Consider the following 72,089-nt stretch of genomic DNA (forward strand, 5'->3'; position numbering starts at 1 on the left):
GCCTTTATACAAATTTGTTCCAAGATTTAATATTTTTTTTTATAATAAATTTTTATTGGTTTTACAACATATATTAACACACAAAAACTAACAGTTCACAACATAACACATTAACAAACAAACATATAAACACGTATAATTTCATCACCTTTTTTTCTTAAACCTTATTTCAACGACTTCCCCATACCTCCCTTTTCTGCATCCCTGTTTTAAACTTTTTCAGCAACCCCTAATTTCAATTACTTATGATTCAATTTCTTTGATCCTTTTTCTCTTACCCAATCATTTATCGCTGCAATTCTGTTTTGCGTTACCCATGACATTTTAGCACTCATTAATCTTACAACAGTTCTTAAGATAAACTTTAAATTTCTTCCAATCTTCTTCCACCGTCTCTTTCCCTTGGTCACGGATTCTGCCAGTCATCTCGGCCAGTCCCATATAGTCAATCACCTTCGTCTGCCACTCTTCCAGCGTGGGTAGTTCTTGTGTCTTCCAATACTTTGCTAAAAGAACTCTTGCTGCTGTTGTAGCATACATAAAGAACGTCCTATCTTTCCTTGACACCAGTTGGCCTACCATGCCCAGGAGGAAGGCCTCTGGTTTCTTATGAAAAGTACACTTAAGTACCTTCTTAATTTCATTATAGATCATTTCCCAGAAGGCCTTGATCCTTGGGCACGTCCACCAAAGATGGTAGAAAGTACCTTCAGTTTCCTTACATTTCCAGCATTTATTATTGGGCGTATGATAGATTTTTGCAAGCTTGACTGGGGTCATGTACCACCTATAAATCATTTTCATAATGTTCTCTCTTAAGGCATTACATGCCGTAAATTTTATACCGGTAGTCCATAACTGTTCCCAGTCAGCAAACATAATGTCATGACCAATGTCTTGTGCCCATTTAATCATAGCTGATTTAACCGTCTCATCCTGTGTATTCCATTTCAACAGCAAGTTATACATTCTTGACAGATTCTTAGTATTGGGTTCCAAAAGCTCTGTTTCTAATTTTGACCTCTCCACCTGGAAGCCAATTTTCCTGTCCTTCAAGATTTAATATTTTATTGCAATAAAAATCACTTAATTCACAAGCTACATACAACAAGGACACAGCAGCAGTTCTAAAAAGAGTTGTAATTAAAAATCATTCATATTCCACCATCAGTGAAATTTAGTTCAAAAATAATTTTATTTCTTACTAACAAGTCATGCTATCTTTGATGTTTCAGGCACACATTAAGTATTGGCATTATAGGAGTTCCACACATCTGACACTCAGAAGGTAAGTCAAAGTTGGAATTTTTGTTGCTGTTCACTGAGATTTATTGTCTTCAATCTTATTTGCATGACCTACGAATGTCTCCATAAAATGGAAATACCCCATATAGTCTCCGAGAAGCATACCAACTTTTGTAGGTATTAAACTGGGGAAAAAGAAAGAAAGAACACAGGCATGATGAGTGTCAAACTTTGAGATTCTCTTCTGCTTTGGCACCATTGTTTTATTTCCTTTCCCACCTTTCCACTAGCACATAATGCTCAAGGTGTCCAACAATATGTTCATTAAAGCAAACTAAAAACACACAGACATGCCACAGAACTGGAAAATCAAAAGGCAGGTGATTAAAAAGGCAAGCATCAATACATAACCTGGACAGGTTAATAACAACAACACAAAACCATCTGGAACCAGATGAGCCAAAATAAGTTGAGGGAGCAGAGGGCCTTCCTGTGGAAGAGCTCCACAACTAAGACATGCCCTCAGCCTTTCATGTGTGTACCAGCCTGTGCAGGGCCTGAAGAACTTTCCCAACAGAGCACAGGCAGGGTGGCATGGCAGTCTCTTAAGTATCCTGCACCCCTGCCATGTAGGGCTTAATAACCAGCACATCCAAATGCTCCTTGGAAACTGAACAGTAATCAGTGCAGGTGTTCAGGAAGGGCAACAATATGCTCTGAAAACCCTGGCTGCTGCATCTCAACACTTTCTGGAGATGCTTCAAAGGCATCGCTGCCATGTTAATCCAATCCTGATGTAACCCAAGACACATGTTACTGGGGCTAAGTAAGATCGTCCCAGACTAAGGTGCAGAGAAATCACCAACCAGAGTGAGCCAAAGGCTTTCTTGGCTACAGCTGTCCTGGGCGTCCAGAAGGAGGAAAAAGAAAGCTCTACCTGTCACACATTTCTCTTCCACAACCACACCCTCCACAAACCATAAGAACTACCTAGCTCATGGGTAGGCAAACTAAGGCCCGGGGGCCAGATCCAGCCCAAATGCCTTCTAAATCCGGCCCGTGGATGAGTGGAATGTGTCATTTTATTTAAAATGCATCTCTGGGTTATTTGTGGGGCATAGGAATTCATTCATTTTTTTTCTTCAAAATATAGTCTGGCCCCCCACAAGGTCTGAGGAACAGTGGTCCAGCCCTCTGCTGAAAAAGTTTGCTAACCCCTGACCTAACTTCTCCCTCTGCTGTTCATTTTATACAGCCCTTATTTATCATGTCTCCCTTTTTTTGCACCTCAGGACCAAAACACACGTGGCATAGAAGATTAGAGCTCCTGAAATAGTATATTTTACTCAAATGCCATTCATTTAGCTCATCACCTCCACACAACTCCCTTGATCCAGCTCCTGCCCATACATCTAAAGGTCCTGTTACACCTTGTGGGAAAAGTAATAATACAGACATCTATTTCTCTCTTCCAGGGATATAAGGCAGCTATTATGAGAAGCTTAACTGTCAAAAATTAAGGACAGAAGCATATTTATTCTGTCTGCAGAGTGAGTTAATTATAATAGGGCAAAGTAATTATATCAGGATATTTATTCAACAGATAAAATTTCCTCTGCTTATGTATTTGTTTATTAATGAAATCCTGTTTTTTATGTCATAGCTCTGTTTCTAGGAGTATTATCATTTTTATGTTGGTATTTTTGTATACCACTCAGGCATTTTAAAATACTGAGTAGTTCAGAAATGCTTCTAAACAAATATATAAAAAGAAATAAAGGCAGCTTCTCCTGCTCATTTCTAAAAGTTGTGTGATTTTGAAGAGACAGGAATCCTGCAGGAAAGCAGGCGTTCAGACATATGTAAAAATAATGCAACAACAACAACAACAACAACAACAACAACAACAACAACAACAATAATAATACCTTTCTATTCCTTACATTTATCTCATGTCAGTACCTACATATTTTCTTCCCCTCCCACAAAAGGCACTTGAATCCTTTCCAGATAATAAATTCAGTGCAACATTTCACAATCCAGAGGTATTCACTTGCAGCAGGAAGCTGCCACACCATGTGGTCTATCTAGCATGCTTCTCCCCAACCTGCTTTTCTAGAACTTAAGGTCTTCCCCAACTCAAGTTGCTTGCATTCTCACAGAGGGGAAAAAGGATTCAGACACCTATGCATCACCCCACCCCCTTCAAGGTCACAGAGCATTGTTAGGAAAGACTGAGGATTTAGAGATTGATGTGGCACTGTGGGTTAAACCACAGAGCCTAGGACTTGCCAATCAGAAGGTTGGTGGTTCAAATCCCCACGACGGGGGTGAGCTCCCGTTGCTCGGTCCCTGCCCACCTAGCAGTTCGAAAGCATGTCAAAGTGCAAGTAGATAAATAGGTACCGCTCTGGCGGGAAGGTAAACGGTGTTTCCGTGCGCTGCTCTAGTTCGCCAGAAGCAGCTTAGTCATGCTGGCCACATGACCTGGAAGCTGTATGCCGGCTCCCTCGGCCAATAAAGCAAGATGAACACAGCAACCCCAGAGTCAGTCATGACTGGACCTAATGGTCAGGGGTCGCTTTACCTTTACCTCGCAAAGCATGGGGAATGTGGGTTGCGTTAACTGTCCCTGCAGCTTTGCCCAAGCAAACTGACGTCTTCCACAACTACTGAGTAAAGTGTTTGGAGTCCTAACCATTTTTATATAGCTTGGTCCTGAAGTCACTCCTCCTGCCTTCTTTGGGGCCTGTGGACAAGGCCAGGGAAGGTAGTTTGTCACACCAAGATTTTAAGAGTATAAATTACCAGACGAGTTTTTGCCTTAACACCTGCCTTTCTTTCAGATTTCTCCTGACACTTGTTCAAAACTCCTGTTTTGAAACCAAATTCTTGTGAAAGTAAGTCGTTTCCACCCATATCTGTCCCAAGTCACCTTGCTGTCCCAAGCAGCTGCATCATACTGTTACAAAACCGGGGGAGGGTGGGTTTCCCCCTAAACACTGAAATTAATAAGCGTTAGGATTTTGGGTTATTTGTAATACAAGGGGGGAATATAAACTCTGAAAGGAATTCCTGGGTAGCCTGGCCAAACTAGGGCCATTAAGAAAGCAATTGTGGGTCGTTAACAGGACAATAGAACTTATTGCCCCAGGTGTGACCAGAGATTGGAGATTTGGAACAATAGAGAAATGAATATACCAAAAACTCTCTGAAAGAATTGGGAGATCCTGGCACTCATTTGCCTCTAAACACAATGCTTAGATTTCCCCATATCACTGAGAAGACCCTTTTCAATCTGTTAATATTTTAAATATTTTTATGCCCTAACAGTTCTCTTGCCTGCTGCCAGGCTTCAGAGCAAGAAAGAAATGTACGAAAAATGGATGCAAAAGGAAAATGACATTCTTACCCTTTCAGTGCAATCAAAAGGGTTATGCTACGCGGGATGTAGACATACACCTGATTTCGCAGAATACCAGAGACAATTCTTTCAGCTGCATAGTCTGGATCCATAACAGGCAGGAACCGTGGCCACCTGAAGAGATAAAGCAGGTAAGAGAACTTCTCAATGGTCAGGAGTTCCCCACAGTTATCACCTGTGCCAATGAGTTTCAGATATGAAGACTGCTGCCTAGTACAGCACCATTCTGAACAGGGGGAAAATCATTTATTCTTTCTTCAATATGATTTCCCCTTATTACTTTCAAAGGGCATTTTTTTCAGGGCAAATATTTGAGAAGACCTGTCATCTGAAGACCTCTATCATTTGGAGTGAGGGTTGAGACTGTATACAGGTGGAGAAAAACCATATCCTCATAGAAGAGAGTGGGAGACTCGACGTATATAGCCCCTTCTTAATCACTCCCCAGTAGTCAAGTTGATCTGTCCTATCCGATGGTATTGTTTTGAAACATCGGGTCAGCCCACAAAAACACAACTTGGCCAGGAGGCCAGTCCATCTGGGATCTGGGTTTGTACATGATGTTGGGCTACAGAGGCAGGACAGGGATCTTGTGGGTGCTCCCATCCACCCCACTGCCCAACCATCTTCAGGACTGAGCTGGTGGAGACAGTATGGTGTTAAAGAATCCCAGGACACGAGTCTTGGGTCTCTTCAATATCCATGCTGAGTACCCTTTGCTTGGGTCCACTCAGGACTTCATGGCTGCCATGACCATCAGGTCAACACTTTGAACAGCTGACACACATTGCAGGTCATACCCTAGATCTGGTATTTGCTACAGAGGATACTGGGAAAGAACTAGTGATTGTGTGAGAGATGGGGGGGGGGGAGATCGAGATCATCACGCTGCCGTCATGAACAGATCATTCTGTGGTGAAGTCTGGATTGCGTGTGATTGATCCTCACTGTAGAGGAGGGGGGAACAGTTAGATTGGCCCACCTCCAGAGACAGGAGGATCTTCTAGGCTGCAAATTTTTAGATATAGAATCATAGGAGTGTAACGTTGGAAGGGACCACAAGCGTCATCTAATTCAACCCCCTGCAATGCAGGATTTTTTTTGCCCACCGTGGGGCTCAAACTCATGATACTGAGATTAAGAGTCTCATGCTCTATCAACAGAGCTATCCCTCTCGTTTAAATGTTTAAAAGTTGTTTAATAGTTTAAATGGTTTTAAATACAGTCATACCTTGGTTTTTGAACAGCTTAGTTCTTGAACGTTTTGGCTCCCTAACGCTGCAAACCTATTCTGGTTTGCGAACTATTTTTGGAAGCCGAAGGTCCGATGGGGCTACCGTGGCTTCCGATTGGCTGCAGGAGCTTCCTGCAGCCAATCAGAAGCCGCACTTTGGTTTCTGAATGTTTTGGAAGTTGAACGGACTTCCGGAACGGATTCCATTCAACTTCCAAGGTACGACTGTAGTATACTTTTATACTGCATATTGTTTATATTATTTTATTGTTTCGCTGTGTGCTGCCCTGGAAGGTAGGGTTGGATAGAAACTTAATAAATAAAATACCATCCTCAACAATTATCTGTCAAATGCAGAGTGACACAATAGGCACAAATTCAAGAAGTGCCACTTCTCTCAGCGCATAAATGCTACTATGGCGAACCTGCTGTTTAATTTATGTATATCATGCAGATTTGAGCATACAGGAACCCAGGAAGCAGCCTTATAATAGGGCAGATTATTTTTTTGGGCCCCTTGTTGTCTACTCTAAATGACAGTGGCTCTCCAAGGCCTTAGGTTATGTTTCAATCAATCTTCACCATTTCAGCATTTCTCTTATACAATTATTTTAACATTATATGGACACAAATATATAAACAGTTAACTCACTTGGTTTGACAGCCATCAAACATTCCCGTGTTTATGAAAAATGGACAGACAATTGTGGATTTAACACCAGTCTTTCCCAATGCCAACATCTCTATAGCTAAAGACTCAGCGAAGCCAACTACTGCAAATTTACTTGCACAGTAATCTGTGAAACGAGAGGAAAGATCTAGAAACATTGCAGCAGGACAATATCTGAGTAAAGCAATGTATTAAAGACAGGACTTTTTGTGACATGGCCTACACGCAAAATAGTTGGCAATCCTGGTTTAATGGTTTCAACAGTCTCATGCAATTATAGGTGGTATTTTTTTAAATAGAGAGTAATGTCGAATGAACTCAGAACAACTCTATGAGGATGATTACATCAACAGAGATTGACTAGCCCAGTGACACATGATCAGCTTCATGGCTAAGTTAAGGATATGAATTCAGGGCTCCCTGGTTTAAGTCTGACTTTCTACAGAACTTTCTATAGAACTAGGACTAACACAGAGATTACTGGGAATGAATTTGAAAATTATGAACACATTGAAAGCCACCTGTGCCATTGATTGGCTCTTCGCTTGCAGTGGCGTAGCGTGGGTTGTCAGCACCCGGGGCAAGGCAAGTAATTTGCGCCCCCTAACCCGTGGATTTTAGAACTCGAGTCTCTTCCACTAGATTAGCGCCCCCCCGATGTTGCGCCCGGTGCGGCCGGCCCCCCCTGCACCCCCCACGCTACGCCACTGTTCGCTTGCATGTACAGTGGACGCTCGGGTTGCGAACGTGATCCGTGCGGGATGCACGTTCGCAACCCACAGCATTCGCAACCCGCAGTTGCGTGTCTGCGCACATGTGGGTTGCGATTTGGCGCTTCTGCGCATGCGCAAAGTGCGATTCGGGGCTTCTGCACATGCGCGACCGCCGAAACCCGGAAGTAACCTGTTCCGCTACTTCCAGGTTTCGGCGGTCTGTAACCTGAAAAAATGCAACCTGAAGCATCTGTAACCTGAGGTATGACTGTACACCATTTTCTCTATGCAAGATCCTTTCCCGCACAAACATCTATGGCCCAATGCACAAGTGACAACACAGGTGCTGGCAATGATTATTTGTAATGTTCTAACATTTCTCCACAATCATAATTCAAAAGCTTCTAGCTTTCTTCAGACTGCAAGCACATTCCTCAGTTATTTACTGCAGCCTTGTCAGTGCATGCATTTAGGGGATAGGGGAACCTGTGGTCCAACAGATGTTGCTGGACTGCAGCTCCCCATCATTCTTGACCATTAGCTATGCTGGGTGGAGCAGATGGGAGTTAACATCAGTGGAGCACCATGGTTGCCATCCTCTGAGTTACACTCTTCCTTGTCCTTTTTTGGTAAAGTATTTCCTTTGTTGATTCCCACCTCCCAGTTAACTACTATTCCCTAACGCTAACATACGACAATTAATCTGAAGACTCAGTGTTCAGAGGCCTATCTGCACCCATAACCTGGCATGCTATCCTTAGCAGGAATGTTTAATGAAACTGCTTCTGCTACCAACTTCTCTGCACCTACAATCTAATCTATCATTACTGGTGTCATCTACAAGAGCAGCTCATTCTTGGCTCTCCCCAGTTGCTTCCATATAGCTGTGTGAGACTTCTATTTCTACATCAGAGAAGCCCCTGTTTATCCACCTGTTGGACCACATGTCTAAAATAGATGAAAGGATCTGTGGTCTGTGTCTTTTGTTTATCAGTGCATCTGATATGTACTAACCTGCCAGTCCTGTAACGCCAACTAAGCCAGCTGCACTTGAAATAGTTACCACATGTCCATGATTAGAAGCTGCCATGGCTGGAACAAATGCTTTGGCAGTCTAGAGAACAAACAAACAAAGATAACCAATCATACGATAACAAATAAATATACAAGGATGCATGTGCTAGCGTGGTGAACAAACTCCCTCTAGCAATTTCACCCCAGCCAGGACCTTCCTGGGCGATCTTGGGCACAGGACTTCTGCTGTTGCTACTTTAGCATCAGTTAGTACTACGTGTTCTTTACTTGAGGCATCTACAATCAGCTTTTCACTCAAGAGTCCCAGGGTGATAAAATTAACAACAAATTACAAACGAAACAGGTAGCAAAAGCAATAAATTATCCATGCAGTGAGTTTTTATCAGCCATCTTATTGAAAATTATCGAGAGGCATGTTGCATGCCGGAGGAGAGGCTATTCCTGTAGGCCGTACAGGGTCAATGTTTATAGAAATAGCATTTATGTGGGAAAAGGCAAGATGTTCTACTCTTTCATCATCATCATCATCATCATCATCATCATCATCATCAACATCGTAGTGGTTTACATTTCATAGTACCATACCTCGGGTTACAGACACTTCAGGTTGCGTGTTTTTGGGTTGCGCACCACACCGAACCCGGAAGTACCGGAATGGGTTACTTCTGGGTTTTGGCGCTCACGCATGTGCAGAAACACTAAATCGCGACCCACACGTGTGCAGATGAGGCGCTGTGGGTTGCGAATGCTGCGGGTTGTGAAGGTGCCTCCCGCACAGATCACATTCGCAACCCGAGCGTTCACTGTAATAAATTACAAAAACCAAGCACAAGTAAGTACAGTGGTATCTTGGGTTAAGAACTTAATTTGTTCCAGAGGTCCATTCTTAACCTGAAACGGTTCTTAACCTGAGGCGCGCTTTCACTAATGGGGCCTCCTGCTGCCGCTGCACCACTGGTGCGTGATTTCCGTTCTTATCCTGGGGCAAAGTTCTTAACCTGGAGCAACCACTTCCTGGTTAGCGGAGTTTGTAACCCAAAGCGTCTGTAACCCAAAGCGTCTGTAACCCGAGGTACCGTACAGTAAACTTATGCTACTTTCCTACATCCACAGCTTCGCAAGGGTAGGGAATAATAAAAAAAAGGAGAACGTGGGAAACTCGCCATTCCCCACTATCCATTTATTTATTTCCCCCACCCAGTGGATTTTCCTTGCTTACTGGGCTTTCAGAAGGTAGCACAAGGGCTCTGGCAGTGTGACACCTCATCCCCAAAGCCTGGTAAGTGAGGCACCACTGTACGGAGAATGAGGTGTGAGGGCTCCAGGATGCTGCCAAAGTCCTCACATCTCCTACAACAATATCAGGCCTCCATCTTGTGGGGTGGTGGCGGTGGTTCCAGAGATTGCTGATTATGTGGTTTTGGCTTTGCACCCCTGGAACATAACCCTTACTTCACCTTGGCAGGCCCACTATCTTATTTCAACACTGTAACTCATCTTCTAATGCTCAATAGTTTCCTTATCGCCAACCCTGCTGACATTTGAACAACATGCCATACATTTTGTAATCCAACCTTTAAAATGTGGAGTTTTAGTAGTTCATTAGTTTCTGGCAGTGACAGTCTTTGCTGCTGTTCAGTTTCATTACCTTTATTAGATTAAATATTTCTCTTTTTTCTAATCTAAGAAGCTAAATACTGCAAGTTTATTTGTTATTTCATGCTCAGAAATACCACATAGTTTAGTCTGTGGATTTCACACGTGCAAGAAATTTTTCTTCTTCAAAAGTTTTACATCTAAACTACAGACTTACCATTTAATCAAAACAAAAAAAACTTGCTAGTAGTACTAGATGCCTAATTTATTTATTTTTACAAACAGACTGTTCTGCTGAAAAACTTACCACAGTTTAGTCCCATTTCCAATTATAGCAAGTGAATACATAAATACAGATTTTATACAGAACTTTTTAAATTTCTACTATTACTTGCAAACACAAAACACTTTTCAGACAACATCATGTTGAAGTGCACCACCCCTCTACATGCATCTTACATCCATTTTCCATTGCTCACCAATCCTACTGGGCCTTTTAAGCACTTGTTTGCACCACTGAAATCAGAACTTCTTCCAGTTTCTAGTAAAAAATCAATAGCATCATACCCCCAGAACAAATTCCAACTTCTGTTTTTTTCTGTAGTTAAGAAGACAGAAGCAAAGTGTGAAAATGGGGTGACATTCCCAGCATGGTGTACATGGTTTGAAAACTGATGTTAAAAGTTACAGTAAAAATACAACACCAAAACAACATTCTCTAAATTGTTGTGCTAGAGGGAGCCAGTGCAAGGATTTCTGCTAGCAACCTAGGCCTTCTCCTCCCCCTGTGTGTACCCCACATCCCTTCCCATATCTGCTCCAGAGGGTTGGGAGAACCCTCAGAACAGCACACACAGAGAGGGCATTATACTGTTGAGCAAGCAGAAATGGAACAATCTCTTTAGTGCAATGCTGAATATAGCCCTCTGTCCTGAAAAACAAATGCCCCACGGTGCAGGGAATGTAAGTTCCACCATACTTTTGAATGTGTGTCTGTCTTCACCCTGACATTAAAATGTCACCCTGTCTGATCAGGCTTGAGGTCTACAGGTGCTCCCAGGTCTCAATGATATGCAACAGCCCCATTGGTTATACCTTTATTCAGTATTTTAAAATAAATGTTTAAAAGGGTGGGGTGAGGGTGGGGAATGCTGTATTCAAATTAGAACACTTCCAAACGTCCAACTAATTATACAAACTAGGACTGCAATACTGTGCACACACTTGCATGGGACAAAGTTCCGTTGAACTTAGTGTGGCCTATCAGTGTGAACAATCAGGCTCAGTGTGAACAATCTGTTCAGTTTCTGTTAATTGATTCTCATGAAAACTTACAGATTCTGGCTTCACACAATTAACTCAAGGCAGTGTCAATTTACTCTTGGCAGAAAGCCAAGGTCTGCTTGACCTAGAAACTACTTACTCTGATTGGTTAACGACCAGCACTCAACTCTGTTATCTAGGAGTGCTAGCACAGTTTGGGTTAGGTGTGTTAGGAGTAGGAATGCTGTGTATGGTTAAGAGAGAGAGAGAGAAAGAAAGGATTTATTTTGCTTTGTTTCGTATGCAGAAACTCTGCTGGTTTTATTTTTCCTTTTAATAAATCCTGTAAATAGTTATTCTGAGTCTAGCTGACTAGTCATTTCCACCTCAACTAGCTTCTTCGCTGTGCAGGAAAACTCTGCTACGTTTGGGCTAAAGCCATTAGAGCTATGCCTGACACTTCAAAGTTCCATGACAATCAGGCTGCAGCACACCCTGAGCATGTTCATGCTCTCCTGCCAATAATGTTACATGTCTGATGGCAAGCTAGATGACCTTACAGTCAGTTTCAAAATGCTTGTTCATTCTGCAAGAGGTTTTACGCAGTGCTAGAAATCCTATCAAGGAGAAAGAGAGATTTAATACAACCTGGCTCTGATTCAAGTCTTAAATTTACTCACTCTGTTTTAGCTTGCATCTCACAAGCAACAGTTTGAAATCCAAGGATTAAAAATGCTTGGTTAAGTCTGACCTGTGACTCACAGATGAAAAAAACAAAATCAAATGTTGCCTGCACAAGCCTGAACACCCGGCTCTCCTTTTGGTTTTAGTTATATAAAGGGGACACGCGCGCACACACATGCACGCGTGCGCACACACACACACACACAGCGCATGCTTAACGCTGTCACTTTTGAGGGAAAAGGCATACTACGAAAGAGCAAAAAGCAAATCACTGTTTCCTTTTCCCAGAAGAGTTGGAGAAGGCGGGGTGTCCCCTGAAACACCCTACCTCCTCATCAGCCCCATCTCCACTGAGCTCTGCCACTTCCAGGGAGGGAGCCATGCAAGGAAGAAGGGGACCATGGTGCTGCCCAGAGAAAAATAACAAGCAGCTGCCTTCACCTGCTCTCTAATCCTTCCTCTTTCAGTGTCAAGGCATAGGGAGTCAGCGCTGGAAAGATCAGGCACACCCTCCTCTTACTTGCTCACCTGAGCATAGCAGACAGGGCCCCACTCCACCGCCCAGTAAGGGGGCATGTGGGAAGATGGGGGAGGATACTCCTTGCTTCTCTCTCAGCTGCAAAGAATAGGGAAGTGAATGATCGCCACTGCCTCTGGTCACTCTCTTGCTTTCTTTCTCTGAAAGGCTCCACCCGTCCCCTTTCCCCTTCTTGGGCCAGTATAGTGATAAGCCCACTGGGACCACCCAGAGGGTGAGAGCAAGTAAAAGGCAGCCTTGGCTGCTCTTCTAAGGAATTTCTACTTGTCCACTTTTCCTTCAAAGTTCTTTCAAATTACACAGGGCAGCATTAAGCATGCTTTTATAGAACGTGCACTTTGATCCTGAGTCCCTGCTTGGTAAAGATTTGCACACTCCCAAGTGTGCTTGGCTACCTGCATCTCCAGACCTTTAGACTCTGTGCCAATAATTAAAAGCCTATGCAAGCAAGCCTTATCAGTTCATCCACTTGTCTGAGGAAGAAGTGGATGCTTGCCAGGGCAAAGAGGGACTGTTGCTATGGCATCCTTCTCAAGTGCTTCTGTGGATAACTGCAGTTTATACTGACACCTGATCATGTTTTATTTCCCTTCCACCTAGTTCTTCATTGTCGTGAACAACTGTTTCATGTGTAAGCCTGACCACCTTACTGCTCATCCCCTAATCTAGATTATTAAGCAATAAGCTAAATAGTACTGGTCTGCTCTATATCTTGAGGTGCCCTCACTGCTTAGCTCCTTCCACTGAGAAAAAGAAACTGTCCATTTATTCCTATTCTCAGCTACCTGTTCTTTAAACTCAGTTTTCAATCCAAAATGATTATATCTATGGTGCTGAGTGACCAGGAGAGCATGACAAGTGCTAGACAAGAACAATAGAATATTTAACTGACATAACTGGGCTTTCTATTAAAACTGTGACTAAATTTACTCTGGAGACTTGGTCAAGGGACTTAGTCATTTTGGGTTTTTTTGAAGTCTAAATCAACTATACTTTTTTTAAAAAAAAACGTGAGGCAGCACTTCCCTTTGCCAAGGCCATGTTTACCCTCATGTAAGATGTGTTTAAACATTACTAACTTTAATCATATTGACTACCAGTTACTTGGGACAGAAGTTAGGCTGTCAGATGTGCACTTTCCCAAATCCCCTGGATCCCATCGATGCGGCTACTCTCCAATCCTTTGTAAGGAGATGGGATTTAATCAGGGTGCTTTTCCTCCCTCTGAACTCACAGATTTCATTTACAGAGAAAATGACTTCTAGTCCAGGTGATTTGTTAAACTAGATGGCCTACTGCTCATGTCAAGCTTGCAGGCATCTGGTTGGCCACTGAGAAAAGGATGCTGGACTAGAGGGGCCCTTGGCCTGATCCAGCAGGCCTGTATTACGTAGGAGAGCGCTCAGTTTACATACCTGTATGGAGCATCTGTTAACACAGCTGCAAGCCTGCATTTTACTAATCAAAGCCCAATCCAAGTGCAAATATACTTTCATAGTTAAATCACAAATTTTAAATCACAAATGCTATTACCCAGAAGTGTGCCATTGTGTTCACTTCCATAGACTTCTGTATCATTGCGTCTGGAGAGTCCAAGAATTTCTTTCCTGTCACAATGCCAGCATTGTTAATCAGGATGCTAACATCACCGACTTCTTTTTTCACCTAGGACAACAACATCTTATCAGAGGATGTTTCAAACTATGACAAATTTTAATAGTTAAAAAGAGAGAACCAATGTCTGTAAATGACTCTGCATATAAAGCGATTTGCATGATTCTTCATATTGTCAAGATGTTGTTCTCTTGGTTTAACAGTTTTTAACAGCCTCAGTGTTCTCGGGCTGGTTTTTCTAAACCATTTTTGCATGCCAGTTAACATATTTTTTTAAAAAAGAAGAAGCCAGAAACAAATGCTTCTTACAATTAAAAACTCCTACCCCTTCAGAATTAGAAGCACTATAGCTCCTTTATGTTAAGGTATAAAACTGTCTTACTATTTTTCAAGTAAATATTTTGCAAAATAAAGCTAGATTTTGGGTCACTGTAAGAACTGGTATTGGGCAGTGGTTTGAACTAGAGCTGGATGTTGAAACCCCACCCCCTTCCTCTTTCCCCTAGCAGGGCATCCTCTGACTTCACAGATCCCAAGAAAGAGAAAGCAGGGGATTGAGAGAGGAAAGAAGGGTCCACTGAAAACACATTCGCAGCTACCATTTCTCCACTTTAAATTGTACCCTCAAACCACTTTGGTAGACTTTCAGAGTGACAATGGATTCTACATCTATAAGGATTCTTTCACAGTTAACATAAGCAAAGCAAAGCAAACCATTTTCATGACTGCAGTTTCAAGAGACATCACTTAGGGAGGGCATGGGCTTTGCATGCAGAAGTTCCCACACATTTATTTATTGCACAATGTCTAGACTGCCTTCCTGGGCACAATCCCTTTGTCTAGGCCATGTACAAGGTTCAACTCTAAACAGTCAACACAATTTTTATCTCCCCTTTAAATACTGGCAAATGGAACAGGACCCCATATAGTTTGTGCCTATTGATATAGAACTGCACTGTAAAATTGCCTATCCTTGACGCTTCCACTGAGAGGTTCAGGTAGCTCATGAAGCAACATACTTCTACTGGAGATTAAAAAGCTGCTCTCAGATTAAACACCAGGATACGAGACATTCTGGCCCTGTGCATACATATCCAAACCAGAGAAATTGATGTGGGCAACTTCTCACTTTTGATTATTCATCAGGGTGTGTGAAATAAAAAACAATCCCATTAGCACTCTTGAAAAAGCAACAAGCCAATCTCTTCCACACATTCCTTGAAGAGCTCCCTCCCTCCCTCCCTCCCTCCCTCTCTCTCTTCACCTGTAAATGCCTGTTTATGTGTTTCTATGTAATCCCCAGATGGGGCAAGGACCTCCCAATGGAATGATGCTAATCAGTGTGGTTAATAGTTCTAAATATGAAGCAGTCATGGAATTGGAAAAAACAGTAATTCACCCTATGGATGTAGAATATCCACAACAAATGTAACAGAAGCCTTGAGTTGCCTGTGGCGAGAGCAGCAACTCCTATACCACACGGGTGATTATTACACCCAAGAGATCAAAGCATTGGTTGCATTATGATGTATTAAAAAAACCAACAACAGCCAAACATAATTCTGAATGAAGGTACGTTTGTTCTGGTTTGCCTCATTACTGTTTACCTTCAGGGTCACTATTAAGCTGCTCCAACTCTTTCAAAGGACTGAAGAAGTGAATAGTTGGAGCAGCTACGAAGAATAAACCAAAGAGCTGGTAGTATCAGGTTGATATGGTGGCTTCATACAAATGCAGCTAAGCACAGTGAAGCTGTGATTATGGTTGTATCTTGCAACACATAAACATGCTGCAAGAGCATATGTGAAACTGAGAGATAGATAAAATGTTATGCAAAATAAAACTCCACTTGCAAAACAAAGTTACCTGATCTGCTACTTGATAGACCTCCTGCCTTTTGCTACAGTCACAAGTGTAGTTGTGCACTCTCGCAGCTCCATTTTTCCTTGCCAGTCTGGCTGTCTCTTTGTTGCCTTCTACACTGATATCCCAGAGTACCAATGTAGCTCCAAGACGAGCAAACTTCAGAGCCATCAGCCTTCCGATTCCGCTTCCAGCTCCCGTGATAAGCACTATTTCACCAGTCACATTCTTCTTCCGCACAGGGATGAATAATAAGATGAAACTCTCCAGTGTAAAATATACTGACAGTCCAATGACTCTGAGTGTTTCCAGGAAGAAGTTCATCTTGGACAATATATATATTTCAAACTAGCTGTTCAATGATTAAAAAGATGAGTTAGATTCAATTGAATAAATGTCAAGTTTTTGTGTGTGCTGTCTAGGAAAGCTGGAAAAGAAGTAAATTGAAACATTCATGATCATCAGGAATACAAATGTAGGAAAAGAGTGCATAAAGAAAACAGGGACCTAAGGAAAAGAGAGGAAACTGAGGAAATCAGCACACTGTGCAATGGGGTGGGCTAACACAGAACCACAGGAGCAGAAGTTGTTGTTGGCAGGAACAGCAGAAGGCAGGACATAAGTGAGAGTGTGATGGACAGCAATACTGCTTGAAGTGGTAGCAACGTCAGCAACCAATACTTTTCCCAGCACAGAAAAGTAGAGAAAAGCTGAAGCTGCTGTTTTCCTGACTGTCATGCAGTTTTTAAAAGCTTGGGAAAAGAGAGGTGGTAGCCCTAGGTTCCAGGAACACAGAGGACTGTGATCTGCTGTTCTTAAGAACTGCATTGCAAACTGCACAAACACAAGATCTAATAAACTAAGTGGCAGAAAGCCTGTGCCTTCAGTTTTTGACAGTAATTTTTTAGCCCTTATGACTGAAGGGGGCCACATAAGGATTTGAGCAACACAGATCAAAGAACCCAAAAAGGATTCAAGCATGGGCATAGCCAAGGGGGCGCAGCTGCCCCCCTAGATCAAGTAAAACAATAGAAATACTTAACTTACCAATCACTTCTGTTCTGCACCCCCCCAAAACAAAAGCCCTGCCCTTCCCAACAAAAATCCTGGCTACGCCCATGGATCCAAGTGAAACTTCCCACCACAAAGCATCTCCAAAAGGTCAACAGAATTATGTCCATTAATATATCTTTTGATCACTGACCATGAACAGATTAGCAACTCAGCAGCTCTAGTTTTTGATCCAGTCTTCTTTCATTACAGTGGACTCTCGGGTTACGTACCTCTCTGGAGACGTAATCTTCAGGTTGCGAAAGCGGCAAACCTGGAAGTATTTTTCCAGGTTTTGCTGCTTTCTCATGGGCAGAAGTGCTCTGCATGCTGCACGCGTGTGCAGAAGCGGTGCCTCTGCTTACAGATTTTTCGGGGTGTGCATGGACCCCCGGAACGAATGAAATCCATATCCAGAGGGTCTACTGTATATTCTTTCACTTAATTATATTTGGATTAGCTTGCGAGATATGGCCAGCCAGAGGCTCAAGCATCTTGGCCTCAATTCAATGTGTGCTCATGTAGCCCTGAATACATCTACTAACCACAAATTAAAATGTCCTGGGTTTCAGCAGTAAGTGCTTCCAAGCTGCCTAAATGTTTACTGATATACTGCCTGCTGTCTCAATTATTACAAGAACCTTCTCACTTTTCCTCAGACTGCAAAACGGCTTTTCAAGTTCTGCTACTTTTAGAGACACAGTAGAGTGACAAAGACGTGGGTGTGTTTTACAGAAATCCATTTGAATCTTTGCAATCTACCACCATGTATAAATCATGGGTGTTTTCTACTCATGCTTTCTGGAGGGACCAACTTGCTTCAATCCAGTCAAATTATGCACTTTTGATCAACTCAAGAAACTTGAGCAAGTGCAATCGTACACACAGTTTTTTGGGTGTGAGGTCTTAGTAGACTGTTTTGGTCATTGTTGCTGTCTACAATATGCCAAAAGCTGAGAAACTGACACTACATGATATAGCTTCCAGCTACCCACAGCCTGCTTCCCTTTCAGGACATACATGCGTACCACCATCTGCGTAAGTAATCCCCCCCCCGCATTAAAAGAAGAAATTGCTACACAACTGAAGTCAAAGGAACCAACAAAGTATTTCACTTTAACTGTATCCCAGCCAAGAATCCTTGGTTTGTCAAATAAAGCCTACTTTTGCGCAAATACCTCTTTGGGCTGAGCCAGGAATAGATAAGCTCTACCTCATAAAAAGCGATTTCCCAAGGGTTGAACAATCCCTTGCTTGAAGCATCTTAACATTAAGCTTGTGAAACATGGATCACTTATAAACGCCATCTCAAACTCCTCGAAAGATTCCATCAACGAGGTCTCCAAAAATGTTTACATATCACTTGGGAAGACAGGCGAACTAATACTAGTGTATTGGAAGAAGCAAAGATCACCAGTGTTGAAGCAATGATTCTTCAACATCAACTTCGTAGGACTGGTCATGTTGTGCGGATGCCTGATGACCGTCTTCCAAAGCAACTACTCTATTCCAAACTTAAAAATGGAAAGTAATGCTGGTGGTCAACATAAGAGGTTTAAAGACTGTCTTAAGGCAAGTTTTTAAAAATGTAGTATAAACACCAACAATTGGGAAACACTTGCCTGCGAGCTCTCCAGTTGGAGGACAGCCTTCACCAAAGGTGTCATGGGCTTTGAAGACACTCGAACTCAGGATGCAAGGGAGAAACGTGCTAGGAGGAAGGCACGCTTGGCAAATCCACACCTGATCTACTCCCACCCGGAAACGAATGTCCCCACTATGGAAGGACGTGCGGATCCAGAATTGGCCACCACAGTCACTTACGGACTCATTGTTAAAACTGTGTTTATGGAAGACAATCTTAGTCAGCTACGAGTGATAGCCAAAGAAGAAGAAAGAAGATGATGATAGCGACGTTACGAAACGTCCACCTTGACGTCTGCTCTAGAATTCGGCCTCACGGAGGTGCTCGTGACTAGCTGTCATGCAAGTCGGTTTGCATCCTACGGAGAGGAGTTCCCCCGCTGCCACCCTTTCGGGAACCTCAGCGACGCCAGGACCCGTTTTGCCACCATTTCGTCCGAGCGCAGCTGCGCTTCGGCGACGAGGAAGCGGTGACGTCAAGAGAGCCGCCGCTTCCAAGAGCTGCCTGACGGCCGTCCAAGTCCCCGGCCTACAGCGCGCGCTGCAGCCCAGCAGGGGACCCTCGTCCGAGCGTCGCATTTCCCCAGCCACCCCTCCGCGGCCCCGGTCAGTCAGAAGGACCCCCGAGGCGGCGCTCCTCCCTGTGCCGCTAGTGGCCAAATGCGTCAGGGGCCAAGTTCTGCCCGTGTTCCCTTCTCTCTCTCTCCCCCAGCCAGCCAGTCGCCCGAGCCACGCGCGCGCGCCTGCCTGAAGCCTCTCGCCTTACCGCAGGCGACGCTCCTCCGGCTGCGCAGACGACCTCGCCCCACAACAAGCTGCAGTCCCGAGCTATAAAGCACTTGGCCAGCGCACGCGCCCCGGGAAAGTCCCACCCACTCCCCCGCCGCTGCTCCCGTCTCCTCCCCTCCGGCCAAGGGCCGCGGTTGTTAAAGAGGCAGCGATTTCCTGGGCTGTGTGAGCAGTTGCAGCCTCCGCCTCCGCCCTCCTCAGTCGGGCTACCGGCTAATCTCAGCTACCTCCGAGGGGGCCGGGAGAGCCGGCGCGGCTACTGTGCCGCCTCCCTACACCTTGGCTACAACTTCTCTCGTATTTTGTCACTTGTGAAGAAGAAACCTCAGACTCTACACATGCAAACTTAGGAGCAGAGGGTCGGCTGGGTTGCAGCAATGCGCTCTATGTGGGGCTTCCCTTGCCCTTGGTCTGGATGCTGCAGCTAGTCTGGAACGCGGTAATGCTGCAGCACAATTGCTGACAGGAGTGAGGCTTTGCCAGCATGCATTGAGCCCAGCGCTCATAGAGCTAAATTGCTGGGGTGGTATTCAAAGTTTTGAAGTTACATTTTGAGCTAAGTAAGTGAATCCAAAGGGTGGCACTGTGGGTTAAACCACTGAAATATACTCAGAGTCGCAAAGTGATTTCATGCTCTTTATTCAGCTCATAGTGGTGAGGAGGAATGAATGAAAGTCCCCTCAAAGTATCTGCTTTATATACATTATTTACACAATGGGCTGCACATGATTGGCTAATTCCGGAATTCTACTGTAAGCCAATCAGGTTGTGGATTCACTTCTATCTGGAGCATGATTGGGTGGTTCCTGCCAACCAATCATACTGCTGCATTGTTCTAGGACCAATCAGACTGCTGCATTCTGAATCCTATTGTTCTAGGACCAATCAGACTGCTGCCTTTTGGATCCTATTGTTCTAGGACCAATCAGACTGCTGCAGTTTGGATCCTATTCAACTCAGTACATAACAACCACAGAGCCTAGGACTTGCCGATCAGTAGGTCGCCGGTTCGAATCCCCACGACAGGGTGAGCTCCCGTTGTTCGGTCCCTGCTCCTGCCAACCTAGCAGTTCGAAAGCACGTGAAAGTAGATAAATAGGTACCACTCCGGCAGGAAGGTAAATGGTGTTTCCGTGTGCTGCTCTGGTTTGCCAGAAGCGGCTTAGTCATGCTGGCCACATGACCTGGAAGCTGTACATCGGCTCCCTCGGCCAATCAAGCGAGATGAGCGCCGCAACCCCAGAGTAGGTCACGACTGGTTGCCCATCTAGTTCAGCATCCTGTTCTCACAGTGGCTACCCAGATGCCTGTGGGACAGGGCTGGCCCACCCATGAGGCTGTTGAATCAAGCCCATCAATCTTCAGAGGAATTTGGCCACCCTCCAGGTGCCCGGCTTGAATCTTTGTGACCTCCTGTCTGCGACTCCCGGCAGGATCAAGGGAGGTCTCCAATCGGCGATTCTTCCCAACGTGAAAGAAGAACACACCATTCCTCCCCCTCCTCTCCCAGGGAGGGGAAAGAGACAGACAGAAATATATCTACATGTCTTTATTTCTGTCGTTCCAGCAGTACAGAGAAAACATGTCTGTACCCTCTGATATCAGCAGCCGGAGAGAGAAAAACTCCACCCATGTACTTCCAGTACAGGGTCATGTGCCACTCTGAGCTAACATCCGGTGCTCAGTGCACAGAATAGACTGTCCCTTCTTCCCACCGTACAGTCCCAAAACATCAACATCCTGTTTGGCTTTCCAGCCATCTGGAGCACTCAGCAGCATTGCTCCTTTTTCGTAACAACCTCCCCCAAAAGAATCAATGCATGTTGCGGCAAGCAAAGCGTGATCCAGAGAAGAAAACAAACAGTTGTTATACGCATAACACTCCCCTGTTGTTTCAGTTCCACCCTTGGAACTACCCGCCACTGGTTTCCCCAGTGTACCTCTCTGGTTGTCTGGCTTCCAAGGAATGAGTGCATCTGCATTACCTTGGCTAGCAACTCTCTGTTGTGTCTTTGTCTCTGACTTAGACACAGCTCCAACCTGTCCTCGGTTGTGTACAACAGCAACACATGCAACAGCTAAATTAGCATACTCTTCTGAGTACCTTTTGGGTGGTTCACCCTTTGTGACTCTCTCAGACCTGCGTATGAGGTGCTGATCCTCTCTGCTCACTGGTTCTGTCTCAGGACTCTTAGGAGAACCAGTTCCAATAGTAAACAGTGGTTCATCCTTCACCTGTGAAGGTCTATCCATTGTGTGAGATTTCCTCTCAATGACTGTGACAACTGAGCTCTCTGAGCTATCACTGTCACTCTCAGTACCACTGTACTCTGTGAAATCATCATCATCATCTGAATCGTCCTCAGTGGGAAATGTGTGTACTATCACTCTCTCCTGTTCAGGAGCACTCTCTAGAAATTTTGTGAGAATCACCTGACCAGATTCAGACAAAATTACTCTGTAGAGACCCTTCTCATACCCCACAAAAATGCCTCTGGCATTCTTTACTCCACCTGGAGCTTCTGTCCTCACATGAGACCCAAAAACCCTGAAATGGGCAACAGAAGGTTTTCTCTGGAACAGTTTCTCAAAAGGAGAACTTCCCAACTCTTTTGAAACCTTTCTCACCCACGCATGACAAAACGACATGAGTGACTCCGCCCAGTACTCATGTGGCAGATGTGAACTAAGCAATTGCGCTTCCATCCCCTTTTGCAATTCTCTGTTCACCCGTACACAGACACCCCTGTTCCACGCTTCCGCTGAAACAGCAATCTTGTGTCTGATCCCCTTCTTCTGCAGGAACCTCTGGAAATCCTGTAAAAGAAAAATCTGCTTCTTATCTGTCAAAAGACAATCAATGTTAGCATCATGCATATCTTTAACTTTGTCACAAAACTCCTGAAACCTTTCCAAGGCTTCCTGTGGCCTCTTTAACACATAAATCCAGACAAAGTTAGAGAAATGATCCACACACACAAGATAAAATCTTGCATTGCCTCTAGATGGTTCTAGAGGACCAATCACATCAGCATACACCCGCTGAAACGCTCTGTCGACCCTGGCCACCTTCTTGGTGCTCGTTTTGGTCACACCTGCAAGAGAAATCAAGTTAGACTCAGAATTACATTCCATGTAATCACTTTGCTCAAAGTCCAACAAATACAGTCCACCTTTCTGTCTGGCAGAAAGATATAACTCTCCATCTTTGAAGATCTTGCAGCTCTCAGCATCGTAGGACAATCTCAGTCCTTTCTTTGCAATCTGTGAAACACTCAGCAGATTGAACTTCAATTCAGGAACCAAGTAAACATTGTTTATTGTCAAGTTCAGACTCTTAAGATAGACAGTCCCTACACCGGTCGCTTCCAGCTCCTGACCGTTGGCCTGTTTCACAGCGAAGCTTTGCTTCTTAAACGTTGAAAAGAGTTCTCTGTGTGGGGACATATGGACGGTGGCTCCAGTGTCAATAACAAATGAGTTCCCAACACCTGGCGTGGTTCCTTTCGCCATCAAAGCCTTTCCAGGTCTCACCGAAGGCTTGGTATGACCTTTGCCTGACGCCTCAAGCTTTGCTGAGCGGCCCTTAGCTCCTTTTGGCTGACGTGGCTTCTTACAGTTCCGCTGAAGATGCCCAGCCTGTCCGCAATTGTAGCATCGGACAGCGTTCAAAGCTACAGCATCCTCTCCAGTAGCAACATCAGTGGGGGAATTAGAACTCCGTTCTTCCCTCCCCCTGTCCTTGGCATCCATTTTGAATCCTAGTCTCAGCTCTCTCACTCGAGCTAGTTAAAATCCAAAAGCTCCTTTTTGAGCTGTCTTTCTGCCTCTCTCTCAGGCAGGTAATCTCCAAGCTGTCTCAAAGTCAAAACAACTTTCGCTTTCCCGGCTCTGACTGAGCCAGCCCCAGGTGTCAGTAGTTTTCCTCTGTCCTGACTGTCGTTGCTTAGCAACTGTGCATACTTCTTCGTTATCTCACCACAAAAATCTGTGGTATGCAAGTCTTTACTCTCAGAGCTGTTTTTTTCCAAACGCAGCTCTCGTGAACCAGAGAATAAATCAATCTGCATTCACACTTTTAGCCCGATATTCAGCATACCTTTTTGGGGCTCCGTCGCTTGGAAAACACCCCCTCTTGGTGTCCAGCCGTTCAGCTTCTGGCTGCAATGCAGACGTTATCTTCTTTCCTTGGTGCAGAGGATGGCACACGATCCATCAACCTCTCACCTCTCATGCTGATTCCCATGGATCAGATAACCAGCAGCGTTTGCTACCATATGTTGAATCAAGCCCATCAATCTTCAGAGGAATTTGGCCACCCTCCAGGTGCCCGGCTTGAATCTTTGTGACCTCCTGTCTGCGACTCCCGGCAGGATCAAGGGAGGTCTCCAATCGGCGATTCTTCCCAACGTGAAAGAAGAACACACCATTCCTCCCCCTCCTCTCCCAGGGAGGGGAAAGAGACAGACAGAAATATATCTACATGTCTTTATTTCTGTCGTTCCAGCAGTACAGAGAAAACATGTCTGTACCCTCTGATATCAGCAGCCGGAGAGAGAAAAACTCCACCCATGTACTTCCAGTACAGGGTCATGTGCCACTCTGAGCTAACATCCGGTGCTCAGTGCACAGAATAGACTGTCCCTTCTTCCCACGGTACAGTCCCAAAACATCAACATCCTGTTTGGCTTTCCAGCCATCTGGAGCACTCAGCAGCATTGCTCCTTTTTCGTAACAGAGGCAAGGTGAGGCTTCACAGGGGCAGCAGATCTAGCCTCCAAAGAATGCATTGGCTGATGCTGCTGTGCCACGATGGCAGTGACAGCTGCAGTGCTGGAAAAAGCTGGGCATAATTTGAAAAGAAAATAGCCAGGAGCCAATGCAACTGGTTTCATGTGCTTTTATGTGCTCAAGATGATATGTGTTCCCTGATATGTATCTGTGTGCGCAACAGAAGCGTCAGCAAAGTAATTAAGATCACCAACATGAAACAATTGTTTTTAAGCAGAGTTATTTTACTTGGAATGGACAAAACACACACTCTGTATTTACACATGATAATACAGGTTACATGAAGGCTTTTCTCTCTTTGGTCCCACAGGGGCTTTCTGTACTCCAAAGTCCTTGTTGAACAAAGTCCACATGCAAGTTCCAAGTCCGTTTGCATAGAGCCCTGCAACAGATTGGAGCTCTCTTGTCCTGATGTCTGTCAGTTCTCCAAGCAGGGTGGATAAAAATTAATGATTTTTAAAAATAATAATTTAAAAATTGGATTTTTAAATTTTAAATTGGATTTTTAAAATAAAATGCTTTTGGAGGAAAAATCTTTCTAAAGATAGCTTTCTATTTAAGTTACATTAGAGTCCAAAGGCTATTCATCAGGAAATAAGGATTTGTTTTAAGTTTTTCATGTGTGCTAAAACTCAGTCTAAGTTTAAAAAAACAAAAACATTTAACCACATCAGTTAACAAACATGGATACATATGCTATAATGTTATTGTTTTAATTAAATAAATTGTTTAAATTGTTAATAAGGAAATGATTATTTTTCTCCTTCCAATAAAGTTTAGCAGAAAAGTTGTCCAAATATAAACAGTTAACTTATTAAACCTCACAATAATTTCATAATTATCTGTCTATGTATTTCTAATAGTATAATCAAATCAGTAATTTTTGATATAACTGTAAAAACTACTCTGAAAATTTATTATTCCAAAAATGAAACCTTCATCTGGTTGTAAATATTAAGATTATACCAGCAAGAATGAGTCTTTCTGTAAAAAAAATGATTTAAATCAAGTCTTACTGACTAGTGATTTAAATAAAATCCACCCTGTCTCCAAGATTTCTTCTCAGACAAGCTCTTTGCATCAGATAACTCCCCAGTTCTGCTATGATCCACCACCATAATCTGAGCCAAATTATACACAGATATACATGGAAACACTGATAAGGAAGTCAGGAGATTCCGGCAGGAGCATCTCAGAAATGACTCAGAAGGAGCCAATGGACTTAACCCACTCACATTCCTTAATACTAACATTAACATTCCTTAACATTCTCATGCCATGTGGTGAATCATTTCTGAAATTAAGGAGAGTTTCAAAAACAGGTTCAAAGAAAAAAGAAATCCCAGTAGATTTACCCCTGACCATCCCTTTGGATCTTGAGTTGTGGACACGATCCTGAGATTGCCTACCATAAGTGGAAGAGAGAAAGGTCAGTGGCAGTGATAGATAAATAGATATGCTTATGTGACATGGACTTTATTTATTTTTTTAGGGGGGAAAAGCAGTTTGGCTGTTTGAAAAATGTGATATCCGTATGACAAACTGATTTGGGGTTTTATTACAATCAAAGATCTTGTGAAATAATATTGAAAGACTATTGAGCTGCATTAAAAAATCTCTGCACAAATAGCAAAAGGAAACAAGTCCTCTGATGTTAGATTGGAACTCACGTTCCCCTTCTATCTATCTATTGATTTGATTTAATTTATATACTGGCCTATACCTGGAGGTCTCAGGGCGGTTCACAGAACAATTTTTAAAAAGCATTTCAAATGACATATGAAAAGTTGCTATTGGATATTCGTTTGAAAATGGCTTCCTATCCAGGCAATCCCCCATTTATGCTGGGATTATATTCCGAGGTACCACATGCATCAATAAAATTGCATATATTTGAAATATCATTGGAAAATCCTGCAAACACCCTGTTCCATCCCTGCCACACCTGCCCCTTTCATGACGGTTCTGTGACATTTTGGGGGCCCTTGCCAGGTTCGGTTTGATGCACATACCGGGTATATGCGGTTGTGCACATATTGAATGCGTGTAAATGGGAGTGTGTGGCCTGTACTTAAGTAAGGGTCAACCTAGATGTTGCAAATAATGCTTCATTAGCAACTGTGTCAGCGTCTTAGAAAGTACAGTGGTACCTTGGGTTACATATGCTGGCTAACCCAGAAATATTACCTCAGGTTAAGAACTTTGCTTCAGGATGAGAACAGAAATTCTGCTCTGGCGGTGCAGCAGCAGCGGGAGGTCCATTAGCTAAAGTGGTGCTTCAGGTTAAGAACAGTTTCAGGTTAAGAACAGACCTCCAGAACGAATTAAGTTCTTAACCCGAGGTACCACTGTAATACCAAAAGACACAGGGCCATTTTTGACAAGACTGTAGTGCATGGGAAGGTTTACATTTTGTTCCCCTGGCCACCATGTCAACAAAAACCATCCTTTTTAGCCACAGGCAGAGAAGCTCCCATAGCAGAAAAGCCACGGGAGTCTTTTGCTAAGGCTAATAGCAGTGTGGAGATGATTTTTGTTTGGATCACAGCAGGGGACTGGGGGATGATTGCCATCAAAAGATTATCCAGCCAGTTCAGTCATTCTCAGAAAAGCCCTTGCAAGGGGGGAATTTGGGATGTATCTCCATTAGTTTGTGTGGAAGGGCATGTAGATTACATGGAGCTGTCTTGCGGTACAGGGCTATATAGATATTGAAGTATGTATTCTGCATTTCTTTTTCTATCCAATATTAAGAATGATTCTCTTCTAAAGTTTAGGATTTAAACAGAATGCATTTCCGATTCAGAATCCCTTAGTACAGCCTTCCAGCATTGCTGGGGCTGATGGGAATTGTAGTCCAAAACAGCTGCATGGCACCAAGTTGGTGAAGGCTGCCTTAGTAACAAGATGCTTAAACACACACACACATTTTGACAAATATGCTTCGCCTCAACAAATTATTATACTGCCATAATCCATTGGAGGGTGCTAGAGGCCAGTTTATATAGACAATGCTTTTGTTTAGCTATTTCTGCAGTTATAATATTAGGTTATAAACCATGGAATTATTAATCCTTCATATCTTCAGGACAATTAAATGTTTCTGAATATGATTTTAACTGATAACAATCTTTTCCATCTTCACAGCAACTTGGTGTAATAAAATTACAGAAAAAGAAAAGCATTGCCAACCCGTCTCCCTTTGAAAAAAATCTAGAAGCGAGCTTCCTAGAACTAACAATATAGGTGGGTTTTGATACATGCTGCACAGAACATTTTGTTTTAATACAGAGATAGTACTTCAACAAGTTCCCTTCCCTTCCTTGGTTATTTCCTCTGTCTCTGTGTATCACAGTATGTAGGGAATTCTGGAAAAATTCTTTCTCACAGAAGGTTTCTCACAGAAACCATGAATACTACCATACATGTAATAAAAAACCCCCAGCAACCTCCAATGTGTAAAACAACAATGAATAACAATTCAGAAAAAAAACGTTGAGTACTTCTGCATTCTAAGTTTAGATCTTTAATCTGAGAACAGTGTGTGTTGAAATGAGACCCCAAAGAAGTTCAGAGTGTAAGGTCAGACATGATTTCACTGATTGTTGGAGATACTGCTCTCTTTTGGTTTCATTTCTCAATCTGAAGGTAAATGATCTCTCCTGGACCTTAGTCGTTTTGGAGGAGGATGTACAGATTTTTCTACACATCTGGAAAAAACAGTTCTCATTTGTTCTACATGGAACAGAATAACTGCAATAGATCTTAATTTACTACTACCACTAAACATTTTATTTATAATGTCATAGAAATTTTTTTTTGGGGGGGGGGGATAGTGACGGACGGTCTTGATTTATATCATGGGTCCCTTGTAGGGTTGTTTAGAAAATAGTAGGAGAGACTTCTGAATCAGCCAAACCATTTCCTTTGTTAAGCCAATGGCCTTGGTTGGCCAGTTAAGCACTGCTGGAAGCTGGAGACACAGAGACATGTCTTGCTCTGTGCTAGATCTTTGCTGTGGCATCCCTGGAAATGTAACGGGAAGCAAGATCTGCTGGGGTGTTAGTGCTGTGAGCCATTCCATCCTATGCTCAGGTTGTAAGTTTGGGGGGGGGGAACCCTATAGTATCCTAAAGACGCCACATTCTCCATTGCCCTTTATTCCAAAGAAACTAAACTCTAGACAAGACACCCCTTGAGTCTCTCACCACTTGGAGATTGGGTTGCATGCCATAATATTTTAACTCACCTGCAGTGAAGATTTTATTTTTCAGGGACCCTGCTATAATCAAATAATAAACTCTCTAGGCAACTTATAAATGATTAAACAACTAGTTACCTCAGGTTACATACGCTTCAGGTTACCGACTCCACTAACCCAGAAATAGTGCTTCAGGTTAAGAACTTTGCTTCAGGATGAGAACAGAAATTGTGGTGCGGCAGCAGCGGGAGGCCCCATTAGCTAAAGTGGTGCTTCAGGTTAAGAACAGTTTCAGGTTAAGAACGGACCTCTGGATCGAATTAAGTACTTAACCCAAGGTACCACTGTATACAGCAAAAACAAGAAATACGCTAGAAAGAAAGAAAAGCCACCAGAAACAATCCTTAAGACAAGTCTAAACCATCAGCCATAGCAAAACTGGTTTGAAATAGCTACCTCAACATTAGCAACAGCAAAATTCACAAGCTTTCTGAATAGAATGAAAACCCACCCTGGTGGTGTTCCTCAAGAATTGAATAACACAGAGGAAGTGTTTTACTCTATCATCATTCCAGATGAATGTATTTAAAACAGAGTCTCTTCTGGCATTTAATTGGCATTTAACAACAACACTGTAATGGTTCTAGGAGTTGCTCGTGCGTAAGCCGGTGCAAACACCTGGCTGGGTTGCCTGAGTGAACCTTTTCTGTCCGGACAGCCACTCACCCGTGGCTGCCTCAATCGCTGGCAGAATCCGTCAGTGGGCGTTTCTTAAACTTCTTCCAGCAAAGAAGCTCTTTGATGCCTAGTCTCCTCCTACTCTCTCTGCGCGAAAGCCTTCTGCGCAAGGAGGGCGTAGGCAGCGGAGGACCCCTACTCTCCCCGCTGGTCCCCGGCAAGGAGTCATGGGACCGCCTCGCCGCTTCCCCCATCTGCCCCCCTTCTCCACTGGTGCTGCGCTGATTCTCTTCCCCAGAAGATGGGCTGCCTCTCCCAATCCCGGGACGCTCTCTGGAATCCCTCTGGATTTTGCTCTCTCCCTCTGGCACTGATGGCAGTTCCCTGACAAACACCTACCTTGAAAACATAAAGGCTACCAAGTACAACAAAGCATAAAAACAATGCAAAATAATTAAAACGCCTGGCTAATCAAGAAAATCTAAACAGTAACTTCTTATGCACCTTCGCCAGGAATATTTATGGCTGGGAGGGAATTATAATTACCGTATTCTTCCGTGTATTAGATGCCCCCATGTATAAGACGACCCCTATTTTTTGGGACTCAAAATTAAAAAAAAATGCACTATGCACTATCCATGTATAAGACGACCCCTTATTTTAAACTTCAAAAATTTAGGAAAAATTATAGTCTTATACACGAAAAAATATGTTTTACCCTGGGTGCAGAAAGCACCACCTCTTTCAAGGTAACCAGCACCTTCCCTTTCCATAAGGAAGCATTCACCACCTCCTGATACCATCTGGTCAACTCCCATCAACTAGCTCTTACCTGATATTCCTGGTTTATTTCAGCATTCATATTAGTGATCCTATTGTCTCACTATCCTCTAATTGCTACCTTACACCTGTCACATACAGTATTGCCTTTGGCACTTCCTTGAAATGCCATCCCTTTACAGGTGTGGTTGGCACTCTATACATTTGGGGGCTATGCCAATGGAATGCCAGAAAGCAGGATTTGAGCACACTCCTCAGGTTTCCAGTAACTGGTGCTATTCAGAAGCATGCTGCCTCTGATCAGGGAGGCAGAGCATAGCAATCATGCACACACACATCACCACAAATTTGAATTGGCTGGAAAAGGTGTGAGCAGAGGTGGCTTACACACACGGATCTGTGTGGGGGTCAGGAATGCAACCCCCATGCAAAACGGTCATTGCCTGTAAGTTAGGTATTTTTGTGTTTTTATATTGTAAACTGCCTTGTGATCCTTGGATGAAGGGTGGTATAGAAACTATTATCATTATCATTGTTATCATTATTATTTAGCCAGTATCCATTGATCCACCATGAATTTGTCTAATACTCTTTTAAAGTCATCCAAGTTAGTGGCCTTCACTGCCACTTGTAGGAGTGATTTAATGCACTTTGTGAATTAGTAATTTCTTTTGTCCCTTTGAAACTTGAACATCCATTGTCATTGGATGTCCACAAGTTCTTATTTCTCTGCCCACATCCTTTTAGACCATGCACAACAGTCTACACTTGTATGCTTTGGGATACAATACAAAGTGCTAGCGATAACTTTGAAATTCCTGAGATCTCCTCTTCCTGTACTAACCTGCCTGAACTCTAAGATCAGAATGAGAAACTTTTGTCTGCATCCCATCTAGAGTGGAGGCACGGCTGATGGCAACTAATAGGGTGGGACACCTTGCTATGTGAGATGTGGGTGGATTACACTATGTAATGAATACATGTTTATTTCAACAGTTTTGCCTGCTAAGTACCTGACATTAATAGCTGCTGAGTCAGGACTTTCCCCCCAGCAGGAGTTCTCTCAGGTGGGTGCCATTGCTATTCCAAGACAAGAAAGGAGAAGTTTGTGCTGAGTTCTGGCACCTCTTTTTCTAGAAAAATAACACTGTGCTAAGTACACCTGCAGGGCCATAGGTCCCCCCCCGCCGTATTACAAGGTCTGTAAACGGAGAGGGAAGGTAGGTTGCAATAATATTGCCTTGTTTCCATCCTAGGCATTCATAAAGAGGGAAATGAGGAAAGCACTAAAGGCCTATCCACACTTACCTTTTGCTCCACTCTTTTCAGGCACAGATCCCCACTTTAAAGTGCTGTGCCTGAGTACCCGCTCTTTTTTTGTCTGGAGCTTTCCCTGCGAAAACCTGCTCTTTAAAGCTGAAGCACAACAAATGGCAATTGGGGTCTTGGACATGGAATGCAGACCATGCCTAGAAAATGTAGAGGAAAATGTAAGTTTGGATAAGCCCTCAGTTGGCTGAAGAAAATGGAAGTCCTGGGTAGATGTGTCTTCAAATGTAGTATGAACTATAGGGATGAGGTTTCTACAGTGGAGGGTCAGGTAACACTCATCACTATGCTTACATGCTATTGGCTATGATTGGTAATTTTAATATAATAGATTTGTGTGAAGAAGCAAGCATTTGGAACTGGTGCATTCAGGCAAATGAGATCAAATTACTCCAGTCTGATGAAAAGCTACTGAAATGTGCTCTGAAATATCTGGGTTTATACATAGGGGCTGAGGCTACATGTACACTACTTTTAAAGAACATTCAAAGTGCATTCTTTCCCTCAAAGAATTCTGGGTACTGTAGTTTGTTAAGGGTTGCTGGAAATGGTAAATCTGTGAAGGGTAAATTATTATTTGAGGGGAATTATGTGTTTTAAAGGTATAGTTTAGCTTGAGATTGTCAGTTTTCCTGGACATGAGTATAGCAACTTCACACCAGATGGATGCTAAACACGTTGTTGCATGGCCCACCCCACCCCCAAATCTCGGAGTGGTGCGAGATTCCAGGGGTTCCAGGTGCTTAGGTGCTGAGCCTGTGCTGGATATGCACAAAATATGGAACTGTTTAGATGTATCATTTACTTTTTTTGGTTATGTTTTAAAGAGAGTTCTGCAAGTAAAAGTTTGAATAATATCTAATGGGTCTGGACTATGCTTCATCCCAAAAGGACTCAGTTTTTATGTACCCAGCCACATCAAACTGAGCAATATTAATAGTTGCAATAAACCATGTTAGGTGAGAGACAGCGACTGGCCCAGGGTCACCCAGTGAGCTTCATGGCTGCATCAGGATTTGAACCCTGGTCTCCCAGGACCTATTCCAACACTCTAACCCAGAGGTTTTCAAACTTTTTAAGTCCATGGCTCCCTTGACGAATCACTGTGCATTCTTTATACAGCACCCTTGTGGGGCTCAGGAGCCCAGTTATGTCACCCCTTGCCTGCAGAGCCTTTGGGAAGCAGAGATGAAGAGGGCATCAGAGGACAGAGGGAAGGAATAGGCACAGAGGCCAGTGTTGTCCCCAGGATGCTATGGCACACTGGTTGAAAACCACTGTTCTAACCACTAGACGACTGGTTAGAAAGACCTGCACATAATTAAGAGCAAAGGAGAAAGGAGAACATTAAAATCTCTACATAGTTAAAATTATTGTTCAATCTAAATCCTTAACTAAGAACGTTTGAGCTAGCTGCAGTATACTTTTTCAGCCAGAGGAAACAGCAACTTTTATAGGCAGGAAAGTGAAAAAGCCCAGTACTAATAAATAGGTAAAGGTAAAGGACCCCTGGACAGTTAAGGCCAGTCAAATTATACTATGGGGTGTGGTGCTTATCTCCGGTTTCAGGCTGAGGGAGCTGACGTTTGTCCACAGACAGCTTTCTGGGTCATGAGGCCAGCACGACCAAACTGCTTCTGGCACAACGGAACACCGTGATGGAAGTCAGAGCGCATGGAAACGCTGTTTACCTTCCCACCACAGTGGTACCTATCTATCTACTCATGCTGGTATGCTTTTGAACTGCTAGGTTGGCAGGAGCTGGGACAAAGCGACAGGAGCTCACCTCGTTGTGTGGATTTGAACTGCTGGCATTACAAACTCAAGAGGCTTGATGGTTTAGGCCACAGCAACACCCATATCTCTCTCTCTCTCTCTCTCTCTCTCTCTCTCTCTCTCTCTCTCTCCCTCTCCCTCTCGGTGTGTGTGTGTGTGTAACAAAACCAAAAGAAAGCCACAACTTCCACACTGGAAAAAACAAAACCCAGTTGAAAAGAAATAGATAGCTAAAGCCATTGGCCAAAATCTACATGACAGGGGAAAATGAAATGTTAAGCAAGGCAGAAGAAAAGTTAATTTTTTTACTAAAAAGGTAAGAATTCAACCAAGTATAACAAAGAGAGCTGGGCTAAAGAAGAAGCCTGATGGACAACTCTTGCAGATGCCTTTGGAAGAGCTTGACCTTTAAAGGATTCTGTGTTCTTGAAGGTGGCTTACAGGGCAGCAGAACTCATAGGTCAAGATTTGAATTTGAATGATATTCTAGGCCTTTCCTTTGTTAGCTTAGTGATGCTCTCCTGTTTACCGGGGGATAGGGATTAGATCACAATCTGGAGATTAAAAAAGTGAAATTAATAATATTGAATATTTTGCTAACATATGGTGCTAACATATGTAAATTTTAAAAGTTTCCTACAATTGTGTTGTTATGAAATGGCATAGTACAACTTTCAACCCTGTACCAGACAACCCCCCCCCCATATAATCACACAAACAAAAATAATGCTAAGCACTCTGGACAACTGAAGACAAATATGACCAAAGGAACATTTGCTTGCTTTAATAGGGATATCTAAATGACTAATTATTTGTCTATATTAAGTGAAAGGTATAGAAAACTTGATCCAAAAGAATTAAGAAAAAGAAGAAGCTGTTGATGCAGTAAACCTAAAATAATTATCTAGTAGGACATGGTATGTTAGTCATAGGTTTTCTCCATTCTTCTAATTTGACTTTTGAAGTAATCTAGGTTATTGCTGGATCAGGCCACAGGCCTATCTAGTTGAGCATCCTGTTATCACCATGGCCAACCAGATGAGACCCATGAGAAGCCTTTAAGCAGAGTCTGAGTGCAACATCACTCTCCATACATGTGATGACCAACAACTTATATGCAGCCTTTGACACTGGAGGTTGAACCACCATGGCTAGTAGCCATTCGGTAGTGACACACAAGATATGGAATTCCCTGTCTTGGGAAACCAGCTTGTCCCCTTTGTGTTCTGTCATTGTTTGAAAGCCTTTCTTTTCCAGAAGTCGTTGATTTCCCTGCTGTCTGATTATCATATCAGTTTTTGTTTCTGCTGGTTATTCAGGAATGAGTGCTTGATTTTTCAGATTATTTGTTGAAGAAAATCTAAGCACTGCCTGAGAAAGTAAACTATTATCTGGCCTAAGCACCATATAAGCATTTTACAAGTCTGAGTGTAATTGAATAGCCATTTCAAATGTTTAGGCTAAGGATTCAATAGATTGGAATAATGTAACATGCCATTTTTAAAGTTTTAACATAATTGCTGCTGTTCTGGGGTGTATTTAAGTTAATCTTTAGTAGTACATGACAGTGTCTATTTTCTTGCAGAATATGATGCCTTATAAGATTGGAAGTATAATGGTGAGGCAACAGCGTGGTATTCAACTAAATTTTACTCTGACTAGACCCACTAAACTTAATTAACACAACCCATATGTTCCACCCATATGCTCTACAGTCAAACCTCAATTCTCAAACATAATCTGTTCTGGAAGACCATTTGACTTCTGAAATGTTTGACAACCGAGGCATGGAGTGGAAGTCATGTCGGACGTTCAGGTTCCAAAAAACGTTCAAAAACCGGAGCATTTACTTCCAGGTTTTCAGCATTCAGGAGCCGAAATGTACAATAATGGAGGCTTTCGGGAACTGAGGTTTGACTGTATCGATCTATCATCTATCTCCAAAGACTTTCTTTTCACAGTTATGATGGCTGCAGTTGTGGGAGATAAATTCAAACATCTGTTTCTGACCCCTGCCTTAGTCAAATTAGAAGACAAGAAGATAAGAAGTGTGGTTGGCCAAAGACAGCCATGAGTTGCCAGCGTTCCTTGCCCTGACTTTCATATTACCTTGACAAACTGGAATTTGGGAACTGCTTTGAGAATTTTTTAAAAAGCAGTGAACGGAAATAATAAAGACTAATAATTATAAGCAACATTTGCTGACAAAAATATCTTGCCTTTTGACTGTAACTTCAGTCACATTGTAGAAAAATATATTCTATGGTGATCAATTAACATTGCTTCTACAGAATCAGTTCACAATGTTGTTGTTAAGCAGTTTGAACTCACTAGTTTACACATATGTCTAGCCAGAGTATAAATGACTGAAGCAGAAGCAGAAAGCCAGTTTTGTCCAAACCAATTTTTATCACAGTTCCTGCACTGTGAAATTCTGGGTCTCTGGAGTTTTGAACCGACTACATTTTGAACTCTGTGGCACTTTCCCCTTGTTTCTGAGTGTATTACTTGACAGGTTTCATTTATTTCAATGGGAATGTACTTCTGCATAGACATGATTGTAGTCACCTCTGGCCTGCCAGTATTTTGCAGGTGTAATTCAGTTGCATGCTGGAAATGTAGGTTGCAATTATATGTGGAATTAAATTGGAGTAAAGTAATTGTGTAAGGCGGGTCTTTTGTGGTGAGGAAAGTGATGACAAAATGCACAGAGAAGTGTGGGATAATCAGTTGATTAATGGGTAGACCAAATCAGGAGGAATGCTTGTTGTGTAACTGCCCTGTAAACAAAGCCTAATAAAGACCAGATTTAATCCTGCATAAGCTTTGCGCAAGCTAAACGGGATAAATGCATAATAAACAGGTCACCATAAGGAGTCCAAAGATTGTAGCTGGACTGCTTTCAGCATTATACAGTATAGTATTAAAAAGAGGCATGCAACTATGCCCTCGTTTAAAAAGCTTAATCTGTTTAAAAGTGTATCATTATAGCCTGTCCAATATGCTTCATACCACAGAGGTGTTTTACAGATATTAGTTCCAGATAGCCAACAAGAATATGAGCCTTGTTCATGGGGTGAATTTTTTTTTATATGCACATAAACACATAGTTGCCTGGCAACATGCCCAGTTGCTGGGTTTCCCCAGCCACACTGGGCAGCTTCCAACAAAATATTAAAATACAATAGTCTGTCAAACATTAAAATCTTCCCTAAACAGAGCTGCCTTCAGAGGTCTTCTAAAAGTCTGGTAGTTGTTTTTCTCTTTGACATCTGGTAGGAGGGCATTCCACAGGGTGGGTGCTACTACCGAGAAGGCCCTCTGCCTGGTTTCCTGTAACTTGGCTTCTCACAGCGAGAGAACCGCCAGAAGGCCCTCGGCGCTGGACCTCAGTGTCCGGGCAGAACAATGGGGGTGGAGACGATCCTTCAGGTATACTGGACCGAGGCTGTTTTAGGCTTTCAAGGTCAGCACCAACACCTTGAATTGTGCTCAGAAACATACTGGGAGCCAATGTAGGTCTTTCAAGACCAGTGTTATGTGGACTTGAATGCCACTCCCAGTCACCAGTCTAGCTGCTGCATTCTGGATTAGTTGTAGTTTCCAGGTCACCTTCAAAGGTAGCCCCACATAGAGCGCATTGCAGTGGTCCAAGTGAGAGATAACTAGAGCATGCACCACTCTGGGGAGACAGTCCATGGGCAGATAGGTTCCCAGCCTGCGTACCAGATGGAGCTGGTAAACACCTGCCCTGGACACAGAATTGACCTGCGCCTCCATGGACAGCTGCGAGTCCAAAATGACTCCCAGGCCGCACACCTGGTCCTTCAGGGGCACAGTTACTCCATTCAGGACCAGGGAGTCCTCCACACCTGCCCGCCTCCTGTCCCCCCAAAACAGTACTTCTGTCTTGTCAGGATTCAGCCTCAATCTGTTAGCTGTCATCCATCCTCCAACCCCCTCCAGACACTCACAAGATAATGAGAAGATGTTCATTTTTGTAAATGTGCTCCACCTGGATTAGAAGAAACAATGACCTGTAATTTAGTAATCCGTCATAGGTTTCTATGCTTCCTTGTCAAGTATGGTATAGAAAAAGGTGCTCTGTGCTATATAGCGACAAATGGGCTGTAGCTCAGTGGCAGAGCAGCTGCCTTCATGCAGAAGAGCCCAGGTTCAATCCCCAGAATCTCTAGGTAGGGCTGGAGACCAACTTTCCTGAAACCCTGAAGAAGCCACTACCAATCATTATAGCCTAGCCTTTCTTAACCGTGGCTCCCCAGATGTTGTTGAGCTACAACTTCCATCATCTGACCACTGGGGACCCAAGGCTGAGAAAGACTGGCATAGACAATACAATATAGTATAGTCAATATGCCCATTCTCCTCAACTGAGTTATAATTTACATAAATTTAAACCAATTTACAGACCAAAGGAGAATTCATCACACAATAAGGGTTGAAAGTATGTGTAGGTACCAAGGTGATAGGTTGAAGAGATAAGCGTTTAGCAACAGCATGATTCCAATTACAGAAAGTAAAATAAATATAATTCATAAGAGTATCTGAATACATTTGTAAAGATGGAACTGTGTTTCCAAAAGGGAATACTGCTGTTGCCAAGAGGCAACGACCATTTCCTGCCAGGCAGCCAAATCCTCAGCCCAGTTAATATGTCAGAAAACTGACATAAGAGAGAAACTTTGACATCACTTCCTGGTGTTCCTAGAGTGCTTGGTGTTTTTTTTTAAAAAAAATAAAAAGTACCAAAATGCATTAAAATGTGTATTTTTAAAAATGTCTACACAAAAAGAAAAAGACATGTATGCATTGTGATAAAATATGTATTTGTGACAAAACCTATTTCAATATGAAATTTTGCATAGTTTTTTTAAAAAAGCAGATTGATGTAGAAATGGGACAGAATGGACTTATAAATGAAAATGTGAAATTAACATAAACTAGATTTATCTATCCACTCTCATGGGTTGGATAAGGGTTGACCAAAATGCATTAAAATGTGTATTTTTAAAAATGTCTACACAAAAAGAGAAAGACATGTATGCATTGTGATACATACAAGGCTGCAGACTATATACTGTCAGCCAAGAGGTACTGGGTAGCCTGAAGGAATCCCGAAGGATTCTATGGAAATTCTGTGGCTTGATTCTTTTTGTAAAAAAATCATTTTTACTGAGATGTATATAGTGTATAAGTAGCAATTAATTAGCTGCTACTATGAGATAAATGATAGGCAGTATAACTGGAGAAGCTCCACCTCCAGTTCATACATTAGTAAGCTGTTGGCATTTCTGCTGTGCATGTGTTTAGCTTTTGCATGTTAAAGGTAAAGGTACCCCTGCCCGTACGGGCCAGTCTTGCCAGACTCTAGGGTTGTGCGCTCATCTCACTCTATAGGCCGGGAGCCAGCGCTGTCCGCAGACACTTCCGGGTCACGTGGCCAGCGTGACAAGCTGCATCTGGCGAGCCAGCGCAGCACACGGAACGCCGTTTACCTTCCCGCTATAAAGCGGTACCTATTTATCTACTTGCACCCGGGGGTGCTTTCAAACTGCTAGGTTGGCAGGCGCTGGGACCGAACGACGGGAGCGCACCCCGCCGCGGGGATTCGAACCGCTGACCATGCGATCGGCAAGTCCTAGGCGCTGAGGCTTTTACCCACAGTGCCACCCGTGTCCCTTTTGCATGTTAGAAATAATCATATTTATAATAAAGTAGTGACCTGTCATTAGAAGCTTATTATACACAACCAAGATTGAAATAATTATGGGCATTTTGAAATCAAGAACTGAACTTACAACAGGTATAAAATGTTGACAGACATTTCGAGCAATATAAATGGGAACTTGTTTTCTTACCCAGGGAGTGAACAATGCCTCTGATTACGCAGTAGGCTGGCTTGGAATGCAGGTTAAAAAGAAGTTTTCAAATATATATATATATTGGGTTGCAGCAGCACATTTATTGTGATGCCCATGTTCTTTTTTTTAGAATCAGGAAATATATTTATTGTAATTGCTAAGGATATTAAGAATAAAATATTGCAAAGTACTAATTACCAAACGCTACATGTGAACACCCACCCCCATTATATAAACATTTCAATGCACTAAATGAATTACAGTTTTTAATTTTTTTTAAGACTTCTGGATTTTCCACTGCTGGATTATCATTAAAGAGGAGGAAAAAGAAGAGGCAGAAGACAATTGCAACAACAAAAAGAGAAGGGACCTCAAAATGAGACACATCAAAATAACATTGCCAATTAAACAATACCCTCTTCCTCTTTCTCTATGGTACCTTTCCAAACCAGGGATGATACAAAAACAAAAAACAAAAAAACAATATAGAAATCAATGGTTTTCCAACTCCCCGCCCCCCGACCCTATGAAAATTGCTGAGAGTCTTGGCAGACCAATTAAGTATTTTTTTCTGCCTGTTGTAGCAGTTGTAATGTGCTATGCAAGATGTTGCGTGATTTTAAACCAAATTTCTTGTGTATTTTACAGTGGTACCTCGGGTTAAGTACTTAATTCGTTCCGGAGATCTGTTCTTAACCTGAAACTGTTCTTAACCTGAGGTACCACTTTAGCTAAGGAGGCCTCCCGCTGCTGCCGCACCACCGGAGCACAATTTCTGTTCTCATCCTGAAGCAAAGTTCTTAACCTGAAGCACTATTTCTGGGTTAGTGGAGTCTGTAACCTGAAGCGTATGTAACCTGAAGTGTATGTAACCCGAGGTACCACTGTATATTGTTGTGCATAGAAATTGTAATACAATATACTGTATATACTCGAGTATAAGCCGGTTCACCACACCATAAACCTCCTGGTGGGCCAGAGTGTGTGTGTGCATGCATGCGCACACGGCAGAGGGGGCTTCTCTCTCCCCCTCAGCCCCTCCCGTCCCCCTGCCTACCTTGGGTGCTGCCAAGAGGCAGAGGCTGATGGTGGCAGTGGTGGAGGAAGAACAAGCAGCCCGAAAGGGCTGTGTTTGGGCTGCTCGTTCCTCCTCTGCCGTCACCGACAGTGGCAAAGAGGACCCTCACTTGAGTATAAGCCGAGGGGGGCTTTTTCAGCATAAAAAATGTGCTGAAAAAGTCAGCTTATACATGAGTATATACGGTAATAAATGAAATATAATTAGAAATCAGTATGAATATTTAATGGGAGGGATGTACCGTCTCCTGTCTTCAACCACGAATCCACAGACACTGCAGACCACATGACTACAGCTCATCTGCGGACCACAGTTCGAGAAGCCCTGAGATAAACCAGATATCAGGGAATGGTCTGGATCTGAAGATGGGGGGACGCAGTTGCAGGCAGATCAGCTTCTCTCGGAAGAGGGGTGGGGGAAGTATTTGCCGCCGCCCCCCAGCCTCCAGCATTTTCAGAAGCAGAGAGACAGGCAGACACAGACACAGAAGCTGAACAGATTAGAGAGGAGCTACCAAGCTACAAGGTAATGACACGGGAACCAGAAGGGAGGGGGCAGCTGGGAGAGATGCCAATCGAGAGTATGGGGGACTTCCCCTTCTCCCGAGACTCGGTGGTCTGAACGTATCAGAGAGCAAAGGAGGTGGGGGGGAGGAACTTCCCATTGGTGCGTTTCTTGCTGCGGAAGTCAGAAGTTGGGGTTAGAGTAGGCAACTGCCCTCTTTGCCAGGAGCTGCGGATTTTGTGATTACAACATGAAGCTGTAATAAAAGGATTATAAATTCACCGACTGCTTATTAATTCTTATCAGTGAAGTTATCAAAGGAAGGGGAGGACTTTCCAAGCTTGACACCAGTAAGGAGTGGGAGACGTTGCACCATAGCATTCCTTGCCTTGTATTCCAATAACTCCCTAATGGCTCCCATTCCTACTCTCATTGTTGCTTTCCTTCCACTGAGTCAATAGTACATCACTTAGGACTGCCAGTTCCCATAATTTAATGAGCCACTATTTAAAGCAAGGGGTTTATTTTCTTTCCCATTTATATATATCAAAAAGCAAAAATGGCACTATATAACAAAATAATTATTTCCACCCCCCCCAAATGCTGCATCTTTTAAATAAGTTAATAAATAACTTTTGGGATTTAAAGCAGGAGTTTTCAGCTCTAGGGTTGCATATCTTCATGGGCAACCTTAATGGGGAGCCATATGCCTGGGCTGGGCAGGCCCAGAAGCAAAAGTGGATGGAGCAGCAGGTGGGACACTTACCTTTTGACAGTCAGAGTAAGAAGTTTTCAAGCACACACCTCTCTGGTCCTAAGAAAGCAAGAGGGATGATCAGTGATTAAGGACTCATCCCAGCCAGGACACAGCAGACAAAGAGAGGGCAGGGCAGCGCCGTTGTGGAATGTAGCCTCGGAATGTAGCCTGGGCGTGTGGCTTGGCAAGGCGTGCGACCCGGCCTTCTCTTTCCACACTTCCAGGAATTATCACTGCAATTTCTCTAGGTATTTGACAGTCTTAAGCGGAGTCATGTACCATAGTCTCCCTAACTTAGAGTTGCCATATTTCAAGAGGTCAAAATCCAGACACAGTTGCTGAGCTTTCTTGGGGCGACCATCCAAAAAGTTACAGTGGTACCTCGGGTTACATACACTTCAGGTTACATATGCTTCAGGTTACACACTCCGCTAACCCAGAAATAGTGCTTCAGGTTAAGAACTTTGCTTCAGGATAAGAACAGAAATCGGGCTCTGGCGGCGCGGCAGCAACAGGAGGCCCCATTAGCTAAAGTAGTGCTTCAGGTTAAGAACAGTTTCAGGTTAAGAACGGACCTCCGGAACGAATTAAGTACTTAACCCGAGGTACCACTGTAAAATACACAAGAAAAGTGGTTTAAAATCATGCAACATCTTGCATTGCACATTACAACTGCTACAACAGGCAGAAAAAAATAACCCAAGGCACCACTGAATTGAGCTTTCCAAAGTTGAGCGATCCAAAGTTGTTGAGCTTTTTGTGGGTGGACGGCAGGGTGGCGGGCGGGTCTTCTGGGAGGCAACAACAAAGAGACCTCTCCACAGTGCTTCCGCTTCTGTAAGGGAACAGAAAATAATCCCAGACATAATTTAGAAAATCCCCCTAGGTGGCCACGATAGCTACCACCCCCTGGGCGTCAACAGAATTTTCTGGTTTATATGCATTATGAGTGTGTAATTATTTGCTGTTACATATATTAATTTGGTGTTATGTGTAATAAGATAAAGCGGATTTACTTGGTTGCCAGCTCTGACATGTTAAGAATTATGATGAGTGGGCAATTATTTGCTGTTATATATATTAATTTGGTGTTATGTGTAATAAGATAAAGCGGCTTTACTTGGTTGCCAGCTCTGACATGTTAAGAATAATCAGCAGAAATTAAACTGATCCTTAAAATGGCAAGAAGACAGTTGTGTGGCGTAGCAGATGTTTAACTCAAGCAGAGGTAGAAACAGTAAATTGTGTTAACATGCAATAAATAAATTATCTTGAAACACTATAAATGTATCTGGCTGTGCTGGGCCCGGGGGTTAACCCGAGCAACGCGGTCCAGGTCCAGTCCCGAATCCAAGGATTTCAAGGTCTGGGTAGGTTCATATGGAAAGAAGCAGTCCTTGTTACTATTTCTCTGCTGTTGCAAAAAGATGAGCGGGGGTGGGCCTAAAAGTGAAGCTCTGCCTTGCATGTGTGGGTATGCTTCACAGGTGAGTAAGGTGTGAATAGGGCCAAGGTGACAGAAACACATGCAGCCATGGCTCACAAGGGGATGCTTGTGTACTGGACTTCACTTCCTATAGAGAAGCCCTACTCGTGCCTCACTAAAGTCATGACTTTGGAATAGACTCAGGCTTTTAGGTCCATCTTAGCATTGGGTCCCACTGCACTTTGCCAGCAGTCATCTGACGTGAATCCAGTAGGTGAGCAGGGCACCTGGCTGAGCATAAACCATGATTGCCCAGAACCTGTATACATGAGCAGGCCTAGGAGCTTGTGTGTTTGACTTCTGTCTGGCAGCCTTGGGAAATTCATGATTCTCTAAGGAAAGTGATGCAATATTGGTGGTGAAGCTAAATTAATTGTGTGACTAGATGCCAGCTGCGTTGGGGCTGAAAGGTTACACAGGAATGAAGGAGGAATACACAGGCACACCCTACTATTGAGAGCTTAGAATGCCTGAAGGAAACTTTTAAATACCTTCCACTGAATGAGTTTAGAAACTCGCCCAGATTTTATTAACTTTGTTGCACCAGGATTTCAGCGGGATGACAAAATGCTGAGGATGTGCCAAGAGCTTAAAATGGTATTTGTGTCCAATCCCTGGAAGATCTGATGAGCCTCACTCTGATGGCAAGAAAGAATGTTAAAAAGAGAAAGGGAAAGAAACATGATTCCGCTCCAGTCTGCACTCCCTACACACGAGTTTTTGATGAGCTGTATTTCTCTTTGTTCTGGGGATTTGAATTCACATTGTGTACCTTGTGGGGGCTGTATTCCAAAATTGCAGCATGAAAATGCCTTTTATAAAGTTACTTATTTCTACTTATTATACACATAATTTCCCCCATCTATGGAGAAGTCATCAAACTGCTCGATTGGAAGAGCAACAACACAAACTCTCTTCGGGTGAGTTGTTTTGTTCTTTGTTCTGGAGCTGAGTAACAGTCCATGTCTGATGATTTCTGGTGTTTGGTAAAAGAATTCAATAAACATATCCATTAAGACTAAACTAATGTTTCATACAAATTGTATCCCCTTCATTTATTACTATTATTTATTGAATTCATTAGTCATTCGTGGGTTGGTTGGTTTTTAAAGAAAAGGTAACTCAGAGTGACTTATGAAAAAATCACATACTCCTCCAGGAAGGAATGGAGCCACAAACCTACCACAAAAAAGGCGGCTTAGTATATTTGCCAACACACTTGGACACTAGTTCTACTCATAGTAGACCCATTAAAGTTAGGTTCATTCATTTCAATTGGTCTAGTCATGGTGAGTAACAGAGTCTGGAGTGTCATATGTAGAATCCTTACAATGTCATCCTACACATGTCTATTCAAAAGTAAGTCCCATAGGGGTCAGTTGGGCTTACTCCCATAGGATTGCAGCCTAACCATATTAAAATTTGTTCCAAACAAAGTAGATTTTTTTGTATCTAAGTTTCCTAAAGAGAATGCTCTGATTTTCCACGACTACTCTCTTCAAACTCTTCTTTGACATCCTCATAGCCACTGCAAATTTTCTAATGTAAAATGGACTGGGGTCTTTTCAAGAGCATATGAGTATAGGAAAACACACGAGAATGGTACACAGCAGTTTTTTTCCTTTTCCTTTTTATAATTATAGTGACCAGAAACATGTTACTACAATGCCTGCTTGCCATTATAGTTGTATCTGTATGCAGCCTTTTAAAAATGGAAATTTAGAACTTTCCAGTGGTATGTTATCCTAATTCACAACCCAAAAGCACACAGCTGCCACACATTTGTGCATTTTTCTAATATGCTTTTTCTTGCTTAGAAAGCCTTTATACAAGGATGGCCCATCCTGTTTTGCCTTCTGAGGTGCAGTGGGAAGATGCTGCTCTGTATGCAAGGTTTCCACCCCCTTGCCAAAGCCTCACTTACTGGGGTTCTGCAGGTTCCCTCTTGTGAGATCTCACTAGAACCAGGAAGCCACCACAGCCCCTTGGATTCCACCACCTGAGGTGGCTGTCTCAGTCTGCCTCATGGTTAGGCTGGCCCTGTCTTTATAGAATGGGAGTTGCTCAGGGAACGGAATGTTCCTCCAATTGTCTGCAAGGGAAACATTCAAGAATACCACCAAGAGTGGGGATATTATACTACTGTCCCAGTAACTACATACAAATCCATTTTAGTGCTGCTAGCATGGGATGGAATGCTGGGCACTGGCTTAAATTTAAGTGTGATTTTGGTTTCATTTTATCCTTGGAGGAAACAACAGGAAGTGCTCATTAAATGATTATCATCTGTTTATTTGTATGCCGTTTTTCCATGATAAGCCATGCTGCAAACGGCTCACAATATCAGAAAAGTTTACATTAAATAGCAACGCTTCCAGATAATTCACTAACAAATACAAGACATAGCAAAAACAGAAATTCTCATACTAATATTTAAAGGCTACTCGCATCTCATATTAACAAATATACGCTACAATCAAACAATTCACTAGTAATTCATACGGAGGCCTAACCATAGAAATACAAGAAGAGAATCCAAATAGGAGCAAAAACAATACATTTCCTCCACAACTAAAAGTTGCTTCCAGGAATAACCCCTAAACAAGACACCATCCTGATTGATCTCTAGGCACTGTGAGCAGCAGGAGCAGTCAGAATCCTTCCCTTTCAGGCCAGGTGAAAATGAGCAGAACCGGGATGAGTCTTGCAGAACTCATAGCAAGGTTGTCTCATAATTCCCTCCCATGCATTCTGATTGACAGCAGAGGTCTTTGGGAGAAAGGACACCTTCAGTTTAGAAAAGGGGGTGGGGAACATGCAGCCCTCCAGGTGTTGCTGGACCACAGCTGTCAACTTTTCCCTTTTCTGGCGAGGAATCCTATTCGGAATAAGGGAATTTCCCTTTAAAAAAAGGAAATGTTGACAGCTATGTGCTGGACTGGAATGACTCTCACCACCACTGGCCTTTGTTGAAGCCCAACAATTCTAAAGGGCCACAAGTTCCCTAGCCCTTCATTAGAATCGTAACTACTGCCAATGTTATCATCATGATCACGATCATCTTATTTGTATGCTATTTGGCAAAGATGTGGTTGTTCCAGGAAGTGCTAAGTGATGGGTTGCTGATTATATTCTGATAATCAGCAACCCATCCATAATCAGCGACCTTCTTCCAGCAGATGTGGAGGTTTTATTGATTGCTGTTTCAGTGTGGATATTATTGTTCTACTGATGCTTTTGTGCTGTGTTTAATTCTGTAATGTTAGCTACCTTGAGTTTTCCTCTAAAACAAAGATGCATTTTTTTTAAAAAAAGTTAAAAATATGAGGAGAGGAAAAAATGATTGTTTTCTAACCTTTAAAAGTAATAATAATAATAACAATAATTTATTAATTATACCCTGCCCATCTGGCTGGGTTTCCCCAGCCACTCTGGGTGGCTTCCAGCAAAATATTAAAATACAATAATTCATCAAATATCAAAAGCTTCCCTAAAATAACTATGATTTATAATACACTTTAAATATTTTTCCTAATGTCTTCAAATGAATATAGACTACATGCAACCTTTCCACAACTGCTGCCACATTCACTCAGAGATGCCTCCTTTTGTCTGACACACTCCATGTTAATCCACTATTACAAGATGTTCCCCTTAAAATATTATAAACTGTATTGTCAAACATATGGAAAAAGCTGTGATTTTTGCCCTTTGTGAAAGGAAGAAACGAGATAAGATCTGACAGTTCAAAAGGGCTGGGTAGGGAAAAGAGAGATGCACGAAAAGTTTATGCAGCAGATGCCCTGCAGCTGGAGAAAAGCCTGAAAAGAAACTGGAGGAAAGCAACTAAGCAAGAGAAGTCTTCATTGTGTAGGAAAAGAGTGAGCTTGGGATGCTTTAAGGCAGGCAAGAGGAATCCAGATTTTCCTAGGCTGCAACTCCCATCATCCATGGCTTTTGGCTGATGGTAGCTGAGGCTGATGGGAGTTGGAGCCCAACAATACCTGCAGGGTCACAGGATCCTCATCCCTGCTGAAAGTGAATGGAGCCTATGTAGGGGAATGATCTGAGTGTTGGGCTTAGGCTGGGAAGACACAGGTTCAAATTCTTTCATCATTGAGACTCACCCAGTGATTCTCCACTCATCACAGTCTCTCAGTCAAGTCTACCTGACCCATTGTGAGGATAAAATTAGGGGTAGCTACATAGTCTTGTCTTTTTAAAATTTAACATTCATCCTTGTGCTTGGGCCAATTTCATAACAAATCATAGTGTAAATTACACCATTTGCTGTGCACTACAGAGACCCTGAACTACTACTTTCTGAAATAAATTCTAATATGTTTTACTGCTATTTGATTGCCATGCGGGTGTATGAAACAAAATTAGGATGGCAACAATGACAGTCCTTTAGTGAGTAACTGGGTTAGCTTGACCTTCATCCTTATGGAATTTAGTCCATTGTTTGAAGCAACATAAGCCTGTGAGATAGACTCACAGATATTCATATATGAGGTGAACATGTATGGAGAAAGTAGTTAGAAAACCAAAGAATAGCAAATCTTGAAATGCCAGTGCAAAGTGTAGAGATCAGTACAAGGTCAGATCCATTTTGGGATTGTTCTTGAGAGATATTGAGCTTCCTATGAGTTCCTATAATTCTGACAAAAGGCTAATTCAGTTCCAAGAAGGTGATATAATGTTCCTCTTTAACCAGGTCTCAAGCTGATTAACATCCTATACCCTTTTAAATGTTTGTGAGAGCAGGTGGGAGAGAGGGGGTATTGGTTAGTTTTGTTCTTGGTCTTGTTTTTATTATGTGTTTTGTGTTTTTATCTTGTATTTTTATGCTTTGAACTGCCCTGAGATCTATGGATGAAGGGCAGTATACAAATTTAATAAATAGTAATAGTATACAGCTGCAACCTGAGCTCAAGATCCAGCAAAGCCATTTCTGTACACATACAATACGGGAAGATCCCAAACTAATGCAGTTTGGTGTCATTTTTCTTAATTTAAACCCTATTGATTTATACAGGTTTGGAATTCTGTTAAAAGTTGCTAAATTTGAGAAATAGCAAGTCCTCAGAAATTCTGAGACTGTAATTTCTTTCTAAAAATGGGAATGTGTACTGTTAATTCAGTTTGCAAACAAGACGTACAAATTATTATATACTGACCATCCTCTAGAGTTTAAATGTGTATGTGTGGCATAGATGGTTGTAGTGCAGGCATAGGCAACTTTCGACCCTCCAGATGTTTTGGCCTACAACTCCCATGATCCCTAGCTAACAGGACCAGTGGTCAGGGATGATGGGAATTGTAGTCCAAAACATCTGGAGGGCCAAAGGTTGCCTATGCCTGTTGTAGTGACTATTCACTTCAAGTTTCCTAAAATAAATTTGAAAAATTAAAATGAAAGAGAGAGAAGAGGGGAATAAATTCAATTTCACATGTGCAGAAAGAAATGAATTGTAGTGATTGTTGGGGAAAAAATACTTCAGGATATAGTATGCAGTTAGGATGAACGATTTATTGTATATACAACTAAGCAATTGCACTGTTTTAAAGAAATGGATGTGGTAATTAAAATAGATTTAGCATGAAAAGTACAACAGACAAATTAGAAGTCATTACAGAAGTTATTTGTTGACTTAAAAGAGCACAGAACTTGAAATAACAGACAGCAGGTTGCATTATAAACTAGGACAGTAAAAAACTGTACAGTACAAGCAACACATGACAATAAATTATGATCAATGAGGCAGTCTTTGATTTGGGACAAAAAGGACAAATGGAAGGTAATTAAAATCTCATAAATCCGCCATATCTTTTTTCCATCTCTGGAACCTCTTTGGAATAACTTTCTCCATCTTCATCTGAAGGAAGGAGAGAATCGGCAAAACGCTTAAGAAATCCACCATATCGTTTCTGGTAGTCCAGCCACCACTCTGGCCTCCCCACTCTTCTCATGAAGCCACCATATCTCTTTTGCAGCTCTTTGGCGTCATCTTCCGATTCAGGACTGCGCTTGATGCTCCTCATGAAGCCACCATACCTCTTGATGATTTCACCATCATTCAGATCCCGATAATGCCCAGTTTCAGCATTTTCTCCTGTTCCAAGAAGCTCCTTCAGCAGATCAGAAGAATTAGCCAAGGCATCATCTTCAGCATCCTTCTTCATAAAGCCTCCATACCTTTTAGCAAGGATTTCTCCTCCATTAGGTTCCTCCTCTGGTTCTATATGATAGAGCTCATCCATCTTCTTCATGAAGCCACCATATCTTTTCATGAAACCACCATATTTTTTGGCTAGCAAATGACTCTCATCCTGTTCTTTTGGGTTGTCTCCTAGGGCACCAATGCCTTCCTGGGAAAGATCCAGTTTACTCAGTTGCAGAAGGTCTTTGCAGGTTTCCCAGGCCTTGGCAGAGGGCAACTTTCCTTCACATTCTAGTGTACATGCCTGAAAAATAGTTTGATTTACAAAGTAAGTACATATTTGTGACCTCTTTTTGCCTTGTCAAAAGCAGCAATACTAGAAATCCATATGTTAGAATATAAACCAAGTTCTTTATAATTGGACGGGGGGGGGGGGAATGTTACAACTATCTATTTTTATCTTTCTCTGAAATACTTAGCTCACTGGGAACCATTAACCTGTGTTGGCTTAGCATTGCTTTGAGATTTGTGGTGGATTTACATTGACAAGAAGAGATGCATCATCACATTTTCCCAAAAATGCATTTATTTATTAAAGATGAAATGTATTACATGGCACAGAGCCAGAGATTGCGTGGCAATATGTAATGTTGTTACAAGAAGGGAAGCCCGGCAAACCTAATGAGAGCAGATAGCAAATGTGAGTGGGCTACATGCAGTTTAAGTCCTTAACCCTTTTCTTACATTTGTTGATGGAACTACAGCTGTCTGTGGGCTGCACACATTGAGACTGGCTATCTGCATCTTAATGTAGGGTCAAATGTGTACTTGCATGTTCAGTGCAGAGGTGAAACATTTGTCCACCAAAGCAGCATGAGGTGGGGTGGGTGCCATGCCTTTTATTGTGTGGCCAACTCTGAATTTCTTTAGATTAAGAAGTCACATTAGAACCAGGAGCATCTTTTAAAAAATATTTAACAGAATTAATAATAATACATTTTTTATACCCTGCCCATCTGGTTGGGTTTCTCCAGCCACTCTGGGTGGCTCCCAATCAAATATTAAAAACAATACAGCATTAAATATTAAAAACTTCCCTAAACAGGGCTGCCTTCAGATGTCTTTTAAAAATAGGATAGTTGCTTATTTCCTTGACATCTGATGGGAGGGCGTTCCACAGGGCAGATGCTACTACCGAGAAGGCCCTCTGTCTGGTTCCCTGTAACCTCACTTCTTGCAATGAGGGAACCGCCAGAAGGCCCTCGGTGCTGGATCTCAGTGAATGATGGGGGTGGAGATGCTTCTTCAGGTATACAGGACTGAGGCCATTTAGGGCTTTAAAGGTCGGCATCAACACTTTGAATTGTGCTCGGAAACATACTGGGAGCCAATACAGATCTCTCAGGACCTGTGTTATATTGTCCCGGAGGCCGCTCCCAGTCACCAGTCTAGCCGCCACATTCTGGATTAATTGCAGTTTCCGGATCACCTTCAAAGGTAGCCCCACGTAGAGCGCATTGCAGTAGTCCAAGCAGGAGATAACTAGAGCATGCACCACTCTGGCGAGACAGTCCACGGGCAGGTAGGGTCTCAGCCAACATCTGCCAACAACAAAGCAGGTAACACATGACCTTGGAGGTGGGGGCTGCTGAGCATGTGGCTGGCACAAGGCAGTAATGTGAAGGGATTGGCTTTCGAAGCAGCACTTCCACACAGTGGCTGTACACCACTTCATTTGCTGAAATTTAAGTTGCTGTAAATACACGCATCATTGTGCCGGCATGCATAGCCCTCCCTATATGATTCTGGCTGTGTACTCACATAGGATGGGGATCACAGGGTTGCTATATCAGCCAGTTAATACAACCGTATTGGAAGCAAGCATCTTTTCAAGAGAACCCTACATTATTCATTCAAAGGAAGGATTTTTTTTGTTTTATTTTGCATATTTAGACCACACCGTTTAGTATAACTTCCTCACAGAAGGCTTTCCAACAGGGATACATCATAGAAAGAAATAAAATCACTGTAGCACAAAAATAAATAGCCCAATGCACCCAAAAGTATTCTTAAAAATCATGCCAGCACATCCATATTAAAGTGAAACAACAACAAAAAATGTCTAATACTGACAGCAAATTTCAGAATCCCCATTTAGTATATCTAACATGATGGTTGGAACACCTAGCTCATTGCTTGAGAAGTGACAGCAGTGGTTTGCAAAATGTTTTTTGAAATGTTAGTCAATATATGCTTGTGGTGTAAATTATCCAGTGTATTGTCTATAGTATTACAATTCGAATAGTGTGTGCTAGTAATGAATATATCAGAGGGTTCTGATTAAAATTGTTGGTTGGATTGAAAATGGAATCTAGAGGAAAGAAGGACCCCAGACGGAGGTTTTACACCCTTCCAAAAAAATTATAGCAGGCACTGTGTAAGGGCTGCCTGTGGCTCAGTTCTGATACAGGGGTAGCTAATACTCAGCCGCTGCCCACCCCCCATCTGCAAAATAGTAGCTGTTCATGCTTGAATAGGAATATCTGGAATAAAGTAGGTGTCCTAACAGTGACTGTAAACATCTCTTTCAGTGGGTGGGAGGATGGGGTGGGTAGGTTATTGGTTTGTTTTGGTTTTGATTATGTATTTTGTGTTTTTAATCTGGAATTTTTATGTGATGAACTGTCTTGAGATCTATGGATGAAGGATGGTATACAAATGTTAATCATTATCAACACGATCTTCATCTACTATTGTTCCCAACAGAGCTGTCATTTGCATGTATAAATGAACAATCTGGAAAACAGATAGCCACTTCAAAATCCATTCCTTTTCAAAGAGTTACAGTGGTACCTTGGGTACTTAATTCGCTCCGGAGGTCCGTTCTTAAGCTGAAACTGTTCTTAACCTGAAGCACCACTTTAGCTAATGGGGCCTCCTGCTGCTGCTGCACCGCCGGAGCACGATTTCTGTTCTCATCCTGAAGCAAAGTTCTTAACCTGAAGCACTATTTCTGGGTTAGTGGAGTCTGTAACCTGAAGCGTATGTTACCTGAAGCGTATGTAACCCGAGGTACCACTGTGCAACATATTTATATGTAGTAATTCTAGGTACCTTTTTACCTTATGCTGTCTAACTTCCTTGGGTCCCCTCCCTCTTTTTTTTTCTTTCAGGCAAGACAGAACAGTTATACAATGGTTATAAACAACATAGGTTCAAATACACACAGAACTAAAATAAATAGCCACTTGACTTCCTCCCAAATTCAAGCACATCCCATTAATTTCAACGTGAAAATCAAACACAAGTAATATATCATTCCGTATTAACATTTCTATTTCCTTAGTCTAGTCTTAATGAAGGTGATTTATAGTGGATTATATAATAAGGGTGATGGTATCAAACACTATAGCAGAAAGAAATGTTAAAACCAATTCTATTCATGTACAAAGTACTTCATTTAATGCCAGCTCAAACATTTTGTCAAAATATGTCATCTGTTAACAGCTTAAAATGGAAACAAATTTAGAACATGGCGTATTTAATTTGCAGTACAGCCCACCAGTTTATAGATAATGTGCTCTGAAACATTGTTAAGAGTTGCCAGTGAGTACTAAAACAAGTGATCTGATGTGACCATACCTTTTTTACATGGATCTTTAATGTTCTAGTATGCATATTTACTCAGTCAGAAGTAAATCGCACTGTATGCAATGGGACTTATTCTCAGGGGTACAGGATTTCAACTTTATATGGTCGAAATAACGAGAGTCCTGAACTTAAATAATGCTTTTAGTTGCAAGTTCCTATGTTTCTGGATCCTTGTTACGATCCTGCAATATATGCAGTTATGAAGAAAATAATAAAGCACAACAATAAGAGCCTAACAAAATTACAGGAACCCTCTTGAACCTTGAAGAGACAAACTACCTCCATTCCCTTTGATGTACATGGAGATGAAGCAACATGGTACTTCATTTTTTCCCCCATGGGGTTGTTAAAGGTCAGTTCCCTGGTGATGCCTAATTTCCACATTTAAAAACAGTTCTGCATCTCCACTGTCTCTAGCATCCTCAGTAAAAAGATGTTGAAGGAAATTTTGGACAGGTGTGGAATATGGGTATTATAAACAAATGTCTGCTATTCTTTTGCCCCAAGCTTGCAAATGCCAGCAAGACTGAGTGCAGAGGCAGAAGCATGTTTCCCTCTGTGGCTCTCCCGCAGGTTCCCATCTAGCAGATTTGGCTAGAAATCAAGAGTTCACTTAGGGGAGTTGAAGGACTTTTGTGCACCCCATGCGACTTCTAAAAATATTACTTTTGAAGACCAGAACCTGTGTAACATGCCACATCAAAAGCTCCCTTTGAAGCTCATCTCATTTTGGGCTGTCACAAGGCTTGGAAACCAGGTTCACATTTTCAATCAGTCATGCAATTCACTCAATGACCCTGTACTACCTAACCTATCTTAACCTAACCTAACCCAACCCAACCCCCAGGGCTGTTGTGGGGTAAAATTGAGATGCGATGAAAAAGCCATGCATGCCACCTTAGGCTCCTTGGAGAAAAGGTGGTGCGTACATTTAATACCTAATTAAATAATACATTTCAAAACTGGCTTGCCATTTGGCATGGATTGCAGTTTGAGCCACCAAAATTCAAATGCCTCATGAGCAAATGAAACTAGTTGTGCATTATTATGGATCTGAGCATTAGAGTTAGAAAAGCCAAATGCCAATAATAGTTCACATGAACCCATGCAGACTGATTACGCCAAACATCTGTACCACTGAGGATCTCAAGCAGACAACACATAAACCTTTGGATATTCAGGCAAGCAATATTTGATAGAGAAGGCATACATTCTCCAGCAAAATCAAAGGCAAAGTTGAAATGGGCTCAAAAAGGAAACCACCCATTTTTGAACTGTGCCTGCTTTACTTTCCTTAATCATGTTTATATGCACCCTGGCAAATTAGTTCATTTATGGTGCCTAAAGACTTACAGCAGATCAAAATAACCCGCTCCAGGAAGAGGCTACAAAACCCAAGAATGGTATTAATTATGCCACCACCATAACTCTGGGATAAGTATTGTACAGGGAGACAATAATGAACAATGGAATTGAAGTCTTCAGTGTTCATGCTGGTCTTAAAAACAATAGATTCCATATATAATTTTAGGGATGCAAACACCCAATTTGCATACTTTACGTAAGCGGAAATAATCCTATTCCTTCTGCCTCATTTTCTATGCTCATCAGTTCCATGATTACATAACCAAGCTAGATCTAGTATTTGAACAGTGAGAAATGTGGGAGTTCTCCAAGGTGCTGAACTAGCTGAATTAGCTGGTAGTGAAGTACAGAAGTGTAGCATAAACCAATATGACAGGTTTTGTGATTATTTATTATTAATTTATCAAAGAAGCATAGATAATTTAACTCTAAATATTAAGTATTCAATATGATCTTCAGTTACACTAAGATCAGGTTTCAGGCAATCTTCTGCTAGTGGATGAAGAAGCGCATATTTAAGCTCCTTGGAGGAAAGGTATATGTCTCTGAGGGCATATACAATTACATGCTTGTATTGTGCATTGTTAATCCAGAATAACTCATTCTCTCTGAAGCTGTACTCAGGTTCATTTATACATATTGGAAGCAACACATTACACACAAACATATGTAAAAAACGACATTGCAATATTATTTAACAGCCCTTCAAGAATGGCTAAAGTGCATTAGGCGGTGGCTAATCTGTGTTAGAGATACACACAATTTTGAGTTTTGAAATCTGATTGCACTAGCAGAGCTTTTCATAGTAATTCATCATTTCTATTTTATATTGGTTTTTCAAAATTCATATTCTGTTTTTTGTTGTTTTAAAATATTTTAAAGTTGTTGTTATTTAATATATATTGTACATTATTGTACACCACCTTGCGATAGATAGAAATGGAATGTGAGTAATAATAGGCTTCTTAAACGGCTAATAAATTAAGTGGGTTCTTCAGAAACAAGCCTAAATTCTGCTTACCAGGGGGTTGATGTCTGCATGATATGCCAATTGGTGGGTGCAAGATGCACAGTCTTTGCTGCATTCTGCCTGAACTGTAAGGATGAGGCATGTGCTAAGAGCGAAGAGCAAGAAATAACATCTCAGAAGAAATGTCATGATCTGCAAAAAGAACAAAATATAATTGAACTTAATCACTTGCTTCCTTGTTCAAGGCACATACATTGCGTTCCAAATTGATATGCGCAAGGAAGTTTGGTGAAAGAGCACTAACCATCATACACCAATGACATCCTCTACAACCATGGATTTGAACAAATTTGCTCATAATCAAGCAGATGCTTCCAAGAAAGAACACTGAAGACCAAAGCATTAAAATCTATCCAAGCTCTTTTAAATCTGATGTGTTAATGTTGCACATCAGAAAGTTAGAGTGCCTATCTCTCATTCCTTAGTCCAGAGACCACATTCCTGATTTATAATTGTGCTGCTTCATTTGAACATGTAGGGTCCTGAAAGTTACCAACGAACAAAGAAGCATTTAGAAGAACTATGAGTTGAATCCCTTCATTTCTGCCTTCCTCCAAAAATTAATTAACCTGGAATAATTACCACTCATTGGTTCTGTATACATGGTTCCTAATGCTGGTTAGAATGACATTTGACATACCTTGGGCGGGAGGGGAAATGTTGATCCTCTCTGCTACTCTTTAATCACACTGATGGCTATATCACAAGAGCACAAGTAAAGTGGGTTTATTAAATAGGTATCTAAATTGAGACACCTTGTCTAGGAGTTTGGAAGAACAGATATTGACAAGCATTGGCCACCAGGTCAAGAGAAGGCAAGAAGACGGTGGTGTTAATCCCATAAGCACATCACTGGTGACAGAACAGAGTTTGATCCACCTTCATGGCAAAGCTTGCAGCACCAGCAAAACCATGCAACCCATTCCCATGGATTTACATAGGAAGCTGCCTCATACTCTTCCATCCAGCTCAATGTTGCCTACCCTAGCTGGCAGAAACTAGCCAGGATTTCAGGCAGGAGCCCTTTCCAGCCCTACCTGGAGACACCGGGGGTGGAAACCTGAGACCTTCTAACCTCTGCACTAAGTAGAAACGAGAGTGAACATTGGGCTGCTGGAAAGAGGCTGAGGAGGAATCCCCTCCCGTCCCTCGACGCCCATCTCCCTCCGTCCCCTTACCTCTTCTCCTCGAGCCGTTCTTCCGAAGTGAGCAGCTGCTCCGTTGAAGTTTAGAGAAGCTCGCTCGGTGGTTTTTCTTCCTTCTTTTAAAAGAAGAGCGCAGATGCGGCTGTCGAGGAGCTGCGGAGAGAAAGAGAGAAAACAAAACAAGCGAGTCAAGGCGTGGACGAGAGTTCAACGCCGCGCTGCTGACAGCTCCCTCGAGGCTGGCCGGCTCCAGCAGATCTTACATGGTGGAGAAGCGAACTTCGAGGACGAGCCGCTCCTTGCCTGCCTCCTTTCCCTTTCCCGAGGCTGGTCTGTTTCGTGGGCTCGGGAGCTCTCCAGCAAAGTCAGCACCCGGGGAAGTGGAGCGAGCGACTTTATAATTAGTCAAAAAAGAGAAACGCCGAGCCTTCCCCAATCGCTTCCAGCCTCTATGTGACGCAGCACCGACGACATCCAGTAGGAGCTCCTGGCACTTTGGGGAGGGGGAGGAAGGGGGCTCTCGCACGCTGCCCGAGGCCAACAGACGACGCACGACTCTCTTGTTCCCCGGCGTGGGTGGGCAGATGCACTACTCACCGGCCGTCCCCCCCCATCTCCCCACCCCACTCAGGGATCCATTTCACCCCGAGGTAGCTTTCCCCCCGTAAAAATGGATGGCGCGGGGAAGGGACACGATACGAGTACTTCCAGTCTGCTACTTGGGACGGGTGCACCCTCCCCACGTGTTGAGGTCATATTTTTCTCCCCTCTAGCTGTGAGGAGGAGATGTTGGCAGGATAGATCTCTTCCCGCTTTCGAAGGCTCTGACCCTGAGTCGTCCACCTCGAGGGAGGATGTTGGACGTGAATAAGTTCCTCAGATCATAGTGAAGGGATGCCATTGGGAACGTCACTCTGGTGCTCAACAGTTTGCCAAACCATATTTGTATGTTCATTAAAGTTATATAGCTGCCCACCAATTAGTTCATCAGTTATGTTCTAGTTATACAGCTGCTCATCAATAGCTATGAATAAATATTCCCTGGGTTAAGCTTAGAAGCAAAACGAAGCTTACAGAGGAAGCAATATTAAAAATACAACACATAGGGATTGAAACCAACAAGGAACAATAAAAGACAGGAGCACAATCCACCAAAAAACCACCCACAGAGACAACATAAATCAATTTACATAAAAGCATAAAACAATATACAGCCTGAATTTAAAACACAATTTTAAATCCTGGGTGATACAGAAGGATTTGGGGTGCAAGGTGAGTCTGTATGGGGAGACCACTACTTAGCTGAGGTGCCACTCTGAAAAAGACCCCACTAAAAAGCTTGTATCCGATATATATTTCCTGCTCTATCACCCGTCCTCAAGGTTCTGTGAGTGACTCCACCCTGCATCTTGCCACCTGTGCTGTGGGAGAAGAGGGCTGGGTGACCTCAGGCTTTCAGCATTGTTTCCCAGCTGCTGCCACCTATGTGGCATGTCCTCCCCATACATATCCACCCCTCTTTCCCTCGGAGAGTGATTTGGGCTTTGCTTCCCAGATTCAGAGCTTTTGAACATACCTGTCACCCACAATGTACTTGAGGACCAGAGCAACCCCTGTGTGGATCCAAGCTAGTCCAAACGACAGCAGAGGCACTTGTCCAAAAGGCTGTCTGTGGCAGGCAAACACTTGAGAACTATCCCCCCCGCTTCTGATTTAGCACTCTGGTGTCAAAACAGCCATGGTGGGAACCGTCCCAATTTCACAGCTGCTTCTTGAATGGTGCACGGACACTAAAACCATCTAGTTTGCTTCCCTGTAGTATGACACAGCTTTGCATCCCCTTCAGTCCTAGCATAAATGCTTATGCCAAGCACCCATTTTATGACAGAGCTGTGTGTATAATTGTTATATTCTCAGGTAAACAAAGACATGCAGACAGTCTCCTTTGTGAAAGTATGCATAGCATGATGCTCAATATGCCTGCACTAGGTGTGTGTATGGGTGAGGAGGATTCCCAGTTCCCTGTGTGAGCCCCATCCATACATTTACTGCACCTCCAAGAAACACGGGAACTGTAGTTTGTTAAAGGTGCTGGGAATTGTATCTCTGTTAGGGGCAAACTAGAGTACCCAGGATTCTATGGGAGGGGTGTGCATGCTTTAAATGTGCTGTAAAAAGTATGGTTTGTACACAGCCTTAGGAAAAGACACAAAAGTTTTCTGCTACAGAGAGACAAAATTGTTTGATGGGTGGGGGGTGGGGAGGGGTTTCCAAACAAGGGAGCATCAGGAGGACAGTTGACTGGCTTTGAACAATTTGGTGAGTTAATTAACAGTGGTGTGTGTGTATGTGTTTGTGTGTTTGTAGGGCATAGAATATATCAGATTTTCATGTGGCCCAGCTTTTTCCAAAATTCTCTGTCTGGGTTAACAAATTTTATGTGGATTTTTGTATGCTACAAGGTGAGAGAATAGGACTGAGGAAGACCAACCAAGCTGAAAACATTTGCAGGTAAGGAGTAACTGATTTTAATAAACTTCTAACACACCTGGCTTTTCACTATTAGAAGACAGGTTTTCTTGTTATTTAAACAGACTCTGAGGAATCTGAACAACTCCCAGAGCACTTGCAGAGGCCCTTAAAAAGACGACCTGAAAAGCAAGCAAGCAAGCCAACCAACCAACCACCATCATAAATATAAAGTGTTTGAGAGCTATGAGATGTGAGCTGATCCATGGACTGAAAGATGTTTCACACATTACAGAGTAACAAAACAAAGCAAAGGTGTTACTCTCTATATGAAACAGATTTGCACATTACATTTTTAGGTGTACACCTAAAAAGGTATGTTGTTAAAAGATCCTGAAACAATTTTCAGATCAGTTATTAGTGGGAAGCAAATAAGCTCAGTGCTCAGGCCGAAGCAGAATAATCCCATGAAAAGATTCTTTTCAATGTTTGTAGCAATGCAATCCCCAACAAGCAGAAGAGGTGCTTAGGGAAGACAGCATGCCCTCTCTCTTGTGTTTTAGACCACAGGTGCTTATTATTCACCATGGGTTGTCTAATATCCCAGCCAGCTCAGTGTTTCTATAACCTGTGTTATAAACATTTAAATGGATCTTCACACATGGCATAGATGCTGAAAGTACAAATCCATTTGCTTAAAAATAAAGCCTGTGTTTGATAACATCACTATAGTTCTTATGAAGTCTTTTAAAAGATAAGGAAATGGTCTTTAGAAAAGAAAGACAATGAGGTATAATTGTTGGAGTGTCAGTCTTGGTCCTAAAAGTCTCAGGTTCACATCCCCACTGCAGCCATGGAGCTCACCTGGTGACCTTGAGAAAATCACTTTCTCTCATCTTACCTATCTCACAGGGTTCTTGTGAGGGTGAAATGAGGGAGTGCAGAAGAGAACCAACCATGGATGCTGCCTTGAGCCCCCTGGAGGAAAGGCAGGAAATAAGTGTAATGAACAATCAAACAAATGAATAACCAAACAGAAGACTGGAAACACACCAATTTCTTGCAATTTACTTTGGAATGTATTTGACAGCATCATTTTGGTCTTTGTCCCCTCTCCCGCACTGAAATGCTTTGTCCTAGACTTCTGAAATGACTCGATGTCAACAAATCTGTTAAAAGTGGCAGGACAGATATGTTAGGTCAGCTGAAAATGGGCTCCAATATTGTTATAATGCCACTATAATGACTTCTATTGTGAATGGTCATTATCTCATATATTTCTGAGCTTTGCATAGACAAACCAGAGACTCAAAGTATCATGGCCTTTTGGCCTCACTGTTTTTATCCCACCCACCATCCATATTCATATATCGACCAACTCGAGACCACATTTCTTTTTTTTAATAAATAATTTTTATTAATTTACAACAAAAACAAAACTCGAGACCACATTTCACACCTCTGATGAAGTGGGCTTCAGTTGCAAGAAAGGTTATGCCACAATAAATCTCTTACCTTTTAAAATCCTCTGTATACATTATGTTAAGGCTATGTCTGAAAAGGTGCCACTCCCCACCCAAAGGACCATAGTCACTGCCTCTGATGGCTTTGATCTGTCTTTATTAGAATCCAGGCAAATACTATGATGAACAGATGGCTGCTGAGCCTGCTCCACAGCCGAGGATGGGGAAAAGTGAATGTCAAGGATACAGGCAGCAGTACTGAAACAAACAAACACACACACAGCCAAAGAAAATGGTTACTGGAGCATTGTGGCTAGACATTTTAGCAGAAAAAGAGAGCTATGCCATGCAGTAGGAAGGAGGGTGACCAGATGCAAAAGAGAACAAGGCCCCTGCAGCTTTGATAGTTGGGTGGAAGAGGGAAGATCAGCAGGTGTAGCCCACCTTGCCAGTGACACTTGCTTTAAATTCCCTCTGAACAACCTGCAAAGGGGGTGGGGGGGTGGGGGTGGAAGCAAAAAGAACGAAACCAAATCATTAATGGTGTCAAGATATAGGAAACATTGACATCAACTATGAAAGGCTCGCTGCATTATGATATTATACACAGGAGCATAAGAAGATCCCTGCTAGATCAGGCCAAAAGGCCTGTTTACTCCGGGATCCTGTTCTCATGGTTGCCAATTTATTTATATGCCACATAATTGCCCAGGTGGCTTCTCAGTGGATCCCAAATGGCTACGAGAAGCGGGACCTGGGCACAACAGTCCCCTCTCCATTTGTGGATCCCAACACTTTTGACTGTGGAGCTACAACACAGCTACCATGGCTAGCCTTATACTCCATGAATTTATCCAGTCCTCTTTAAAGGGTTATACCTTTCTCAGGGTCAAAGGAATGTTGCTTGTGATACTCAAAACACAAAGCTTTTGGGCTATCATGCCCTACTGAGTTAGCACAAGTTATATTCTGTTGCTCCTAAGAAAAGTATATACATATGCTGAAGCACACTGAGCATTTCTTAAAGTTTCCTGTTACGATGCTTTCTCTTTCCCACCTCCCCCCCATCAGAACAGAGATGAAAAGAAAAGTCTCACTTCATTTTGTCCTCACTGCCATAGGCACCTCTTGAGTGTACTGTATACCTTGCATCCAATCTGCATTATTCTCAGCCAGACTCGCTCACTAGAGGGCACTCACTTCCTTGCAGGAGCTTTTGAGAACCCTGTTCTTAAGAGCAAAGAGCGTTTGTTTATTAAGCGCTGGCACTGGTTCAGAACGATGCAGTAAGGAACATGTTTGGGTCATTGTTAATAATATCTGTAGGTGCAAGGGCATGTATACTTCAAGGAGCAAGGCGATAAGTCAATAGTACAGCACATGATTTAGAGGTCCCAGGTTTTATCATCATAATGGCATTAAATGATCCCAGATAGCAGGACCTGTCTAAGACACAGGAGAATCACAACACTGAAGATATTGAGGCAGGTAGACCAATGGTCTTCTGGTACTGAAGATAGATGGACCAAGGATGTGATTCTCTCTATACAAGGCAGTTTCATGTGTTGATAGAAACACATGTACAGTATGTATTTCTATACAGAAAACTGTTCTATACAAAGTCTGCTATTGGTTCATCTAACCCAATAGAGCCTACTACAATTGTCTGTAGCACTATCATTCCACTTTCCCAATAATTTACAATCTGATTGAATTGGGCTTCAAACTACAGGCTCGGTTTAGAATGGAATATATTGAGGTAAGAGCCGCCCCATTCATTTCACGGGAGCTTATGTAGAACTTCCCAGAGTACCATAGCCAAACATTTCTTATTATGAATTCTGTTTGTTTAAAATAGACATTGTTATTGATAAAATGTAATGTATATGTTACATAAGATTGTTAAAATGGGGGAGGGGGGAATGTAGTTCAAAAATTCTGTATGGCAATATCAGGGGCAAGGGAAAAGCTACTTTTTCCAGCCAGTTCAATATACATATAATAGATGATACATAACCGTACTTCAAATATATTTTCTGCAGACAATAAAGCAGCATTCTTTTATTTCCATTTCATGAAGATAGTTACACAGAAAAATGAGCCTCAGCTTGTAAATGCTTTTTGCAAAAGAATGAATATTGCAGATAACAAAAAATATATCCACATTGTATATGATTTCCTTGGTAAAAACAATATTTGCCATCATGATAAATTGCATTTTGGGTTTTATACACAGGAGGAGAAATACTGAAAACAACTGTGGGAAAACCTGACAACGTGTTTTCTTTCTTATTTCCAATGACTGAGGAGATGGCACCCTTATAAAATGAAGGCATGCCTAACATCAATGTTCGCATTACGCCCATGAGATGCTGTATTATATTAACAAACAGAAGATGTGACAGGCTTATATATTACATATTCTTTCAGGCTGCAATCCTATACACACTTATCTGGAAATAAGTTCCATTGAACTCAGAGAGTTGACATGTACAGGACTGCACTGTTTGTATGTTGTATGTACAACATATTGTATGTAAAACATTAGTGTTCATATATTCAGAAATATTTTTAAAAGGAAGATAGTGGTTTTCGATTATTCTGTTGAGATGATTAGGGAGTCCAGATCTGAAGATACATTGGGCACTCTCATTGTCTGAGGAGCCATGATGTTTATGTTGGAGGCAGTATGTTTCTGAATACCAGTTACTGGGAATTAGCAGTTGGGAGAGCAGGGATGGATCTTCTAGGAAACTAATGGAGATGAAACTTCAGGGCTCCTACTTCCAGAGGGGCCCCATAAGCAATTTTAGCCCACATTGTTTTTTTAAAAATAAGTCTAGTAGACCAAATTAGTTTCGAACGACTCAAATTGATTATTATTTTGTTGTATATATTTCAACAATCACAAAGTTTGACACACAGTGGCACAGTTGTGGTGATCTGTTGTGGAACAGCCCCCCCCCGAATAATATAACAGTTGTTAGCCAGATCTTGTTGCTGATTGTGAAAAGGCCCTCATGACAGCTCAAGCTTTGGGACCCCCAAAATGTAGGTCCACCACTGGGAGAGAGCACACTTGCACTTAGGTCCTGCTTGTAAACTTCCCATAGGCATCTGGTTGGCCCCCCTGAGAATAGCGTGCTGGACTAGATGGGCTACATAGTCTAAACCCCTGCTTGATGCAGGGAATCTAGAGCTAGGGCACTCCCAATGGATGCCCAGCCTCATCCAGCTGTGCAGCCCAAATCCTAATCCCAGCAGTTCCATTGCTAAACTGCAGTTGTTCATAATGCTCAACCATAATCTGCCCCCCTGTAATTTAAGACCGCGAGAACTTGGGACAGCAGAGGACAGGATTATTCTATGTAACACCCCTTCAGGTATTTGAAGAGAAGACCAGTATAAGTGTGTAGGGATAATACACACCTTGGATAGTTCAGTCAGTAGAGCATGAAGCTCTTAAACACAGGGTTGTGGGTTTGAGCCCCACTTTGGGCAAAAGATTCCTGCATTGCAGGAGGTTGGGCTAGGTGACCCTCAGGGTCCATTCCAATTCTATGCTTTTATGGTTCTAAGCAGCTAGATGTCTGTTCTGAGACAAAAATGATACTCACTCCCCAAACACTGGGGAGCCTAGACAGGATAAAGGATCAAGCAGTAGATTGTAAACTTGCAGGCAGCCTAAGCTCCTTTCCCATTGGGATTCTCTTTCTCTGCTAAGGCCAGAACAAGAGTTAGTAATCCTACCTAAAATGTATATTGAGTACAATGCGGCATGCTTCCAATGATTATTGATCAAAATTTGGCAATTGACCTGCTAGTATGTATGTTTCTGCTCTGGAACTTTCCATACTCTGACAATGGGTCCTTTGTCTTCACTCTAGATACCTTATATAAACAGGCACACCATTATATAAACACATACAAAAGATTTCAATATAAATATTGAGAGCCGAATTAAAAACCAGTGACTAAGTTTACATTGCAGCTCAATTTATTGATGAACGTATTTCCAGTTAACAAAGAGCACTTGAGTTTTAATGGTCAGAATACAGTTTGAGTTTGCATACAGAAACATTAATTATTTTAAACCCAAAGGCATTTATTCCTTTTAATATATATATCTCTCAGCGAATAAAAGCTGTAATTCTGAGAAGGGAAAAGGATTAAAGACCATGTGATATATGAAATGTATTACTTTGTATAATGCAGGAGTCAAAGGATTAGTGGGAAATTAAGGATAAGATTGTGACTGTGAGTGAAAAAGCACTATTGAATAGCATAAACAATGGGATTAGAGTGTCAGCTGGGATATTTATCCAGCTTCACACAAAATGCTCTTTCACATACCTACACAGTGTATGAAGAGAACATCATGCATCCTCTTAAATGTGTTTGTGGGTGGTGGGCTTCTTGGTTTGTTTGCTCTTCTTGTTTGCTCTTTTATTTTTATGCTGTGAACCACCTTGAGATCTTCATATGAAGGGTAGTATAATAAGTGACTAACCAACCAACCAACCAACCAACCAACCAACCAACCAACCAAATAAATAAATAAATAAATAAATACATACATACATACATACATACATACCGACCTATCTTCTGGAGATAAACCTTAAAATCAGCTACGTTCACTTCAGTTCCTTGGATATCGATTCACGCCATGCTACCCATTAAAAGTGAAGAAACAGACTGATAAAACTAGACTGCATTTTGATTCAATACAACCTTAACAGATTATGCACTTAGGCAGGAAGAACCAGAAGCAGCTATAGGACAGTGGAATTGACTCCCTCAGGAGGTTGTGGACTCGAATTCACTGGAAGTTTTTAAGCAGAGGCTGGAAGGCCATCTGTCTTGGATGCTTTAGTTGAGATTCCTGCATAGCAAGGGTTTGAACTAGATTACACTTGAGATCCCTTCCAACTCTACAATTCTATGATACCCAGACCAAGTTGCTTGCTACAGAACTGGCCCAGCAGAGAAAGTGATGGAGTTCAGCTTGTCATCTACATATCATAACTGTAATCACAGCAGCGTATCATCAAGCATCTATAGCTCATCTTGGACAATTGATACACCAAGTTAAGTCTTAGATTGGATGATGACCAGATACTGAACTGAAGCACTTGCTTTGGATGTATTTGGAATGGTTCATGTCTGAAGCAGCCCAAAGCAAATAAGGCTGGTCCTGAAGTTTCAGGCTGGTTTCAGAGGGTTGTTAGTTTCAGTTTTGCATGAGCCCCAAACTGATACAATATTGAACCTCCAACAGGTGAGCTTCTTAGACCATGTGTGGGGGAACCTTTGGCTTTCCAGGAGTTGCTCAATTCCCATTAGCTACAGCAAGCATAACCAGGGATGGTGGGGGCCATTGGTGCCAACTCCCTGGGGCCCTGCGTGCCCAAGCACGCACAAAATTCAGTGCCAGGGCCATGGTTGTAGGGCCAAATTGGCACTCCACCAACAACTGGACAGAAAAAGGTTTCCCACACTTGTCTTGGACAAACAATCCTCACCTAGCTGTCTGAAACCTGGGCGACTTCTTCATCTCAGTATGCCTAAAAATTCCATCCAGTCTTTAATTTATTTAAAGGTATATTCTTTCTTTAAAGCAACCTGAAACTTAAAACAAAACTATTGCAGTGCACTCCCCCTCCATCCTTATTAGCCTGAAATTTGGTAGATTTCATCTCCTCAGAAGTTTAATTATAGCAGAGGGTTGGCAGAAAATGCAATAGGGGCTGCAATTATGTGTGTGGAAAGGACTGCAGCCTAAATATTTACAGCCTCCTGACAAAAATATTGTAAACATATTTTAAAAGAAAAGACAAGTAAAACACAGTTCATCAACTGTATCTTGGTTTTAACAAAGTTCTTGACATTCTATAAAGACTTGAAAGGTGTGAATTAAAAGACTTTGTTGTACAAGGTAGAGATGTTTAATTACATTTACGTTAAAACCCCCCACATCATTTCAAAAATAGCATGGCAACATTGAATAAGTAGATCAATGATGGTTTTAGGATTGAGGGTACCTTTTTCCAGTGTTGAATTTTTAAATGGCAGAAGTTTCTTTCAGCAATACAGATTTCATTTTCCCCCAGCAAAGTTCACTGATCGCCTACGCTATTCGCTGTTATCATGAGAAATGTACTCAATGTGGCACAGTGTACGTGCATAGGTTACATGTTGCTGTACTGTTGATCACTAGACCTGCTCAGCTCATGATATATGACAGTTCAACACTTATTGTTTACCGCTTATGAAAAGACAAAACACGAACAGTGTGACAGCCTGGGTATGCTATGAAACACCCTTAACTCAATGTTCTTCCCTATGTACTGCTGCGTAAGAAACCACCTGGGGATTAATGTTCTCATGGTAACGCTCAGGTGACAGAGGCTGAAAACAAAGTCACTGAGAAATTCCCAGTTATCACTGAAAGTGGCTCAGATGGTTGCTGGAGGATTGTATCATAAGGTTTATTATGCTCATCAACTTACATATATGGCCATGACTCCCTAGAAAGAAAAAGAAACTCTTGCCACTGGGACTGAAGGCTATCAGATGGCTCCCTTCAACACCCATGTCAGCACCGGTTGAGTGGGTTCTGAGGGATCATAATGGAGCATGGCAAGTGGGGGGAAGCTTCATCTCCCTGTGATCTGGTCTGGCACATCATGTACTCACCTCAAAAAAATGCAATTACATTACTTGAAGTGAGTCACTAATGTGTTGGCAGCAATGATAATTCCAGCTCTTCCTTCAAACCCAAACGGCTGAATGGCAGGAAGGAAAGTACAAAAAGAGCCCTATGCTAGCTAAGAAGCAGATTGTTCTGGAGCAATGTTTAGCATGCACTGGATTACAGGCAATTTCCTTGCCTGTAGGAATGACACGGTCACAACATAGAAAGTGGTGCTGAAAGCAGTTTGATAGGCAAAGAAGAAGAAAATAGTTCTTTTGATTCCAAATATTGCAGTATAGTCCCCGTGACAGACTTCCAGAGGGAAGTCATTACATAAGGCATTCCATATGTCAGCTGGACTTTGCCCATTTGCTGTCATGCCACTTGGTTTTATTAGTGGTCCAGTCAAAGGTTAATGGGGTTTGTGCTGAAAGCTCTCAGGCTGATAGCATTGCGTATAGTGCAGGGATATGGCACCCAGGAAAGGTTTCAGTAAATATCCCCATAGAAATCCACAGTGTTCAAAGCACAACTTGTTCTTCCTGTTCAGTCCCTGTTTGCACTAACTCACCCTCTCCTACACTAAGCATACCCCACTGAATTGCCCACATACCATTGGATGCCAGGATAGGACACCCTCCTTCTCTCCCTCCTTTCTGGTGGTGCAGAGTTTTTTTCTCTGTAAGAAGCAGTGGCTGATGTAGGTGACTTTGCCCCATTGATGGGAATGGTTGATTGGAGGCATGCCTGCACCTTTTTGTGGTCCTGTCTCATTTGCTACTTTCTTTAGACATGTTAACCTTCTTGTGACCAATGCCTGCGGAATCTCTGATGCCCATTTGGAATTTCTTAACATTCCAAATGTACCCAATGGCCCCAAAGGATGGCAACCTCTGGTGTAGTGCAACATCCAAATAACATCTAAGATGGTGGGCCAAATTGGATGTTATTTTCTCTGTAATCCAGGCCATTGTGTAGATGGGAGGGTTGGCATGCCAACCCAGCACATGCACAGTCTTAACTTTTGACTTCCATGGCCATTCATGTAGAGAGAGCATATCCAAATATGACCCAGATGCATAAAATTCAATGCACTAAGTCCAAAACCACATGGTTAATTACTGGATGCTTTCCTTGAGAACTGCACAAGGAGGAATCAATAGTGGTGGGTCTTTGGAAGCTGCCTGCCCATGCTGACTGACTGCTGTGGATTGCTGCATACACGTTTATAAGAGGCACATTGCAGGCTTGTTCTTTAAAATATCAACCAATCAATCACATTTCTTAGATCACTGCAGTCTACAGGAGAGGTTCTCCTGCAAGTTCCAAAGATCTTAGAAACCCCCTTTGCAGTAACTTGTAGCAGGGATTTTAGTGTGGCAGGCCCTGCTCTGTGAAAGATGACAGGTGCCCACTGTCTGCACTTTCTGGAAACAATTGAAGACATACCTTTTCTGACAGGCTTTCCCAGCTGGATACAAGAGCCCTTACCACAAGTTTCCATTTGTTATGGCTTTAGTCTTGTTATAAATTTACTAGCTGTTTTGTGTTATTAATGGTTTTTAACCATCTTTTGTGTAAATCGCCTTGAGACAGTTGTATAGGAGGCGATAAATAAATCAGTGGTGGTGGTGGTGATGATGATGTGCCAAGGACCTGACCTGATGGGTAAGAAAAGGCTGATCTCTATGTGTCAGTTGGGGTAAGCAACATCTACAGTGCTATCTGTGTGGTTGTCATTTTAATCTTCAAGCAGATCATAATGCTTTAAAATGGATGGCACAAATGAAAGACTCGAGTTCTTGAATTACTCACTGATGTCTCTCATTGCAGCTGTATGATTTTACTATAACTCACAGGCCAGCAAAATGAATTTTTTGGCTGGTTTCCCTTTTCAGTTCCAGAAGGCATTCCTGATGATACTTTAGTGAAGAATTAATGTATTGTTTTGACAAAATTCCAAAATGTATTCGCTGAGAATGATTGTATTTGTAATTTGTACGCACTTGTTTAGTGGCTTTTAATATTGTATAATGTAGTGTGTTTAATGGGTTCTGTGATGAATGCCTTGGATACTGGCACACTCTGAAAGGAGAGCTGGTGTTAACGAGGGGCATGAATGATGTGGCACAGCAGAGCTAGCCCAGGACTCAACAGGAAGAAGAGCCGCTTGGGGGCTAGCTGCTGCTGAGTCAGTTATGCAGATCAAAATATTACAGCGTGGAGTGTTCTTGTTTCAGCCGGGGCCAACGCAAGACATTTTGCTGCCTGTGGTGAAGGACAAGATTACCCCTCCCACACACATTTCATGTACAGCAACTGACTGGACTAGCAGTTGAATTTCATTTCAATGTTGGCAACAGAATAGCATCCTCCAACACACCAGAAGGAAGCAGGCTAGTTATGGAGTGTGGGACAGGCCTCTTGTCCAATAGAAGCATGCAGCCAAGGGGCGAAGAAAAAGAAGAAGAAGAAGAAGAGCTGAAGGGACTCCCCCCTCTGCCTTCTGAATCCCCAGCACTTTTTGCCTGAGATGTTTGCCTCACCCTTTCTACTGAAAGGGTCAGCCCTGGTTGTAGCTGCCCATGCCATCTTCCAGGCTATTCCATTTCCCCTTCCCCTTTCAACAGGCAACATTCTGAGCATACCTTAGTCCTCACTGGGCTGTTTTAGCCTTCCCCTTTATGTTATTTTTCTTTTTGTACTTCTGCAAACCATGGTTGGTGCCCTCTTTGATTGTATAACAACCCACAGACAAATAATGCATTTGCTACTATATGGGATAATGTGATATGTTAAAGGCACGGAGCCTATTATCTCTGCGAAGGGCAAAGCTGTAGTGAAGTACAGACCTCTGCCTGCTAGGAGATGCATCGCTGCACTGAGAAAGGCGATGCCGAGCGGATTGTCAATGACAGTTGGCAAAAGCTGTGTCAGAGCATTCAACTCACTGCTGACAGTGGCAACACTCACGCAACATATGAAGGCCATGAAGAAAGCCCTTGCACTAATGGTCAGGAAAACTGCACCACTGAAAACCTTGTCGAGAGAGACACAATACAAAGACACAATTCATTCTTCTTATTTTTTAAAAAAGTTAAAACAATAAAAGGAAACTACAGTGGTACCTCTGGTTAAGAACTTAATTCGTACCGGAGGTCCATTCTTAACCTGAAACTGTTCTTAACCTGAGGTTCCACTTTAGCTAATGGGGCCTCCTGCTGTCACTGCACCGCCGGAGCATGATTTCTGTTCTTATCCTGAAGCAAAGTTCTTAACCCGAGGTACTATTTCTGGGTTAGCAGAGTCTGTAACCTGAAGCGTCTGTAACCTGAAGCGTTTGTGACCCAAGGTACCACTGTACATATGTAGGGTAAATACAACTGAGGATAAATAGACCTTTAAATGTTTCTAGGATTTTAGCAAAGGAAATGGTAACAGATGTCCAATATGAACACACTGTACAAATCTATTAGACCGTTATCTTGAAGAAAAACAAACAGAAAAACAAACGATAACCAAGATGAAAAGATGCAAGTAATTTACCGTATTTTTTGCTCTATAAGACTCACTTTTTCCCTCCTAAAAAGTAAGGGGAAATGTGTGTGCATCTTATGGAGCGAATGCAGGCTGCACAGCTATCACAGAAGCCAGAACAGCAAGAGGGATTGCTGCTTTCACTGCGCAGCGATCCCTCTTGCTGTTCTGGCTTCTGAGATTCAGAATATTTTTCTTCTTCTTTTCCTCCTCCAAAAACTAGCTGCGTCTTGTGGTCTGGTGCGTCTTATAGAGCGAAAAATACGGTAATAAGTGGGGTCCACAATTCCACCCCCCCTTGCAGTTCATGTATTTTGTGTCTATTTTCTCTTTTGTTACATCTGAGAGATGGTGAATAGGTTTTACCTCCACCAGTGGGTGGGTTTACCCTCACTACTGGGGTGAAGCTAAATACGCATGCTTCCCACATTAAGTTTAATACTTCAATGCTGATCCAGGAAATGTTCTGTTGTGCCCTTATAAAAAACCACCCTGGCAGCTGGGGTGTCAGACTAAGCAGATGAATGCCTGGGAAGAGCACCAATTCATAAGCATGACTTGCCATGCCTCTGTATGACAATTATTTCAAGCATTTGCCATTGACTCAGCGTAAGTGCTTGTGTCCCAGGAAAGATGCAACTTGAGCATCAGGATTCATCTTTTCTGATCTACTAAATGACACAAGAATTGGTAGAATATAATCTATCGCTAGAGCTTCTCCCTCCCCCATTGACTACTGGCAGAAAGAGACTTAAATAATCCAGGTCACACTTTTTAAAATCGCGGACACCCTCAGATGTCCAAGTAGCTGCTGATGCCTCTCTCTTCCACAAGTATTCCATCCAGTTGCTGCAAATCCAAAACAGTACTGTGATCCATCTGTTTAGTTAGAGACCAGTAGTTGCCATCTGTGATCTTGGAGATGTGGGTGGTCCCTACAGTATTTTCTTGTTGTCCTTGGAGACCTGCCTATTCATCTGGCTTCTCTTTAGTTCTAGTTGCCTGGCTGCATTGAAATATAAACAGTGTACAAAACCAAAAGCAACCTCAGGAATATGGCTCAATGTAGCATAAGCATAGTCATTTTTACAGCTCTGGAGAAGGAGAAAAATGGTATGACTGAACACATTCAGAAAGCCAGATATCAGTCAGTTCAAGAACACAAGGTGAAAATATTTTTTTTAAAAAAAGAGTTAACAGAGAAAGTAATTAGAAAGAATGAGAAAAAAATCCAGAATCTGCAGTTGGGAAATACTTCTAATAGGGTCATCTGAAATGTTACAAAATGAGTAAGATTTCAATGTCTCAAAGATCTTCATCAGGCTTGATGTTAAGTAAAATGGAGGGTGTGGGAAGAGAAAAGGATTGCTTGCTGTGGAAGTTTGCTGTACTTTTGTGTGCAACCATGTATGCTGGCTCCATCTGTATTGCCCCATCCCTTGGGGATGTGGAGGGAGCAACAGTCAAATTGGGTAGCATTATTTAGTAGTTGCAGCGACTGTAACTCTAAAAAAAATAAAAATTCCATTTTTAGGTGGTTGAAGGCCATCATCCTCCCACTTTTAGGATTCTGCTACTGCACAACTAATTTTAAATTCTTGAAGGCAATGAAAAGGCAGAAGAAGCTGTCTTGGTCTGTTCAGAAAAATTCCACACAGACTGGGTGGGAAAAAGTTTATTATTACTTTTTAAAAAAAGAATGTGCAAACTGCTGTGAGTCTCTGGGCTCCACTATTTTGCAAACCATAGCAAGTGGGCTTGGTTACATATCTCATAATTAAAACAGAAATCCTGGATCAAAAAGAAGCCGTGCATTTTCACACTAAAGGGATAGTGTGCAATGCATCTCTGTGCTATCCCCAGAGGTCCCGTCCTTATACAGTCTCTTTCTCCTCCAGAAACACCCTATATTTACAAACATAGTTACAAACATTTTGCAAGTTT

At 42.4% G+C, this 72,089-nt stretch overlaps 2 protein-coding genes and 1 long non-coding RNA gene across 7 annotated transcripts; 1 reads left to right on the forward strand and 2 right to left on the reverse strand.

Moving 5' to 3' along the window:
- Window positions 1-1,053: 1,053 nt before the first annotated feature.
- SDR16C5 (short chain dehydrogenase/reductase family 16C member 5) lies at window positions 1,054-41,230 on the reverse strand. 5 transcript variants are annotated; one of them, XM_083623106.1, is made up of 7 exons: window positions 41,148-41,230; window positions 15,883-16,231; window positions 13,936-14,067; window positions 8,301-8,400; window positions 6,556-6,700; window positions 4,658-4,783; window positions 1,054-1,430 (listed from the first exon to the last, which is right to left on the reverse strand). In XM_083623106.1, exons 2-7 carry the CDS (start codon window positions 16,201-16,203, stop codon window positions 1,319-1,321), a joined length of 936 nt encoding a protein of 311 aa, XP_083479232.1. In that variant the 5' UTR covers window positions 16,204-16,231; window positions 41,148-41,230; the 3' UTR covers window positions 1,054-1,318. The 5 variants fall into 5 exon arrangements, with proteins under 5 accessions (XP_083479232.1, XP_083479231.1, XP_083479234.1 ...); XM_083623105.1 differs by lacking the exon at window positions 41,148-41,230 and adding an exon at window positions 19,340-19,474; XM_083623108.1 differs by lacking the exon at window positions 41,148-41,230 and adding an exon at window positions 19,340-19,380 and having other exon boundaries at window positions 15,883-16,306.
- On the forward strand, window positions 30,185-35,577 carry LOC310766685. Its single transcript, XR_014550357.1, has 3 exons — window positions 30,185-30,257; window positions 30,809-30,879; window positions 34,939-35,577. It is a non-coding gene; the product is annotated as an uncharacterized lncRNA (long non-coding RNA).
- Window positions 41,231-44,895: 3,665 nt separating the features above from the next.
- PENK (proenkephalin) lies at window positions 44,896-56,400 on the reverse strand. The gene is made up of 4 exons (XM_083623504.1): window positions 56,243-56,400; window positions 56,013-56,132; window positions 54,826-54,966; window positions 44,896-49,092 (listed from the first exon to the last, which is right to left on the reverse strand). Exons 3-4 carry the CDS (start codon window positions 54,961-54,963, stop codon window positions 48,430-48,432), a joined length of 801 nt encoding a protein of 266 aa, XP_083479630.1. The 5' UTR covers window positions 54,964-54,966; window positions 56,013-56,132; window positions 56,243-56,400; the 3' UTR covers window positions 44,896-48,429.
- Window positions 56,401-72,089: the final 15,689 nt, after the last annotated feature.

Source organism: Podarcis filfolensis (genome assembly GCF_964270895.1).
Source record: "Podarcis filfolensis genome assembly, chromosome: 7".
Lineage (NCBI taxonomy): Eukaryota > Metazoa > Chordata > Lepidosauria > Squamata > Lacertidae > Podarcis > Podarcis filfolensis.

Coding starts and splice junctions, on each gene's coding strand:
- SDR16C5 (XM_083623106.1), bottom strand. CDS start 16,203: ATGAACTTCTTCCTGGAAACACTCAGAGTCATTGGACTGTCAGTATAT. Junction 6,701..8,300: donor TGGCGTTACAGGACTGGCAG/GTTAGTACATAT, acceptor CTCGTTTCACAG/ATTACTGTGCAAGTAAATTT. Junction 1,431..4,657: donor CTTTTGATTGCACTGAAAGG/GTAAGAATGTCA, acceptor CTTTTTCCCCAG/TTTAATACCTACAAAAGTTG.
- PENK (XM_083623504.1), bottom strand. CDS start 54,963: ATGACATTTCTTCTGAGATGTTATTTCTTGCTCTTCGCTCTTAGCACA. Junction 49,093..54,825: donor ATGCAGACATCAACCCCCTG/GTAAGCAGAATT, acceptor ACTATTTTTCAG/GCATGTACACTAGAATGTGA.